This window comes from Rhinolophus sinicus, linkage group LG02 (genome assembly GCF_036562045.2).
Source record: "Rhinolophus sinicus isolate RSC01 linkage group LG02, ASM3656204v1, whole genome shotgun sequence".
Classification (NCBI taxonomy): domain Eukaryota; kingdom Metazoa; phylum Chordata; class Mammalia; order Chiroptera; family Rhinolophidae; genus Rhinolophus; species Rhinolophus sinicus.
In genome coordinates, this window is record NC_133752.1 from 55,428,934 (window position 1) to 55,501,022 (window position 72,089).

The 72,089-nt window shown below is 36.7% G+C and overlaps 2 protein-coding genes across 7 annotated transcripts; one reads left to right on the plus strand and one right to left on the minus strand.

Moving 5' to 3' along the window:
* Positions 1–2,119: 2,119 nt before the first annotated feature.
* Positions 2,120–16,517, minus strand: THAP6 (THAP domain containing 6). Of its 5 annotated transcripts, none has more exons than XM_074324452.1 (5): positions 16,088–16,245; positions 15,402–15,504; positions 13,983–14,190; positions 9,967–10,092; positions 2,120–5,117 (listed from the first exon to the last, which is right to left on the minus strand). In XM_074324452.1, exons 2-5 carry the CDS (start codon positions 15,479–15,481, stop codon positions 4,878–4,880), a joined length of 654 nt encoding a protein of 217 aa, XP_074180553.1. In that variant the 5' UTR covers positions 15,482–15,504; positions 16,088–16,245; the 3' UTR covers positions 2,120–4,877. The 5 variants fall into 5 exon arrangements, with proteins under 5 accessions (XP_074180553.1, XP_074180552.1, XP_019576256.1 ...); XM_074324451.1 differs by lacking the exon at positions 16,088–16,245 and adding an exon at positions 15,820–16,039; XM_019720689.2 differs by lacking the exon at positions 16,088–16,245 and adding an exon at positions 16,436–16,517 and having other exon boundaries at positions 2,121–5,117.
* Positions 16,268–39,483, plus strand: RCHY1 (ring finger and CHY zinc finger domain containing 1). Of its 2 annotated transcripts, XM_019720670.2 has the most exons (9): positions 16,268–16,758; positions 20,910–21,029; positions 21,264–21,379; positions 33,825–33,903; positions 35,466–35,510; positions 35,616–35,674; positions 35,766–35,792; positions 36,690–36,810; positions 38,815–39,483. In XM_019720670.2, exons 1-9 carry the CDS (start codon positions 16,669–16,671, stop codon positions 38,950–38,952), a joined length of 795 nt encoding a protein of 264 aa, XP_019576229.1. In that variant the 5' UTR covers positions 16,268–16,668; the 3' UTR covers positions 38,953–39,483. The 2 variants fall into 2 exon arrangements, with proteins under 2 accessions (XP_019576229.1, XP_019576237.1); XM_019720678.2 differs by lacking the exons at positions 20,910–21,029; positions 21,264–21,379 and having other exon boundaries at positions 16,426–16,758.
* Positions 39,484–72,089: the final 32,606 nt, after the last annotated feature.

Below are 72,089 nucleotides of genomic sequence, written 5' to 3' on the forward strand. Positions count from 1 at the left end.
GCCTACGAGTCTCAAGTTGATTTTTTCTGCATGGCCTTAGTTGTAGGGCTTTGGTTCAGCTAGACTTCAGGCCATTCTCAATGACGATTGTTGTAGTTTAGTTGTCATTTTAATGTGGCCATAAAAGGAGGCAAGCACAGCATTAACATAGTCTGCCATCTTGACCGGAAATCAAAACCCCTGTGTTTTAAAAACCATTAGGCTCAGATCTGCTGAGTCAGATGTGATGTTATCTTTCAGCTGCACAAGCTCTACCACAAGCATTTGGGAAGTTTATTATCTGACACTAACCTGTCAGGGATGCCTCTGCTGTCAACTGACCACAAACCAATGAGCTAAGGTTACTTCAAAGATTATCTATTTAGTAAGTGACTGGATACTCTGAGACAGTGCTATTCAAAATAGCTAGCCTATGAACTCTTTTTTCCTGGTCCAGAATGAGAAAATGTGCTTGTTCCAGAATGTAAATATTTCATTCACTAAGAAAGTCTTGTTATGAAAAAAATGTTGCCTGAACTAGCCAGTGTGCTTTGAGATGTAGTTTATTTACATTCTGGTGCATGCTCCTTAACTTGTACACTGGTCTGTGAATCACATTTTGAATAGTGGTATCTAAGGTGCTTTATGAAGTTGAATGAATGAATGGATGGATGAATGAATGAATGAATGAGACATATCTAAGATGGATTAAATGACTCTTTAGGGTTGAGGTCGGAGGAGGGAAAGGTGGATGGTGATTAAATAAAAATTTCTCTTTCAGTGGGACAATGTTCCTTTCCTGTTTTTGAGCTGCCACAGGAGGAGATGGTTATTTAAGGCACAAATAGCCTACCTGGGCACTGTTGTCTACACCACTGTCATTCCCTAACAAACGCCATTTCTTCCTCTTACTTTTTACCTTTCTTCTTGTTATGTCTGGCATGGGATTTAAAGAAACAAAAATAATATATGGATGGCTCACTGTAGTTTGTTTTGTACACAATTAAATACAATTCTCACAACTGGGTGAGGAAACTATCATTGTTCATTTTGTAAATGCTCAGAGAGGTTCAGTAACTTGGCCCAGATCCCATACGTAATAAAGTGGCAGATATGGGTTGGAACCTAGGTCTGTGTGGTTCTCTCCTGGGTGGTTTGGTCTCCTGTTCTCACATCCAAGGAGAGTGCTAACAAAATCTAAGTCCTAGGACAGAGTGCTTACATTGACACATTAATGTTCCATTTTGGAATTTTGAGTCTCATTAATTTCACAGTCTTGGCGCCTTCTTTCATTGCCACAGTCCTCCCCATTGCCCACTTCACTGTAGTTGTATTATATACTTGTATGTCCCTGTAGGTTATCAATACCTTCATCTTATCATCTTTGTCTCTCTCACAATCGTGTATGAGGCTTTGAAAGCATTAAATATGATAGGTTAGTATATTAAATGTTAGTCTATAAACTTCTTTATGTGCCTAAGGTAAATAGTAAATAAATGAGACTAAATGAGACTCACTTAAATTTTAAGATGCTGTGGTATGACACCTATTGTGTATGTGTGTCATTCAATAAAGCAGTACACAGTAAAGAGAAAGGCAACAGGGCCCTACATCAGTAAAATTTTCAGGGAAGAGTGTTTAGTGATCAGCGTCATGCTAGGACATCCCCTCTAGTAGAAGACAAATTAGTACCATTTGCATCTCTTACTATGAAGATGGAAGCACAATGCCTAACAGCCCTCTTTGGGTTCTGAAGGGAGCATATTTCACACCTAAAAATACTGCTCTCTGCTCTGTACTGGGTGACATGAAAGACTGCCAGTTTTGAGGGAAGCCCAGAGCAGGAAAAGGGTCTAGGACTGGTTTTACTATGCACAGTACAGTTCTTCCCCAGGCTAAGAACTGTTCTCTGGGATCAGGGGAATGAAGTATATAGTGTGTTCAGGTATTTGTTGTGGTAGAAGCAGGCTTGCCACTTGGGTTATCTAACCCAGCAGACTCTGTGATATTAGAGTTAATGGTGGAGGTAAAAATTTGAAAGGAATGAAAGCAAAACCACTGTATATGTACACTTGATTTTTTTCTTCTCATTTTATTAAATAACTAAATACATAAAAAGCACATAGAACACATTCTAGAGAAAATACTTTATTTTTCAAATATATAATGGATTCTTCACCTCTCAATTATTTCTGTAATAATTTTCTTTTTATTAAAAGTAAATATATATATTTTAATACATTTCATCTTTTCTCAAATTAAAGACTACAGTATAATTGTGATTATCTTTAGTAACCAAAGTCTAAAGATTTAAACTTGATATGCAGAAAAATGCCATGTCAAGTCCATCATACCTGATTTGTTGCTGAGGTTCAACTAATGTATTGGTTTGTTCCAGAATCCAGAGGCCACTCCAAGCTTTAACACAGAGTGAAACCCCTAGGTTGGCCTTGGTTGCCTGAGAAACCTCTGGATGGGGATGACTGGTTTTGCTCTGCATGGCACAGTCCTCCCCAGGCTAACAACTGTTCTCTGGGAACAGTGGACTGAGGTATATACTGTGTTCAGGTATTTGTTTGGGGAGGCAGGTAGGGAGGACCCTATTTTTTATGTCATATTTCTATTGGTAATCATTTCTCTATAAAAATAAAGAGCAAGTGGTTTGCTCCGGGTCCTTGATACCAACATTTTGCCCACAGTTATCTCTCTCAGTGATACTAAGACCAACAAAAAAGAACACAGGGCTGAATTCATTGTGAACACAAGTATTAGAAGTGACTGGCAACTGTGATATGTAGCAGAAACTGGGACTTGACTTTGGGAAAAGTCTCTCAGGCTTGATTTGCTCAAAGCAGCCTATAGAGAGCTAGAATTTGGATACACTGTTTTGGATCTATGCGTTTACTTTTCTCCATTGTCCACTGACTTTAATTTTTATACTAAAAAATAAGGTGAGGGAAAAAGTCTCCAACTTTATCACAGAATCTCCATAAAACCTGAGGGCATGCTCAAGCTTCCCATCAGAGTGTCCATTATAAACTCAAAAGTAAATAACTGAAATAAATAATGGGTAGCTAATGAGAGGTTTTTTTTTAAGGTAGTAAAATAACATGACCTCAGTGATTTCTTAGCATAATGCTGATCTCAAATGTGGGTAAAAACCCATTTAGAAGGAAGGTTTGGAATCTTACATAAAAATCAGAATATAACATGCATCAACACAGAAAATTCTTAAATACAAAAAATTCAAGTGACCATATCCTTACTGATATTAATACAAATTAAATTACAATGAACATTTTAGTACAAAATGCAGTTCATTTCTAGTTAACACATTGAAATAACTGATACTCAAATTCTAACGACTATAGCACAGATGTCTGAAGAGATTCACATATGTACATGTGCTTCAAAGTAGAATTTGGCTTTGGGCTAGTAAATTTATTCTAATGCACAGTATTTATGACTCTTAATTTTGGTTGTTTTTACTAAGAAGTTAGGAGAAAACAAACATTTCTGACACTTGGATCAATCAGAAAATAGCTAAGAGTTATTTGTATATTTAGTAAGAAACTATTCTAAAGCTTTTGTTTTACTTACCTATTTGTCTAAATAAAAAGCTCTTGGGTGGTACCGTGTTTCCCCAAAAATAAGACCTATGTGGACAATCAGCTCTAATGCGTCTTTTGGAGCAAAAACTAATATAAGACCCAGTATCGTATCGTATCGTATCGTACCGTACCGTACCGTACCGTACCGTACCGTACCGTATCGTATCGTATCGACCGGGTCTTATAGTAAAATAAGACCAGGTCTTATTTAATTTTTGCTCCAAAAGACGCATTAGAGCTGATCATCTGGCTAGGTCTTATTTTTGGGAAACACAGTAATCTACTGTTCTAATTAAAGGAAAATATTATAACCCTTTCTCCAATTCCTATTTCAACTGGAAGAGTCACATCATTATTTTTTTTAAGGTTTCTTCTGTATTTCATATTTTTAGAAATGTCAGCAATATTACTTTACATAAAATACAAAGCAACATTAAAAGTATTCATTTAGTACTGGCATTCAGATTTTGAAGATATACCTTTATGATGAAATAACAGTCAAAAAACAAAATGTTCAGAGGAACTGTCAGAGTAACTAGCTATTTAAAAATCAGATTTATGACCCTTTATAAAAAATGTTAAAGCTATGCAGGTTTACACCAATGTGCTCCTAGATTGGAGAATAACGTACTGTACCGAAAAACTGAGACCTCATCATGGGTCTTCTTAACTTGACTCCAGACAACTTTAAAAGCCAAAATATCTACACCATATGCTGTTCTCAGGGTCAGTACTATGGGATGTCTTGTAAAAAGATATTTTGGTATTATCGCTAACAAAAACACCTTGGACTGGATCCAAGATGCACATGTGTTATAAATAAATTCTGCTTTATGGTAAGATATGTTTAAAGTACAATTTAACAAATTTACCATAAAGTGTACCTAAGTAAATAATAATAAACTACTCCTTTAAAGTAAAAAATCTGATGCTGCTGAAGAAATATCCAGTTCCTAATACCACAGTTTAACATGGCTGATTTGATATCATTCCCTTAGTCCTGTGGAAATTTCTTGATCTTTTAACATCTTATAATAGTGACTTGGCACTAGTTTAGGTCTACAAAAACATAATTGTCACAAGTCACACAAAAACACGGTAACTAGCACAAATTTCTGCACCGCTTTAAATAACAACTATAATGCATAATGCTGCAGAGAATCCAAAGCAGCACTCTAAATGCTGGATATTATTGAATGATGGTAAATCAGAATTATTTTCTAAAAAGTGGTACTAATGTTAATTTCAAGTAGAACATAACATGAAATTACTTCATGAAATATAGTCTCACTCTATGCTCTCTTGACAATACTCCCAACAGAAAGCTTCCAGTCTATTTGCTGTTTCTTGGCTGATGAGGCATTCATCCTTTAATTCCCTGATTGTCTTCCTCAATGATTTTTGGAAACGTTTTTCTCGGTCTAAAACATTCTGCAGACTTTTCTTGGTATCTTCTAGCTCGCTGATCACATGATCTAATTTATGCTTAAGTTTCTTTGGGCTGTCCATTACACTGTAGCTATGTTCCTAAAAACATAAATACCAAGTTAGTAAACCAGACAGACAGGTAGTTAACTAAAAGCTTAGACAAGTAGTTAACTAAAAGCTTATAAATAGACCTCGGCTGTTTCTGCATGTACTTTGCTTAGAGAAAATCTTTAAGTTGGTGATCTAAGAGGTTTAAAGAACATAGGAAAAGGATGGGGGTGGAAGCAGTATTTCAGGTGCTCGGGCCTCTTTCTTTTGTCTAAGGCTAGGCACATGTGAGCAGTGCAGAATCCTGTAGAGGGAAGCACTTCTCATTTGGAGGTTGGTATCTGCTTATGAACACCATGACACTCACAATGCCTATATACACAGCTTTTAGTCCCTAAGTGTGGGGTTGCTAAGTTTTGGTTTCACCTATCAAACAAACTTAAATTGTTAAACTAGTGACTGAGTTACTTTATTTTGAGGAATAGTTGATTTTATGAGAGAAAACAGGAAAGGAACATTGGCTCAGGTCCTCAGGCTGGGTGCTATGGATTTAGAGAGGACTCTGGCTTTGGATGTTTAAAGAGATCATTTAAGTTCTTTCAATATTTATTATGGTTATGATTATGCTTGCTGGGTATACATTTTTTCACTTGAAAATAGGGAAACTAACACTGACATATCCTATAAAGGTACTATAAAGTACTTTTGAAAAGCTGTTATTTAATACTGAAATTGGTGAAGAGGACTTTTGCTTCCAGCCAAAATGAAATAACAGAGACTGGACTGATTCCTATCTAAAAAAATCCAACACACGGCCAAAGGCATACAAAAAGTTTTGAAGATAATGGATATCAGGCGAGGAAGGCAGCAATTGTGAAGAGATGGGAAACAAAGAAATGACCCTATGATCGCCCTGGCTTACTGCTTTGAGAGAGTTTCTAGGCCTCAGTGGAAGGAGGGGAACCCAGATCTTCAGAGGCGTCCCCTACAGCATTCCTCTGAGTAAGATCAGAGCATGTGTGTGGGGAACTGCTCAAGGCTGAGGAAAGAACGACCAGAAAAGATTAGGAGTGCCCTGTACTCACAGGGCATAGCCACTACTTCCACCAGCCAGACTAGAAAGCTTCAAGATTCAAGGGGCATTGAGTAGAGGACACAAAAGGGTCTTGCCTCAGGAGTGGAGAACAACAAGCCCTAAACTGAGCACTGCCCTAGGCCTGCCCAACAAAGCAAAATCTGAAAGGATCAAATAACTTAATGGCACACAGAACAAAGCTCAAGAATATAGGATACAAAAATATCCAGCATCCAGAAAAGTAAAATCCACAAATTGTGGCACACAAAACTTACCAGGCATGTAAAGAAACGGAAACATGAGGCATAATGTGAGATAAACCAACCAATAGAAACCAACCTAGAACTGATGCAAATGTTAGAATTAGTAGACAAGGGAATTAAGAAAGTTATGAAAACTGTATTCTCTATGCTCAAAAAGTTAAGTAGAGACATGAAAGATACAAAAAAGAATCAAACAGAACATCTAGAGATAAAAATTACAGTGTGTGAGGTAAAAAATACATTGGAGGGAATTAATGGCAGATTAGACATTTCAAAAGAAAAGATTACTGAAGGTGAAGATACAACAATAGGAACTGTCAATAATGGACAAAGAAAGAAACGGGAATATTAAAAAAATAAATAAGCATAGCATCAATGAGTGGTGGCACAATTTCAGACAGCCTAAGATACATGTAATTAGAATCCCCAAAGGAGAAGGAAGAAAAGTTGGGATAGAAATAAATATTTTAAGAAATCACAGCCAATATTTTTCCAAGTTTGATGAAAACAATAAACCCATAGATAAAGAAGTTCAACAAATCCCAAGCACAAGAAACGTGAAGAAAACTAAACTAAGGCACATCATAATCAAATTATTCAAAATCACTGGAAAAGAAAAGTTCTTAAAAGCAAAGAAAAAACAAATGATAGGTACAGAGGATAAAGATAAGTATGACAGTAGATTTTTCATTAAAAACAATGCTTGCGAAAATACAGTGAAGTAACATCTTTAAAGAATTAAAATCAACAAACAAACAAACCCCCAAACTATCAACCTAAAATTTGATATCTAGTGAAAATATCTTTTTAAAAAAAGGGATAAGTAAAATATCACTAAATGCTGATATTAAAAAGGAAGAAGCCTCAAGTCAATACTTCAATTTCCATCTTAAAAAACTAGAAAGATGAGCAAATTTTACTGAAATAAGTAAAAGGAAATAATAACGATTCATAGAAATGGGTGAAGCAGAAAACAAAAACAACAACAAAAAAAGTGAGAAAATCAATGAAAGCTAGTTCTTTGTCAAGATGAATAAAATTTATAAATCTCTAGGCAGACTGATCAGCAATAGAAGAGAACAGAAACAAATTATTAATATCAGAAGTAAGAGAGATATCCCTACAGATTCTCTAGGTATTAAAAGGATAATAAGGAAATATTATGAACAATTTTAAGCTAATAAACATCACAACTGAGATGAAATGGATAAATCCCTTGGAAAATAAACTGCCAAGAAAAACATTCCCACAAAGAAAACTCTGGACCTACATAGCTTTGTTGGGGAATTCTACCAAATATTTATAGAAGAAATAATTTCAATTCTATATTAGCTTTTCCAGAAAATCAAAAAAGGAGGCAATATGTTTTACTTGTTCTCTGAAGTCAGCATTATGCTGATACTGAAACCAGACAAAAACATTAAAAGGAGAGAAAAGTACTGACCAATATCACCCTTGAACAAGAAAAGATTCTAAACAAAATTTTAACAAATCTAATCCAACAATATACAAAAGGGATAATACATAATTAAGAAGTAGGGTTTATTCCAGGAATGCAAAGCTTGTTTAACATTGAAAAATCAATTGATGTAATCATATTAACAAGCTAAAAAAGAAAAATGATACGATCTCTCAATAGATACAAAACAGCATTTGACAAAAACTAACATTCTGTTCTGATAAAAACTCTCAGCAAACCAGGAATAGAAGGGCACTTCCTTAACCTAACAAAGGGCATTCACAAAAACCTACAGTTAACATCATATTTAATATCATATTAATGTCCTTAATGGTGAAAGACTGATACTTTTCTCCTAAAATCAGGATCAGGGCATGGACATTAGCTCTCAGTGCTTCTATTCAGCATAGCCCTAGAGGTTCAAGACAGTGCAATAAAGCAAGAAAAAGAAATGAAAGGCCGGCCCCGTGGCTCAGGCGGTTAGAGCTCCGGGGTCCTAACTCCGAAGGCTGCCGGTTCAATTCCCACATGGACCAGTAGGCTCTCAACCACAAGGCTGCCAGTTCAATTCCTCGACTCCCACAAGGGATGGTGAGCAGCGCCCCCTGCAACTATGATTAAACACAGCACCTTGAGTTGAGCTGCCGCTGAGTTCCCAGATGGCTCAGTTGGTTGGAGCGTGTCCTCTCAACCACAAGGTTGCCAGTTTGACTCCCGCAAGGGATGGTGGGCTGCATCCCCTGCAACTAGCAATGGCAACTGGACCTGGAGCTGAGCTGTGCCCTCCACAACTAAGATTGAAAGCACAACAACTTGATTTGGGAAAAAAGTCCTGGAAGTACACACTGTTCCCCAATAAAGTCCTGTTCCCCTTCCCCCAATAAAATCTTTTTAAAAAAAAAAAAGAAATGAAAGGTATTCATACTGGAAAGGAAGAAGTAAAAAACTTTTTAATGACAGACAACATGATTATCTATGTAGAAAATCTGACAGTCTTTACAAAAAAAGCTTTGATCATTATTAATATGTGAGGTTAGCAAGTTTGCCAGATACAAGATCAAAATATAAAAATCAACTGTATTTCCAAATACTAGCAGTACGTAAAACAATACCATTTATAATAGCACCCAAACATATAAAATACTTAGGGATAAATCAGTGAAAGAACAATACACTGAAAGCTACAAAACATCTCTAAGAGAAGTTAAAGACCTAAATAAATGAAGAGATATAATGAGTTCATGGTTTGAAAGACTTAAAATAGTTTTATTGAGATGGCAATTTTTCCTATATGAATCTGTAGATTCAAAACAATCCCATCAAAATTATAGCAGTCATTTTTGTAGAAATTTAGAAAGTGATTCTAAAATTCATATAAAAATGCAAAGGACCTATAATATCCAAAACAACTTTGAAAAAGAACAAAGTTGAAAGACTAACACTACCTGATTTTAAGAATTATTATAAAGCCATAATAATCAAGATAGTAAAACAGATCTGTATTCTAGGCCTGGTTCTAACACGAACAGGCAATGAGATGAATAAATAAATGCAAGCTTGAATATTCCGTATGTGTATGACTGTTTTTTTTTTTAAAAAAAAATCTAAAGACATAACTATTTTTTAAATTAGGTATTTCCATGCTGAAAATATATGGGTGGTAGATGAGGGTGAACAGGATCAAATATATGATGATGGAAGAACTGACTCTGGGTGGGGAACACACAATATGATATATAGGTGATGTATTACAGAAAGGTACATCTGAAACCTGTGCGACTTTACTAACCATTGTTACTCCAATAAACTTTAATTAAAAAAGAAAATATAGTATCTAAAGGGAGGAATTAATTATTGCTTTTTCTTGGTTCAAATATCCTTGTGAAAGCATTCTTTGAACTAAAATGTAACCAAAGGATTAACTACCTCTATATTATTGAATTATAATGTAAGCAATATTATTTTGGATATTATGTATTTTAAAAAATCTCACACATCTCAACACCTAGCTTTTCAATAAAATTTTGAAAGGTTTAATACTAATGGAGAGGACAAATTCATCTTTAGAATATCAACATTAGCACAGTAAGTAATTTTACTTACAAAAATGAACTGGGATTGAAATTCTTCAGTACGCGAGGAAGCACCACCAGTTTGGTGATTGTGGTTTGTGACTGGAAGGGAGTTGAGGGTGAAGTTTTTCCTACAATGAAGCTTTTCACTTTTCCCCTGTTAAGAATAGTTAATAACAATTATTATAGATACTTCTGCCCTGTCTTAAATTTTTATCCCTTCTTAACTTTGTGTAGTAAAATTAATACATTTCTTTTCATGGAAACTATTTTTAAAAGTCAGTAAATTTTAAATTGCTCTGAGATTACTCTAAAGGAACTTCCCCCAAGTTATTCTAAAGTTCACCTGGAAACACAAATTTTCCTAAAAAAGAAGAGTGATAATGAGGGAAGATATGCCCTTCCGCGTATTAAAAACATATTACACAGTAACAATAGTAAAAATAGTTTGTTACTCTCCTAGACAGAAAAATCTAGAAATAGGTCAAGTAGGTAAAAGCCTTTAGGATAAAAAAAAAAGGCATTCTAAATAAGTGGAGAAAGTCTATAAATCATGTAAAAATAAACTAATTAAGAAAAACAGTTATACATAATAAAACATGATGAAATTGTATGTACTAAAAATTTATGTAAAGATGAAAACCATGAGGAACTAGAATAAAATACAGGAAATATTTATATAATCTTAAGGTGGGGAAGGCTGAAGTTAGACAACACAAGAGAAAATTAGAATTGACTACTTAAAAAAGTACGAATGAAAAAACAACAAACCAACCCCATTAATTAGAACTAAAGACAAACAACAGAAAGTAACTGTAACAGAGGTGGCAGTTAAATGATTCATATCCTCAATATATAGTATTGCTACAAAATAGCTTAGAAAAAGCTGAAAATAAGAGGAACCTGAATAAGTAACACACAAAAAAAGAAATATAAATGGCTAAGAAACACATGAAAAAAATGTAGAAACTCACTAAGATTCAAAGATGAATTAGAACAGTAAGATGTCATTTTTGCCTATCAATTTTAGCAAAGGTTAAAAACACAACTAATACTGAGGATTAGGGTAAACAGACATTTGTATGCATTGTTAGTAGGGGGTAGATTGGTACAAGCTTTGTGATAGGTCTTTGGGAGATCTGTATCAGAAGCAAAAGACTTAAAAATGTATATAATTTTTGATCCAAAAAGTTTATTTCCAGGAATTTAGTTCGAGGAAATAGGGTACAAAGATTCAGCTACAATAATGTTCATTATAGTACTGTTTAAAATTGTGAGAGATGATAACATACATATACAATAGTGAGGGCTGAGTACATAAAACTGTTGTTCACATAGGATCAACTGCTATATAGTCATCTAAAATGTTCTATTTACACCGCCAAGCACTACCGAGTATCCCTGAAAATAAGACCTAGCTGGACAATCAGCTCTAATGCATCTTTTGGAGCAAAAATTAATATAAAACCCGGTATTATATTATATTATTATATTAAAGACTCGGTCTTATTTTACTATAATATGATATATGTAATGTATTACAGAAAGGTACACCTGAAACCTGTGCAACTTTACTAACCATGTCAGTAAACACAATACTTATTTTACTATAAGACCGGGTCTTTAATATAATATAATAATAATATATTATTATTAATATATTTTAATTTTTGCTCCAAAAGATGCATTAGAGCTGATCATCCGGCTAGGTCTTATTTTCGGGGAAACATGGTATCAAGGATATTGAACCAGAGAAATTTATATGCTGATGGTGGGGCTATAAATTGGCAAGACACTTTGGAAAATTAGGGCAATATCTTCACCTGAACATACACATCCCTAGAACCCAGCAACTCCACTTCTAACAGAAGTGTACTATACTCTGCAGAAATGTGTACGTAAGTGCATCAAGACAGACAAAAATGTTCATAGTTGCACCATTCACAATAGCCCCAAAGTGAAAGCAACCCAAATGTTCACCAACAGCAGAATGGAGAAATTATAGTTTAATTATACAATGGAATATTGTATTCCATAGAAATAGTGCAAGGAAAATAAATGTACTACTATCAGATCCTACAACATGGATGAATCACACAAACAACATGTTGAGCTAAAGAAGCAAGAATACATACTGTATGGTTCCACTTATATAACTGACAGTGATAGAAGTCAGGTAAGCAGTTCTCTTTGGGGGTGTAGTGGTTGGGAAAGAGCATGAGGGAGGCTTCTGGGGCCTCCCTGTATATCTCGGTATGAGGGGAGTTACATGAGTGTATTCACTTGGTAAAAATTCACTGGTCTATGTACACATGATGTGTACACTTGTCCATATATATATATCATACGTCACTGTAAAATTTAGTTTAAAAAAATCATGTTCTCTATAGTATTCTCTTAAAAAATGTGATTCATGGATCTGCAACACAATTATGTGGGTGCTTGTTAAGTGCAGACTCCTAGACTCTAACCCAAGCTTACTGAATCAAACTCTGAACAAGGGGCACAGGATCCTGCATTTAAACAAGCTCCCTGGATAAGTCTTATGTAGGCTAAAGTTTGAAAGCCATTATTGTGAAAAAATATTTAACATGGTGGTTAAGAGTGGATTTGTCTGGGTTCAAATCTAGCCTCTGCCATTTAATAGCTGTGTAACCTGGGGAAAGGTATTCTGCTCTCTGGGCCTCAGTTTCCTCAAATGGTGAAATGAGAATACTACTAGCATTTATCTCATATGATTGTTGTGAGGACTAAATTAGTGAATATATACGTAAAGTGCTTAGAATAGTGCCTGGCACATAGTAAGCACTATATGAATGTCAAAAAAAAAAAAAAAAAAGGGAGAGAAGCAAATTAAAAAAAAGGATAAACATACAGTGTAATTCTATTTTTGTAAGACTATATAAATACCTATATATGAATTTATATACAAACATACACATGCATATGACTGGAAAGAGACACACACATCAGAGTGTTAACAGTATTATCTCTGTGATTATTGTTCATTTTTATTTTATTTTCCTTTTATCTAATTCCCTATAATGAAACATTTCTTTATTAGGAAATAATTTTTGAAAGTTAGTAACTTATGGTTTATTTGATTTACTAGGCCCACATTTATTAAGGTCCTCTTAATGTTACAGATACATAACACCTTACTATAGGACAAAAACCCTTTAGAGCAAATTGTACAAGATATCGTATAGTTATTAATATGGAAGAAAGTGAGGCAGTCTCTACTTGCTAACTCAGGTACTGCAATAGGAACAACTTCAGAAAGTGACCAAGACTATATGGGAGCAGGTACACTTCTGGACTATTTCCCTTGTTTCCAGCTGTCAGGAAGGAGATACCTTTCAATGGAGATTCATTACTATTGTGGGAACCCACAGGTTCTCCCTGAAGGTTCCACATTGGAATCAGTCAGTCTATAGTATCTGGAAGCAAATACACTTTGGGTATGTGAAGTCAAGAGAGGTCCTAAGGGTGAGGCAGCCAACCTACGGCACTAATCACTGAGAAAAAACATAGAATTCAACTAGAGTTTACTTATACAACCCTTTTATTTCCTTTTTTCTGATCTCTTCTATCCTTTCTTTCTCCTGTTCTTGTCTCTTGGTTTTCTTCCTTTCAGTCCGTTCTAGGCTTTAAGCGTGAATGTATGTGGCTCTAAAAGTGGACTTTGGTCATGTTAGAGGTGCTGCTCTTCACTTTTGTTCCAGGGCGAGGAGGATTGCCCACTTGGAACTTCACTTCAACCCTCTATGTACCTCCATTTTTTAGACATAACTCTTGAGTTATACCAACTCATAAAGTGAGTCCACTCCACCAAACCTTAGTAATGTACAAATATTTCTGAGTGGATACTGGTAAAATACTCTTACATATTACAAAAGCTGAAGTAGCAGTTTACAAATTTAAAAACAAAGAAAGGGCTTTAAATGAATAAGGAAACAATAAAAAACGTTAGCAAGTGTGGTAAAGCTTCTTCAATTTTACCATAAAGAATGAGTAATGATGGTAAGCAGTATCTCATAAACAAACCTGTAAATGAGATGGGGAATCAAAGATAGAAGGTATGACTCCAGGTTTCAGTTTAATATTTGGAGCACTTTTGTCAAAATCTGTCTTCTTAAAGTGCCTTGAACACAACACATCTCCTTTCTTAGGCTCCCAAATGCCTGAAGAATTCACATCAAGTCTTTTCATTGCTAATACCCATTTTCTTTTGATGTTTTCATCTGTGGGGAATCTAGTAAAAAAATTACAAAAAGTATTTTAAAATTAAACACTATAGATATTATACTTGAATTAAGGCTGTGACTGAATTGATCCCTTAACTAGTTTGCTGTTACTCTTGGGAAATGGACTATTCAGGAAATCATCAAGATTCATGCTTTAATAAGTTTCAGTTTTAATCGATTTTTCTACCAATCATGCTGCAGACATAAGGCCCTCAGTAAATTTTTCTCATCAAGAAGAAAAGTTGCAAAGGATACTTAACACCTTATAGTAAGATCCACAACTGAAGGTTTTTCTTTATCCATAAGTGATAAAGAATATCACTGGGGCCTTTTCCTATCTGAAGTGATATCCAGAATTTATCTCAGATGAACAGAGCCCCTTGTATTTTCATTCTTCTGTCAGCATTAGAAAATTGCTTAGTACAGCATTTAATACACTACAGGTCTATAAATGCTTAGTGAATGAATGCAGAGAATACCTGCAGACTTGCAGTTCTGGAGATCAGAACTGTTTTGAGATCTTGTGACCAATAACCGTATCTTTTCCAAATTTTTTAAGCTGATTCAAATCCTTTCCGGAATAAGGTAGGGTACACAAACTAACTTTTTATTTCCTCATACCTAGCAAAGTAGTAAGTATATTTTCGCTAGCACATAGCATAATGCCTGGCACAAAAGCAGCAAAAAAATCCCTTTAGCAAATGAATTATTATTAAATCTTATTGCTCCTTCTTTCCTGTGTTGTCAGAAGCATGGCTAAAATAGTATATCAGGATCAACTTGATTTATCTGCATTAAAGCAAAAGAAACGTTGGTTTCAACTTGTAGTTTGTATTTTCTCTCTTACAACCTAGGCTTGACCTATTCTAAACAGAAAGGACTACATTTGGGCAAAGATCCTTCCTTCGTTTAGATTGTAAACTACATGTAAACAACACTGAATTTCTTTGAAGGTATGTTAAAATGCAAAGTAATATTAACAAATGTGAGTTTGATGATATTTTTGTTAACCAGCCTCTGATACCTTGGCAGGTATCTTAAACTTCTAAACTAAATTATAAAAGGTGTAAAGGTATCACTGTAACTTCAAATTTAACTAAAAATGTTATTTAAAATAACCTGGGAACTACTAAAATTCAAAACTGAAGATTGAAGTAGAACTGTCTTTTGCTTTTTATAATAGTCAAAAGTACTTGGCTTAACTACAGCAAAATCTTACACGTGAAATGTCAGTCCTTTTAACTTGGAATTTGGCAAACAGCGAGAAGCACATCCAATGGCCGAGCAACATTTCACCATGATTTTAGCAACTCATAACAGAACTGAAAGAAAATTAAAATGGTCAGAGTTAGTAACTTCAAAGCTAAGGGGTACATATTTACCTTTCCCAGTACGTTTTAGGTAATGTGAAATCATGTTAGAAAGCCAAATACAAATATTTTCTTCCAACACCTGCAGCTTTGCTCATAAAATTTTCCAGGGATTTGGATCTTTAATAAGGCAAGTCATATTTAGCTTTGCACTCTGCGCGTTTGCCTTTAAATTTGTAGACTTGTACATTTCCCTTCCATGGCTTCTTAAAATGACCACGGTTCTCTCTGTCACATGGCTTTTGCATAATAAGCATACTAACTCACCTTTCAGCTCAAATGTTGCTTCCCCAGGGAAACCTTCCTGACACCAGATTGTCAGATCCCCTCTAGGTAATAGCTCTAGTAGAACACACACTTCTCCTTCCTAGCATTTCTCAAAGTTGTAATCTTACATTTATTTTAGAAGTTCTCTAATTAATGTCTTTCTCTTCCACCAGTCTGTGAGTTCATGATGGCACGGTGGAGCGTGTGTTTTTCCTCACTTTTTGTCCCTACGGCTTAGCTGGTGACTGGCATATAGTAAATGTAATACCTATTTTGAAGGAATGAGGGGCAAGTAATGGGGAAGGGGACAAGAGGAAGCAGTTCCAAGCTCCGGTGAGCGCCTGGGCGACCAGCAGTAGCAGCGCGCGGGAGCAAAGATCTGCTCTTAGCCCAGAGGCCCGGCCGAGCTCCGCCCCTTTCTCCAGGCTCCGGGCCTCCGCCGGGAGAGAGGGAGGGGCCGCCCTGTCACAGGTGCGGATGCGGCCGGAGAGGGTCCCTTCCCCGGGGCTGCCGGGCGTCTCCGCGCCGCTGCCATCCTCCTCGCCCCGAACCACGCCCAGGGGTTGGGCGGGTAGCTATTGCGGGGGAAAAGAAGAGGCAACCTAAGAGTTATTACCGTTAGCAGCGAAGGAAGAGACTAACGTCGACGACAGAGATTGCATCTCCCTTCGCTTCCGCCCTGTCGCCCCGGGAACCGGAAATCCGCCTGCCCCGGGTCACGTGCTTAGCCGCCATATTGGCCCTGGTGGCTGCTGCAGCCGGGAGGGGCTGTGCTAGAGCGGCACTGCTTCTCGGCGTAGTTTTTATCCTGGGAGAAGGGTCGTTGGAGTGTGAGGGGAGGTGGAAGAGATGGCGGCTTTGGTGCGGGAAGATGGCGCCCGAGGCCAAAAGAAAGGGCGGCGGGGCTGCGAGCATTATGACAGAGGATGTCTCCTGAAGGTGACGACTTCACTGGGCTCTTCCTCTTCGAGCTTCCGCTGGGCCGGGCTGGGGGTGAGGTGGGAAGAGTGGTTAGGTTTGGGCTTAAATTTGAGGCTAAGCTGTTTATTAGGATACCTTTTCCACCTTGAACCTGGTTCCTGCTGTAGAGAACGCTTTTGGCAAGGCGTCCACAGGACTTACCTTTCCTCCTGGTTTGTACTTTGCAAGCACAACCCTTGTTTGGGAAGAGCCTGGGCTTGCCCATCGGCCACTTTATCAATGGGCATATTTATTTAGTCTTTTGCTGCTGGAAGTAGACTGAGGCAGCCGCAGGCTTGTGCTGGCTTTTCCCCAAGATCCCTTCCAGGTGTGTGATGAAATAATTAAAGAGGGATAAGGAAGTGGAGACTCAGAATACGATTTCAGCTCCTGTAATAAATAAGTTTGACAGCTTGCCAGCTTCTTTTAAGAGTCAATCAGTTTGCTTAAACCTGTCAAGGAGAAAATGTACGTGTGAAACAGACAATCATGTAATTGTCACTAAATAGGAAATTATGGGTAGAACAGTGCCTAGTATGCGTATATTGTCACTTTTGCTGTTTACTTTGAGAAAAATTCCAGGTCAATCTAGAATTTTTAAAATTTGGCGCCCATCCAAGTCAGTTACCTGATTTTTCGTGCAAAAAGCAGTTAAAAGATTTTGCTTAGAAAATTTGAGCTTTGGAGTCCCACTGGGCTACACCCAAATCTTAGTTAGCTCTGTACCTTAATAACTCATTGCTTTTGAGCAAACTACCCTTTAAGTGCCCCACAGATAAAATACGGGTAATAGAAGTTCCTGTTTCATAAGAATATATGCGGCCTTTAAGGACAACCTAAAGCCTTTTCTGTAGGCCTTGGTTTGGGTAACATTCCTCCACTGCACTCAATGAAGCTTTTTTAGTATATGTGCTGCCCAAGCGAGCACCCGATGAAGCCTTTTTAAAGTTGGACATTTACGAAGTGTCACATAAGGAATTGAATGACCCTTATGATTCCATTTCCACTGAGATGTTCTGTTACTCTTTCAAACTTGAGATGTAAAACAGAAATCAACATGTTGGCCCTCTTTTCAACTCCCAAGAAACCACACAGATATTGTATCGTTTCACAGCACAGAGATACTGGGTTTGAGTATCAAGTGCTTTTTTGTCCTTCCTCTCTGACTTCTTTAAATACCAGAGGGCAAGTGAAGAGTTCTGAAGAGGAAGTAATCAACAAAATCAAATGCTGCTGTTTGAGTAAGATAAGAACTAAAAATTGACCTTTAAATTTGACGAGGAGGTAACAGGTGATCTTGAGAAGTTTCTGTGGAGAAATTAGGACAAAACCTGATTGGATGGATTTAAGAGAGAATAGGAGTAGTGGGATGGGAAATAACCTTTATCGACAATTTTTGGAGTTATGCTGTAAAAGCAAAAATATGAGGTTACTGGAAGATATGGGGTCATGGGATTTTTTTCCCTTTAAGATGGGAGGTTTGCAGCACGTTTGTGTATACTTGGAAATGACCCAATAAAGTGAGAAGATTTTGTAATTCAGGAGGGAGAGGGAAAACAGTTGGAGCCAAAGAGAAGCCAAAGAGAAGATGGGATCCAGTGCACAAGTAGAGGAGTTAACTAAAAGCATGGACTGTAGATTCTGTAACAAGGGAAGACAGACTAGGAAATACTTTGGCTCTGAATGGACCACTGGTGATTCCTGAGGCCCTTTCGGGATTCTCAAGGTCAAAACTGCTTTCTAATACTTGTCGTTTTTTAGTGTGTTCAAAACTAATGATTAAAACTGCTGGCACGTTAGCATGAATCAAGGCATTGGCACTGAACTGAACTGTCCTACACCTACAGTTTTTATTTTTTCTTAAAAAGCCGGGTTCACTTAAGAATGTCATTGATAAAGTTAAAGCAGAAAAAATATTAACTTTATAAAATTTCATCTGTCGAATACCTCTTCTCACATGTTTGAGGAAATGGGATGTTTTCATCAAGGACTTCTGTAAACTGAAATTAGATGGTTTTGTGAGGAAAAGCCCTTGTGCAATTGGATTGTGGACTGAACTAGTCGCATTTTTCATGGAACAACTTGTTTTTGTTTACCTGAACTATGATTATTCAGGCTTAAGTATTTGGTGGACAGTTTCTCAAAAGGAGGTGAGACTATCACTATAAGGAAAATAACAGTGATACTTTTCAAGCTTTCATGTAAAGATTAGAATTTTGGAAAATTTATGTTAGCTTCTGTGAGCTTGAAAGCTTCCCAATACCTAAAGACTTTGCCGATGAGATAGGTAGTGATATTAATGAATATGATTTTTTTTGATATTGCATGTCAAACATGGCAACATTTGGAAGATCTTCATAACTCCGTGAACTGATACTTTCCAAAAGACCAATGCATGCATAAAAGATCCATTCAAAATGCAAGAGAGATCAATGGATTTTAATGTTTAACAGAAGGAGAAAAATTTACTGATGTGATTTCAGAGTCCATGTTGCAACTAACCATTTATAAGCATTGTTGAGTTTTTGTGTATCAGAGAATATCCATAAATCTCTGGAAAAGCTATTAAAGTACTTCTCCCTTTTCCAATTAAATATATGTGTGAGGCCAAAATTTCTTCATATACTTCAACAAAAACTGAATGCAGAAGTAGAACTGAGAATCCTCTATTTTGGGGGAAATATAAGTTATTTTTCATTACAGTATGTTTATGTTAAGATGTTATGGGTTTGTTATTTAAAAAAGTAATGAATATTTAAAAACCTACCAGTTTTAATTTATAATATGATGAGTATAAATAGATATAATTCCCATAAGCAAGAGCTCTTTGGGATCCTCAGTAATTTTTAGGAGTGTAAATGGGTCCTGAGGCCAAAACGTTTGAGAACCACTCTGCTGTGGTATGACTGAGAATATGTGGCTGAGGAGGTTTGGAGGACAAGGCCATTGGAAGTGCGAAAGTAAAGGAACTGAGAGTTCTGAGCATTGGAAGGATTGTCATTGTGGATTTGCAGATTGCTAAGATTTAGGGCAAGAGTAGTGTTGGAGAGAAAGGCAGCCAGTTGAATTAAAATCTTTAAGGAATGAACTATATTATGCTAAGTCACGTTATAAGAAGTCTTCAGAAATGAATGGATCTGAAAGATCATAGTGTAATGGAAAGTATTGGCTTAGCTTACTGGCCTGGTAACTTCCTAATGCACTAGTTAGGGTAAAGCTAAACTGCTGTAACAAAAGGACTCAACAGTAAGGTGGGTTAAAGAATAATGAATGAATTTATTTCTTCCTACCTAACAATTTGAAGGTGAGTGATCTGGTTTGGTGATGAGGATGTTCCATATGGTCACTAGGACAAATTTTTTCCATTGTATTATTTTGCCGTGTTTTAGGGCATATAGTTATCATCTGGGTTGTTGCCATGTCCAGATTTCATCTTGTGGAGAGGGAAAAGAGCATGAAGGAATCATGCCCAGGTTCTTAATATTCAGGCCCAGAAGTGACACTGATATCCTCTGCTCATATTCTGTTGGTAAGAACTTAATCATTTGGCCACAACTAACAGCAAGGAAGGCTGGGAACTGTAAGATAGCTGGGCTGTCATCAGCCCAGGAGGAAGGAGAGAATAAATTTTGATGGACAACTGTCACTCTTTGCCACTTTTCAAACCATTTGTTAACATTTATTGCATGCTCTAAAATATCAGGCATATAATTGACGATCAATAAACACATATGAACTAAAATGTATAATATTTAATGTTTAGGGATTGAAATGGGTAAATGAATTTATCTGGAAATGTCTATAAGAAGTTACCTACCTGCCATTTAGGCCGAGAATGAGTTTAGGGTTTTGTGGATTAGGTTTTCAGTCTAGGGATTTTCATCCTTCATGATTCGTTTGTCTCTAAGGACAAGGTTGTATTCAACTTCATGTTAGACATATAAATGTTGAAGAGAATAGTTACAATATGCCAAGAAACTGTGAAATGTTACGTTTGGGATCGGTTTACCCAACTGATCCATTGGTTGTAATTTTTTACTTTGTTTCAGGATGAGGAGGAAGAAAGTTTCTTTTTGCAGTACAAACTTGTCTTTTGCTTCTTATAACTCTTTTTTTTTCCCTGGGTATAGGCACCTTGCTGTGACAAGCTTTATACTTGTCGGTTGTGTCATGATAACAAGGAAGATCATCAGCTAGATCGCTTTAAAGTAAAGGAAGTGCAGTGCATAAACTGTGAAAAGATTCAACATGTAAGATTTTATCACCTTTTTAAAATTTTTCACTAAGGTGGTTTAAAAGTTTTAATCAAGAATAGTGCATGTAAGACAACTCTTAAAGTAAGCAATATCTTTGATTTAAATGTTTAAAAACTTGTAAAAATAAAACTGCATATACTTTAACATAAATTCTGGATATTTTAATAATAATTCAGAATGTTTTGGTAAATTTTTATCCCAGTTTTTACTTACATGTATTTTTTTTAGGCCCAACAGACTTGTGAGGAATGTAGCACATTATTTGGAGAATATTATTGCAGTATATGCCATCTGTTTGACAAAGACAAGAAGCAATATCATTGTGAAAATTGTGGAATTTGTAGGTACTGTATGTAAAATGTTCTTTTCTAATTACTTGTATTTGGGCAACAGTAGTTTTTTAAAATCAACTTTATTGGTATATTATTTACATCTAATAAAATGCATACATTTTAAGTGTCCAGTTCAGTAAATTTTGACAAATACATGTATCTCTGTTACTACCAACACAATCCATTATTCTAAAAAGTTTCTTCATGGTTCTTTTGCAATAATCATTTAATTAGCCCAACTATTATGAGGCTATTTAACATTTTAACTTTGGGATATAAAATACCCTCGTATATGAAGTGTTCTATAGGCAACTGAGGTAGGAAATTAGGGTGGATTTTTCCCTTTTAAGAATTAGTTTTTAAAAAGATTATAAAAAATTCAGATGAAATCAGAAAACACAGAAAAGTAGAAAGAAGAAAAGTAGACTATAGTCCAATCACCCTCTGACAAGCTACTACTGACATGTTGGTATATAGGAATTTTCTTTATAAAAAAATGCTGAAGTATTAGATATATACAAAAGCATACATGTAACATATGTATGTTTTAAAGTATAGTAATACAACAAATAAGCCACTCAGTTTAAGAAATAGAATGTTACTAATATTGTTGGCACTTTAAGTGTTTTATGTCAATCCTTTATCTTCCTTCTCATTGTACATAACCACTGTTTGAATATTTTAAAGCACTCTTGCTTTTGTTTTATCGTTTGTTTTTAAGGAAGGATAATATACCAAGAGATGCAGAAATCATAACCAAACAGCCTTATGAATTTGCTCATGAACACACCCTTTTAACCATCACCCAGATCAAAAAAACAATAGTCATAACACTGTAGTAACCTTTCTTGTGCCCCCTCCAAGTCAACACACTCTAGTCTAACTTTTTGTGCTTTTTATAAATGGAATCATATAGTACATGCTCTTTTGTGTTTTATATTTTAAGGCAATATCATTAGGTGCATACATAGAATTGTTGTATTTTCTTTTATGATTGATCCATTTATCATTATATAATGTCTTAATGTTATATAATGTTTCCTGCCTTAAGATATACTGCATCTATATCAGCTTCCTTTTGTTTAATTATTGCATTTATATATCCTTTTTCATGTTTTTTATTTCCAAACATTGTGTATACTTACATTTAAGCATATGTCTTGTAAACCGAATATAATTGAGTTTTACGTTTTTATTGAGTTTGATAAAGACTCAGTTTTCACTAAAGTATTTAGTCCATTTGTTAATATATATTAATTTCAATTTAGAATTTTACAATTTTATATTGCTTTAGTATCTATCTGTATTTTTTTCTCCTTTCTTGACTTCTTTTGGATTAATAAACAATTCTTCTATTTTTATTCTCTGTAGCGTATTATACATTCTTCCATTATTCTCTGTTTATCTTAGAAATTATAATATACATCCCTGGCTTACTAGCGTAATATGTTTGTCATTTCCTGGACAATTTAAGAACCTTAAACATTAAGAGGATTTACATGCTGTTGTTGTCATGTATCTTAATGTATGGGTTTTTAAAAAATACTTTTATTAAAATATAGCTAACATACAGTATTATATTAGTTTTAGGTGTACACCATAGTTATTCAATATTTACATACCTAAAGAAGTGATCATCATGATAAGTCCAGCAACCATCTGATACTATGCCATGTTATGACAATATAATTGACTATATTATCTATGCTGTACATTATATCCCCATGACTTATTTGTTTCATACCTGGAAATTTGAACGTCTTATGCCCCTTCACCTTTTTCCCCCCTTTTAAAATTTTTCAATTATGGTTAACATTTAGTATTATTTTATATTAATTTCAGGTATACAGCATAATGGTTAGACATTTGTATCATTTAAGAAGCGATCCCCCTGACTAATCTAGTACCCAACTGGCACTATACGTAGTTATTACCATATTATTGACTATATTCCCTATGCTTTAATTTTATTTTATATTCCCATGACCATTTTGTAACTACCAATTTGTACTTCTTAATGCCCTCACCTTTTCACTCTGCCCCCAACCCCGTCCCATCTATCACCACAATAAATCTAGTACCCATCTTACACCATACATAGTTATTACACTGTTACTGACTATATTCCTTATACTGTACCGTACATCCCCATGACTACTTTGTGACAACCAATTTGTACTTAATCCCTTCCCATTTTTACTCACCCCAAACCTCCTCTCTGGCAACCATCAAAATGGTCACTGTATATGTGAGTTTGTTTCTGTTTTGTTTGTTTATTTTGTTCTTTAGATTCCACATATAAATGAAATAACATCGTATGCATCTTTCTCTGTCTGACATACTCCAATACTCTTCAGGTCCATTCATGCCGCTGCAGATGGCGAGAATCCATTCCCTTCCCTAGCCTAGCAATATCCCATTGTATGTATGTACCACCTCCTCTTTATCCATTATTCTATCAGCGAACACCCAGGCTGCCTCTACATCTTGGCCATTGTAAATAATGCTCCAATGAACATATGGATGCATAGATCCCCACAATATAGCTTTTTGGGTTTCTTTGGATAAATACCCAAAAGGGGGATTACTTGGTCCTTCTTTGTCTCTTTTTATTTATAGCCTTTGTTTTTAAGTCTGTTTTGTCTGGTATAAGTATTGTACCAAATTTTTGTTTGTTTGTTTCTATTTTGTGAAATATCTTTTTCCAACCCTTTACTTTCATTCTGTGTGTGTCTTTCGGTCTGGAGTGAGTCTCTTGTAGGCAGCATATGTAAAGGTCTTGTTTGCTTATCCATTCAGCCACCCTATCTTTTATTGGTGCATTTAATCCATTTACATTTAAAGTAATTGTTGATAGATATGTAGTTATTGCCATTTTATTCATATTTTTTATTTTTTTATTCTTTTAGTCTTCAAGTCCCTCTAAGATTCTTTGTAATACTAGTTTGGTGGTGGTGAACTCCTTTAGCTTTTTATTGTCTGGGAAACTCTTATCTGTTCTTCAATTGTAAATGATAGCTTTGCTGGGTAGAATAGTTTTGGTTGTAGAGCCTTGCTTTTCATCACTGAGTATTTTGTGCCAATCCCTTCTGGCCTGCCAAGTTTCTGTTGAGAAATCAGCTGACAGTCTTATGGGTGCTCCCTTGTAGGTAACTACTGCTTTTCTCTTGTTGCTTTTAAGATTCTCTCTTTGTCTTTAATTTTTGGCTTTTTGATTACCGTGTTTCTCCGAAAATAAGATCTAGCCGGACAGTCAGCTCTAATGCGTCTTTTGGAGCAAAAATTAATTTAAGATCTGGTCTTATTTTACTATAATGTAACACTGCATATAATATAATACGATTAATATAATTAATATAATAAATATAATATAATATAATATAATACCAGGTCTTATATTAATTTTTGCCACAAAAGGCGCATTAGAGCTGATTTTCCGGCTAGGTCTTATTTTCGGGAAAACACGGTATGATATATCTTGGTGTTGGCCTCTTTGAGTTTATCTTGTTTGGGACTCTCTGCACTTCCTGGGCTTGTATGTCTATTTTCTTCACCAAGTTAGGGAAGTTTTCTGTCTTTATTTCTTCAAATAGGTTTTCAATTCCTTGTTCTCTCTCTCCTCTTTCTGGTATCCCTATGATGAGAATATTGGTATTCTTGATGTTGTCCCAGAGGCCCCTTAAACTGTCCTCATTTTTTTGGATTCTTTTTTTTGTTTGTTTGCTGTTCTGAGTGAGTGTTTTCTGCTGCCATCTAAATTGCTGATTCGATCCTCTGCTTCATCTAATCTACTGTTGATTCTTTCTACTGTATTTTTCATTTCTGTTATTGTATTCTTTATTTCTGACTTTTTAAAAGTGTTTTCTATCTCCAATTTTATGTTTCCTGTCTCTTTGTTAAAGTTCTCCCTGAGATCATTGAGCATATTTATTACTAACGTTTTGAAGTCTGCATTTGGTAGATTGCTTGTCTCCTTTTGGTTTAATTCTTTTTCTGGAGCTTTGCTCTCTTCTTTCATTTGGAACATGTTTCTTTGTCTTCCCATTTTGGCTGTCTTCCTGTGTTTGTTTCTCTGTATTAGGTAGGGCTGCTATGTCTCCCGGTCTTAGTAGAGTGGCCTTATGTAGTAGTAGGTATACTGTGGGCCTCAGAGGTGTAGTTTTCCTGAGATCAGTCTTCACTTGAGCTGGATGCTTCAGGTTTGTGTGTCCCTTGTGTGGGTTGTGTGTGCCTTCCGGTGTAGTTGAGCCTTGGTTGCTCTTTGCATGTTAATGGAAAGGATTGATTCTTGGGCTCATTGGTTGTGAGGACTGGCTCTGACTGTAGTGGAGAAGCTGTTGTGCAGGGGCTGACCCTACAAAGCAGGGCTCTGGTTCCTGCCCAGTTTATCCTTTGTGTGTTGTCCTTGGAGGTGGCTGGGTGATGCTCCAGCTGGGTCCGATGCTGGCCACATAGCATGTCAGCCCTGGAGCCTCCTGGCAGGGGCCCTGCCACAGGCTAAGTTCAGCTGCAGGCTATGCCTTGCCTGGGGCCACTTGGCATGACCGACAAAACAATCCACAGATGCCTGCCACCCACGTTGGGCTTTGAGGTGTCTCCAGAGGCCAAGCTGTGAACCAAGGCCGTCTGTTGCTATTGTCAGGTTTAAGGCAGCTCACCCAGTACTAATGGGACAAACCAAAGCCAGAGGCTGCTTGTTTGGGTTTTGTGAACCTTTGAGAGATTTTAAGACTGTCTGCAGCATCAGCCAAGACAGGCCATTTGTCTGGAAAAGGCTGGGGTGTGCCTGTAGTTTGGGTGGGGTGGGGTCTCAGGGAATTACCAGGTCAGGGCAAATAAATGGTTTTAGCTAGTTTGATGGAGACTCAGACATGCCAGCTGCCTGCATGTGTGCACAAAGGAGGAGGGCTCAACAAGGAAACAATGCCTCCCCCCCAGCTCCTTTGTGAGCTAGCTACCCCCTCCAGCCCTTACCCAGAAGCCAGACAACTCAGTTCCTACCTGTCCGTCCTTGGTGCCTTTTCAGCTTCCACCTCAGCACTGGAGTTCAGAGCGAGTGAGTCCATGAAAGAGTAAGGCTATTAACAGGCTTTTAAGGGGAGTGCCTGGGATTCCAGCCAACCTACTGTCACTCAGCCACAATCTCCACTGGTTTTCATAGCCAGAATTGTGGGACATCTCTTCCTAGCACTGGAACCCTGGGCTGGGGAGCCTGGTATTGGGCTGGGACCCATTGCTCCTCTGCGGGTGGGGGGGGGTCCCCCGCACCTGAGATACCCCTTTAGATTTTTAATGGTCACACATGGGTATGGTACCAGCTGATTCTGTATCTCCACCACGAGTCTCGAGGTGGCTTCTATTGTATGACTTTAGTTGTAGGGCTGTGGTTCAGCTAGACTTCAGGTGATTCTCGATGTTGTTGTGTAGTTTAGTTGTAATTTTGATACGGTTGTGAGAGTAGGCAAGCACGGCATTTAGTACTTTGCTGTCTTTATGGGGAAAATGACATATAACCTATGTATATGTTAAACTCTGTAAGACATTGTTTTGAACAGTCAGTATTCTCTTATATTTACCTATGTATTTATGATTTCTATTGCTCTTCTTTTCTTTTTCTATCTCCTTTATCTTTGGTATAGTTTTCCTTTGAGTTGAAGAATTCTCTTTAGTATTACTTTTCATGACCCTCTGCTGGTGTCAAATTGTTTTTTGTCTTTTTGCAAATGTCTTTATTTTTAAATTTTATTTTTGCTGGGTGTAAAATTCTAAGACAGTTACTTTCCCTTAAGACTTTAAAGATATTCTTGTGCCATGGTTTCTATTTAAAAGTCACCTGTCAGAATTATTATTACCTCTATGAAGGTAATCTTGTCTTTATGCGCCTCTCGATGTTTTTAAATCATTAATTTTTAGCAGTTATTCCACAGTGTGTCCAGGTGTGTGTGTGTTTTATTGAAACAAATGGAGGAAAGTGTGGACAAACTCAGAGAATGAGTGGCCCAGGTGTGTGTGATATTTATCTGGCTTGCAGTTTTTCAAATTTCTTGAATCTGTGGCTTGATGTTTTTTGTCAGTTGTGAAATGTTCTTGGCCAGATGATGTTTTTAAAAATATTCTTAGCCAAATAATTTTCTTCAGGCAATGTTTCTCCCCTGTTCTCTCTCTTTTGGGAATCTAAGTACAGACCTTTTCTCTCTTAAATTTTTCCCACTTATTATCTTTTTTTTTCTTTATGCTTAAATTGGATAGTTTCTACTGATGTATCTTCTAGGTCTCTGTGCTGAATCTGCTATTAAACCTATTGAGCCTTGCATTGAAGGTTTTCTTTAAATTATAGAATTTACATTTAACCAACCCCCCCATAGTTTTCAGTTCTTAGATGAAATTCACTTTTTTTTTCCTTGAGCATATTAATTACAGATAATTTAAAGGTTGTGCCTGATAACTTCAATATCTTGATTACTTGTGGGTCAGTTCTGTTTTTCCCCCTCCTTGTGTTTGATTCTTTGGTTCTGCTTTTTGATATGTTTGATATTTTCTTTTAGTTGGTTGTTGGATATAATATGTAAAAGTTTGTATAAGCCCTGACTGTTATTTTTCTCCAAAGAGAATGTACTTTTCTTTTGGTGGACAGTTAATATATAGATAGACCAAATTAATCCAATTAAGGATTGAGGTATTAGAGGCTAAATTTCGGTTCTAAGTGCTGTTCTATTTTGTTTCCCCTTTTACTCAGGCTCCTAGGACATGGCCTCTCAGGGGTCTTGACTTAAAGCCTGGAGTGTTTACCTGGGTTTCTCTTTTGTTGTGGGACCTGGACTCCAATTTTTGCCTCCTTAACACAGGGCAACTGCCGGAGGCTTTATAGTTCTTGGCCTCTTAGCCTCTTACCTGCTGCTTGCTGCTTAGCTTGTTAGCTGCTCCAAGCACAGTTTAGTGTCTGCAAATCCCCCAAGGAGGAAGAAGTAGAATTGGCTTTGCCTCAGTGTATTTTCCTTTTCTATGGGACATTGACTCTTTAAGCCTTTAGTTGCTCTTCACTGCTTTCAAACAGGTTGTTCGTTTTCTTTAAATCCAGCCTTTGCAGTTTTCAATAGGAGCTTTGGTCCTTTACAAGTTACTTTATCAGAGTGGAGTGGAAGTTACAATCTATGTTTAGTTGTACTTATTTTTTAAATTGTTCTGTATATATTCTTCTGTGGCTTTTTGAAAGATCGAGCCTTGTTTCTAAGCTTCATCCTGTTGATTCATGAGCTTCAGTTCATTTTCATTGTTTATGGTGTTATTTGGCATATCAGATCTGCGCACAGAATTTAATTACCACTAAAACCATGGAATCATCACATTTTATAATTCATTTATTAACTTTCAAATGTTGAGACTGCAAAATACACATCTCATCCTACCTGGTACATATTAAGCTTCATGAAATCAAGATATTTTCAAAGTTTAAATTTCTATACTGGTAAATATTAAGCTTCATGTAATAAAGCTTAAAATTTAAATTCAAAGTTTAAATTCCTATACCTGGGAGTGCCTTGTATACAGTAGGTGCTCAATAATGTGTACGCAGTGTATCTTTGACAAAATGTTTTCGGTATTGATTTCTCTATATGAGGAAAATTTGTCATCAATTTACCATTTAAGTCCAATAGATTCTTTTTATTTTTTAATATTCTTAAGTTATTTTACAAATAACAGAGAGAAATAAGAATAAATGTAGTGAAAATAACTTCGTTGGAAATTTTAATAAGAATTACCTAAATTTTTATTCTATATTTTTCCAGTTTTGAAGATACATGTACTAAATTTAGCAATGTCCTTTGAATGTAACTATTTACTGGTCAGTTGCCATGTATGAGTCTGCCACATGTCCATTAACTGATTCCAGGTTTTAGACAGTTCTAACAGGTTCTAGCTTATAATTACTTCTGGTTCTTCTATTTGCACTTACATCATCAAAATATAGTGCTGACTCCAGGTCTCAAATATATCACAGATAGATTCTGGCTTATTACTACTTCTGTCTTATGTATTGCCAAATTCAATGCTTTTCCTAATTTTGTTTAAAGGTGGCTATCTTCTTAGCTTCAGCAAAGCAAAACATTTTTTTTTTTTTCAGATTTATAAATACCCAGGGTAATCAGTCCTGTGAATTTGTTCAGTTTTTACATCATCTCTGTAAGTGCTTTATATACACACTTTCCTTCATTTGTCCACTTATGAGCCATATCAAGTAAATTTTGGTGTACAAGTACCATAAAAGATGGTCATACACCCTTTTAGCAAAATGGGATGGTCCAGATTTTTGTCAAAAATGCTGTGAAGTAAAGTCTTTCCTATTGAGTGACTAACTAAATGAGGATACCATATTTTTGTCCTTAGAAATATATTATTCATTCATTTTCTTGAGTAAGACCATCTAGGATATCATCATCTGAAAGCTGTAATCGGATTTATTGCTTATATTATCAATTTCATCATCATCATTAGATTTTAGAACAGTGGTTTTTCTACCAGGGATGATTTTGCCGAAGGATATTTAGCAATGTCTGGAGACATTTTTGGTTGTGACAAATGGGTTGGTGGGGGCTAGGTAGTCTGCTACTGGCATCTGCTGGATATAGGCCAGGGATGCTGCTAAACATCCTACAATGCCCAAGACAGTTCCCACCCAAAAGAATTACCTGGCCCAAAATGTCAGTAGTGCCTAGGTGAAGTCCAAATCTAGAGTGCTGCTGTCTGTCTCTGTGTAGTTATTGTCTGCTTTATCTAAAGTTTCTCTTTCAATTTTTTTCTATTTGCCCTTAATAGCAAAAAATGAAAAATTCTGATTTTTTTTTAATACAGAAATTGTTTATTAATGTTGAAAATTATCTGAACAGCTTTCTAAATGAAAGAATCATTTCCACGTTATTTTGCATAATTATATTTTATATGTAATATAAAATTATTGTATGTGTATATTATATATATTTTATTTATTTATTTTTTTAACACAAGATATGTTTATTGAGCACTAGCATACATACAGAGGGTTCCCCCAAAAAATGTATACACATTTTTTTTTTATTATTAGTTTCAGGTGCACAAGACAAAGCAAAACTTAGACGTTTATCATTTATATCCCTCATACTGTGTGAACCCCCCTCCCCCCATCCACTATCCCTCTGTACGTTCCCCAAATTAAAAAATTCTGATTTCTTAACTGCACTCAAGGAAAACTAAAAAGGCTACAAGGAAGATATATCCAGACTTAAAAGATGATGTAATACTTTGAGCAATGAAAAAGAAAACTGAAGGATGGTGTAATAGTAATCATTTCTTTCATTGTGTCACCCTTTCAGATGTTTCTGCCTTACTTCCATTTTGTAGCATACTTTGCATTTTAGTTTTTTTTGTTAGGATAATTAGGAGTAATTGATGATTAAAGTAAAAGAATTCCTAGGATGCCAAAATAGCAAAATATTTCAAGATACAGGAAAAATAAAATCACTAAGATCCCATAATGTGTCAGATTTGTAAAAGGGTGCAATAGACCCATATGGTAATTGCAAAATACAACAAGTTTATGCTATTAAAAAAAGATCTTTGTTCTTTGGAAGATGTCTGAGAGAGACTAAAATTCTTTAAAACAAAATTGATCAAAAAAGAAAATGGATTCTACTACAAAATGGATATTGTATGAAGAAGGCTTTCGTAATTATATAGCTTTTGTAAATGCTGCATTTAATCTACTTTTCTTCTCAAAAGTTTTAACTTGCTAATTGTGCTGTATAAATCTTTGAGATTGTAGGGTTTCTAATACTTGGTTATCAGATCATTTTGGGAATGTCACATTCAGTGAAATGTAATTGGGAAATGCCTAGTTAAAATATATGAGACAGCTAAGAAATTTTCAAATAAAGTTTCGTATTTTATACTCTTGGGTATCAAAATAATATGAGTCAGATTTTAGACAAATGATTACGATCACTTCAGGTAGGTATTTTAGGCATATTTGTTGTAATTGCTCAAAGATCTTTGAAACATTGTATAGGTCTTTCAGTGAGTGCCTATGGCACGCTGTAAATTCACCCTTCTGAGAATTTTCAGAACTGTTTGTATTTTTTTATTTTTTTAAATTACTGAAAGATTTTGTGAGCAAAATCTGTTAAGATTGGCAAATACTATGTTTAGTCAGAAATGACATGACCATCAGATAATGATAATTTTTTTAAACAGTTAAAAATATCAAAAGATAAGTTAAAAATTATGCAATGGCAGCATTCTTGGAAATTCTACCTTCTCACAGTAACATCTAAAAAATTTATGTCATGTGTTATATGAATTCTTATATTTTTATTGAAATCGCAATCTTTTTACTTTGTAGCTATACCTTCTTGATAGTTTTTTTGCAAATGAGTCCTCTTTTGAATGTTAAAAACACTCTTGTCTTAAGTATATTATGAAACTTAGTTATTGTTCTTAGTTCATTAAACAAATCTGCAAAATCTTCTTGGCATAATTCTACCCAGATTTCTCCTACTCTTGGTGCTTACAGCGCTTCTAGGCTCTGATCTGGAGGTGTGGGCTTGAAAAATTGTTGTTCATCCTTAGGTAGTAATCACTGTAATGAAATCAGTGCTTCTTACGGAGTTTGATAACATATTATTCCTGATTTTATGTTTTAAAATAGCTGTTGATAGTTATAGATTGTCTTTTTTACTGTAGCGGTATTTCTCAAAAAAGTCTTTGCCCTAAAGATAGGGTTTCAGTTTTTATTTAATCAGAAGCAGACATCCGACCTAGAATTTTTTGGCAGTGGGTGCCTATCCTTACCAAAATGTACTAGAATGAGTTGTTTTTTTTTTTAAATGGGGAAATATCATCTCATTGTTATTAAACAATCACTAGAATACTTACTCTTTATGACAATATGATATAGCAGATATGGTTCCTGTGTTCTTATTTCTGATCTTAAAAAACGTTCCAGACCTTTGTGTAATTCAATGATTAATATCCAGTATATTTAAAGAGCTCCTTTAAGTAAAAGACAAATACCCTAGTAGAAAAATGAACAGAGCACATGAACAGACAATCCACAGAAGAAACCCAAAAGGTTCATAAACATTAAAAAATACTCCCTGTCTTATAACCTGAGAAATGCAAGTTAAAATGACATCTTTTACTTGTCTATCTTATAGGTAACCAATGTTGGCTAGGGTGTAGGGAACATGGGAGGTGTCACACACTGTTGGTGGGAGTATAAATGTGTACTGTCTTCTTGGAGGTCAGTTTGGCAGTATCAAAACTGATACCCCTCTGACCCCATAGTTTCAATTTTAGGGAATCTTATAAAATATTATCAACATGAGGGCTAAGTGATGTCTGTATAAGGATATTTATTATATCATTGTATTAACTAAAGACAATAAATTGTATCGATAAGGGAATATTTTAAAAAATTATTATATATCCATAGTGTGTTATGTAACTATGAAGAAGAATGAAGTAGTTCTATATAGACAGATATAGAATAATCTTCAGGATATACTCAGTGAAAAAAAGTTACAGAACAGGATATATAGAAAGAATCCATCTATGTAAAATAATTACTATACGACCCAGCAATCCCTCTCCTGAGTATCTACCCCAAAAATCTGGTAACATTTATCCATAAAGACATATGTACCTCTGTGTTCATTGCGGTGTTATTTATGGTGGCCAAGACATGGAAACAACTAAGCTAAAGTGTCCTTCAATAGATGATTAGATAAAGAAGATGTGGTACATATATACAATGGAATATTACTCAGCCATAAGAAAAGATGAAATACTGCAATTTGTGACAATATGGATGGGTCTTGAGATGATCATACTAAGCAAAATAAGTCAGACAGAATAAGTCAAGAATCATATAATTTCACTCTTGTGAGATATAAAACTGAAAGCAATAAACGACAAACAAACAAAAACTCATAGACACAGACAACAGTTTAGTGGTTACCAGAGGGTAAGAGGGAGTGTGGTAGGGTAAAGGGGGTCAAATGTATGGTGATGGAAGTGATGGAAGGAGAACTGACTCTGGGTGGTGAACACATAATCCAATATATAGATGATGTGCTATAGAATTGTACACTTGAAACCTGTATAATTTTACTAACCGATGTCACCCCAATAAATTTAGTATCTAAGCAAACAAATAAAACAAGAATTAAAAATTAAAATCAAACTCAGAGTGTGCACGTGTGTGTGTATGTGTGTGTGCACGCATGTGCAATTTTATAGAAAAAAGACTGAAGAGTGGATACCATTCTGTTTACAGTATTTACATTTGGGGAGTGATGTTGAGGTGGAGGTTTACCTCATATTCTTCAGTGTGGTTTGAACTTTATTGTGAAACTAAACTTACAATGAACAAATTATCACTATAGTAAAAGCAAATCTAATCTTTTGGCTTTCACATTTTTTTTAGGATTGGTCCAAAGGAAGATTTTTTCCACTGTTTAAAATGTAACTTATGCCTAGCTATGAATCTCCAAGGAAAGCACAAGGTATTGGTTTGCATACATTTTAAAAGCATTATAATGATTTTGAAAAGGAGCGTAAATCCTAGTATGTCTGGAAGCATGCTAATTTTCAAATTTTAACAAGTGTAACTGTCGCTTTTTATTTTTAAGCAGTGGTAAAATAGATGTTCTAAAATTTATTCCTCAGAATATTTCATCTACAATTCCTTTTCTTTATAATGTGTAAGAATACTTATATCTGTTATTCGCATAATGTTGACAAGTTCTAAATTGGTTTATGGATTTTTATTGTTGGTACTGGTTTTAAAAATAGCTTTAAAAATGCATAGTACAGGAGAGATACAGAGCAGTGTGAACTGTTACCATAGCAGTCCAAGAAAACTCAAAATATTTTTATATTTCCTTTTATAATTAGAAATATTGTTAATCTGGGTGTAGTAATTATATCATGATCTTTGGCCCTTTCAAATAATTTTTTATTATTTAGAAAAAAATGTAATAAACTATTTATAGTACTGTGTTTTATCTAATATAAGAATTTAGAAAATGGGGAGACTAATGAGGGTTTTTTAAAATAGATACTGGATAATAACTGACCTAAAATAGTAAAGTGGTAAGATAAAATGAGATGAATAATGAATATATGGGATATGGTGACAAGGTATGACAGAAAAGGAATAGGGCTGAGTAAAGACGACCCTCAAAGTTTTTAGCCCTGGCTTATGGTATTTGTTTAATATTGTGAATTTGTTCAAGATAAAAGATTGAATTTGGTTTTATAGACGAGTTTGGGGTGATAATGAGATATGCTGTGTTGTCTTTCAAAAATTAAGTACACATTTTCTCTTATATTTTTGTTTCGTTTCTCAGTTATTTTTTATTGTCTGTGTAGTAAGCGGTCCTACCGTCTACTCAAGTGCTTACTTTGAAAACCTGAGTATCATCCATGGTTTGGTGCTTTCCCTTACCTCCCACATGTCATCAGACACTGTCTTGTCAAGTTAAGAATTCAGGCCCTGTAGGAGCCTGTTGGAGCTCTTGCACATCTTATAAGCATGTAATTTTGGAAGTTATTTAACTTTGCTAGGCCTCAAGTACTGCATCTGTAAAATGGGTTAATGATTATACCTGTTTCATTTAGAGTTGTGAGAATCAATTAAGCTAGTACAGATACTGAGATTAGCATATGGCATATAGTAAAATCTCAGTAATATGAACTGTTATTATCAGTATTATTAAGTAGTTCAGCTTTGAAGTAAAACACATATGAAAAAGAAAGGTTCCAAACATTATCTCTGCATGTTTGGTAAATCTTGACTCTCTGAGTTTCCTTGTCTATAAATATAGATAATTTGAATAATTAAGATGTATTGAGCAATTTCATTGTTTCAGGTAATGTGTGAAGCCTGAAATAGTTGTGAGAGTTAAACTGTTCTTGTCTGACTCATAAGAAACGTATTAATGTTAATTATTATCTTTAGTGAAGTGGTATTGTTTCCTTTATTAGCTTTTATTATTAACAATATTGTTAAATTTGTCATTTCCATCTAGTTGAGCTTGGTAATTTGAGTTTCTCTTTTAAACAGTGTATTGAAAATGTTTCCCGGCAGAATTGTCCAATTTGTTTGGAGGTAAGCTTAATATTTTTTTGCTTTGGAAATATCCCCTTTTGAGTTTAAAATACTTATATGTTATATTGTGTCCACGCAAGCGCTAACCTTTATTTCATTTTGCAGGACATTCACACATCTCGTGTTGTTGCTCATGTCTTGCCATGTGGGCATCTTTTACATAGGTAAGGTAACTTTGGCTTCTTTTCTTAAGAATGTTTGATAATAGTGGAGATAATTTTTGCTTTACTAAAATATTGTTATATTTTCTTTCAGAACATGTTACGAAGAAATGTTGAAAGAGTGAGTGTTTGGATTTAAAAAAATTATAATTATGTCTGGGTTTTTTTTTGTTTCTTTTTCCTTCATTGCTGTTTCCATATTGTGTGACAGATATTTATCTTGAGATGGGTATGGTAGGTGAGTAATGTTAAACTGGGCAAAGCTTCGTGGGGATGTACATAGGAGTATACCTTTGTCCCCTTATCTCACTCGTCCTACAGACTGAGTCAGATACGTCTGATTTTCTAGACTTACCAGGGAGCACAGTCTCTACCAGAGGCAGTCATAGCTTTGTAAAAATGCTGAGACATAATGCTCAAAATTCTTTTAAATCGTTATGTTGGCCTAGTATAATGAACTACAAAGAAAGCTGGTAACTAGACTGTCTAAATCTCACACTTTATTGTGAGAGAAAGGTGTTAAATTATAAGAATACTTAGGAAAGAGGAGATTGTGTAAAATGTATTGGTCCTGCAAAATGATGAGCAGAAATTTTAATTTACTATAATAGTCAGATAGAAGGAAACTTTTTCAGAATTTTTAGAAAGGAAATAATACCTGAATAAGTTTTATGGAATGTAGTTTCTTTGCTTGACTATATTTAGAGATTGAGGTTGTTTAGCTAAAAAGCTGTTTAGTTGTTTTTTAGCTATATTAAATATATTCTACAAAGACTATGGACTAATTTCTCTCCATTTTAGAGAACTGAGAAAAAGAAATAGGTTTAAAAAATACCATATGATACAGGATTTAATTGAAAGTTTTCATAGTGTAAAAGGTTTGTAACAGATTGTCTTGAAATAGAATAATGCCCTGTCTTGAATGGTTTATATACCAGTTAGTACGCATCGTCTTGTGTACCTTAGTTGATATACTCCCTGTTTAATGTTTGGAAAATAACCTGTCTATCTTTTCTAGAGGCTACAGATGTCCATTGTGTATGCACTCTGCTTTAGACATGAGTAGGTACTGGAGGCAGCTGGACGACGAGGTGGCCCAGACTCCTATGCCATCCGAATATCAGAACATGACTGTGGATGTGAGTGGAATCAGTGCTTAAAACTTTGCGGGTTCCTTATTGATGTTCCTGTTTATTTTTGCCCTCTTTTGATCAACTCTGTCTACAAATACTGCTTTGGCATAGATGCCAATGCGATGATTAATGGGAAGGACAAAATAATCTTTAAATTCTAGTTGCTTTGAACTCAAAAGACCAGGAATAAAAAGATCTAAGAATACCTTTGTACAGTTCTTCCCAACACTAGATGGCAGGCAAAAACTTTATTCTGAATTATTTACACGTTACTTGCCAGAATCAGTCAGTAATGTAACGAGATAGAGGCGAATTACTGGTTTGATGTTTTATTTTAATTCTATTGTATATTATTTTAAATTTATTTTGAGTAAACATGTTTGCTGATTTTTGGAGATTTTTGGTTTTTAATATTTATTACCCTGTTTATGTGAGACTTTTAAAATTTGGTTTTAATTAGCCTGCAATCTAAAATATAAGAAGTATTTCTGTGCCTTTTCCCTTATGGAAAATGATCATCTTTTCTCCACTAATTGGGATGTGCTGCTATCTATTCTCAGCATAGTATATTGAATTATAGATAAGAATTGGAAAGCTGGATAGCTTTCTGGTGTTTTAATATTTTTTGGATATCTAAATTTTCTAAACATCTTCAGTTTAGTTTAGCTCCTACACAAAAGGATCAGACCACTTAACCAAAGCCAAATAAAAAATATTTTTTGTTTTATTCACACTGGAGCATTTCATAATTCATAATTGAATTGTTAGTAAGATCAATGATTGATCACTTTTGGAATGCTAACTGATAATTATGTGATATTTTATTAGAGGCTGCATTTGCTATGTTTCATGTAGAGCATTTTTTAAAATAATAGCTTTAATGAGATATAATTCACATACCATGCAACTCATTCATACAATTCAGTTCTTTGTAGTATATTCTTGGAGTTGTACAAACATCATCACCATCAATTTTAGAATATTTTCATCACTCCAAAAAGAAACCCTGTACCCATTAGAAGCCATACTCTAATTCACTGGCTCTAGGCAGCCACTAATCTGTTCTCTACATTTAGATCATATTTTTAAGAGAATTGTTTTCCAAATTATAATTTAAAGTACATTTGGAAGTTTTCTACTTATGTGTAACTATTCTAAAGATAATGCTTTTCTCACATAGTATAGATCAATTTTCAGGTTAACCCCTTTTATATTTTTCAGGATTTTAGTTATTACAAGAGATGAATTCCTAATTAGCATCTTATTGTCATTTTAGGGATGAGACAACAGCTTCTCTTTGTTCAATTTTAGGAACTACTTTTGGACTTTAATTCATTCCTGAGGCATAGAAGACTAGGAACTTAGTATATCAAACCTAAGAATAAGCAAAAATATTATAAGTATGTAAAAATTTGTTTTATTAAGTAACAATTTTCTAAGCATCAGTAAAATAATGAAAACATGTATGTTATTTTGAATTGTAAGTACAAATGGTCCTGGACTTACTGGCTGACTTACGATTTTTTGACTTTATGATGGTGCAAAGGTAAGACATACTCAGTAGAAACCACCTAGGCTAAGCTGTGATATCTGGTAGGTTAGGTGTATTAAATGCATTTTCGACTTAACAGTATTAACTTATGATGGGTTTATGCTGTAACCCCACTGTAAGTCAAGGAGCATCTGTATAGGTGTTGCTTTCATTATGCCTTTGTTAATTTTTGTGCTAGTTCAATTTATACAACTTGGGAAGTATTTTAAAATAAGACTTCTTGGCTCAAATCCACATTTTCATTTTCTGAATTGAACGCTACATTAATAGCCTCTTAGAATTTTCATTGAACAAATAAAAGGTATTTCTGCTTATGGAAATGTTTAGACATATATATGTGTATGTTTTCACTTCTTCAGTATGATTTTTGAGAAATTGTTTTAAGCAGACAATGCCACTTTATATCTATTATATCAGGTTTAATATACTTAATTTACATTTATCTCTTCACTTTTCAGATTCTCTGCAATGATTGCAATGGAAGATCTACAGTCCAGTTCCATATATTAGGCATGAAATGTAATATTTGTGAATCCTACAATACTGCTCAAGCTGGAGGTTGTAGAATTTCACTAGATCAGCAAAGACCAGCCTAAACTGCACTGGAAAACTCAGCATTTTCGGATAGAAAATGCTATCTTTAGTATCCTGTGGTCATAGGTGTGAGAATCGATGCATTAGAGTTGATGTGTTTTGTACTCGTGCCACAACTTAAAATCATTACAAGTGCTTAAGGATTCAGGGTCTCTTTACAGAATTATCATAGCTCTATATTTAATGAAAGCCATTTTGCTTGTGGTTTGATTGGCAATTCCTTTAATGTCAATTGTTTGGAAGCCAATGACGTTTGCCACTGAAATTAACATCCATAGAAGTATGTTATACTTTCATGGAACTTTGCTTTAAGTGGCACCATGCACGCAGAGTTCATTTCTAGTTCTTAATAGAACTGTACTTAATTCTCAGTATTCTTGACTTCTTAAGGGCTGTGCTATAATGAGAATATATTCTATCTTACTGTTAAAATCTGATTACATATGCTTTAGAATTTTGTAAGATAGTCCTTTGGATCCTGTAAATGTGAATTTTGACATAGTACCTGTTAATAAAATTATATTGAAACAGTGTTTTATAGGAAGTTTTTTCAATGTTACCTGTTTTGGGCTCAATTAGGGCAGTATAGTCATAATGTAAAAGAAATCCTCTTTTCTTTCTTTTGAGGTAATTTTCCATAAGTGTAGTTGGGAAAAAGGTGAAATAATAGAACTCTTCCAAGCCTTAAGAAAACCATCAACATTGAAAATAGTTTTGTTTTGGTTCCCAAAGTTATTTCTTCGAAGAATAATTCAGTTAGTAAGCATTTAGTGAGCAACGACTTTGTATTGGGTATGGTTCTAGATGCTGTAGAGACAACAGAGAACAATATAGACAAAGTCCCTGCCCTTATTTGTGGTACATTCGCGTGTTCCTCATTCTTAACTAGCTTTTTACTTGTTTTTCTTTATGCATGCAGTGCTTGTCTTTGTTGTAAGTCGGTGGATTCTTTCTCTTATAAATGTTTGTAAGTAGGTATGGATGAGTAGAAGGGGCACAGAATATTCCTGGCAAGATTTTATAATACTTTTTTGGACTCATGTAATGGAATTAAATATACCTCTTAATTCAGGAATACTTAGTGATCCTAACATTTTAGTATCCCAATATCCAACTTAGCCTCTTTATAAAAAGGTTAGGAAGTAAAATGTGTACTTATCAATCAACAGGTATTTATTAAACACCCATTACATTTCTAACTTTGAGCTAGTTGAATCTTTTGTGAATAAGGAATATAGTCTTATAACTAGAAATCCTAACATTTTTGATATATTTATTCTTTCGTTGAAATATCTTTATCTGGATAAAAACAGCAGTATTGATTTCCAGTTTTGGGCCCAGATCTTATCTATTGTGTCTTGCCTTCCTGTTCTGTGTCCTACTCTTCTTGTGATTTCTCCCTTCATCTGTTTCCTTGGCCTGGGCAGAGCAGCAGTACTGGTCTTAATTCAGGGAAGGAATGAGATCTCTTGTTAGGTGTTACCACTCAGTATACAGATAAGGAAAGAGTAGTTTTCCAGATGTAATACTTTTTGTTTCTGTTATCTCATCTTGCTAAACTAGTGTAAATCATATTATGGCTTTTAATCATAGAGTCATTGATTGGATCTTTGAGTAGGTGTGAGTATAGAATAGTAACAAAGTTCTGTGTTTTGAGAATCTACTATGTGCTTGGCTTATGCATTAACGTTAATCATTACAATAATTCTGTTGTTTTCATTTTATAGATGAGAAAGCTGAGGTTCCGAGTTTAAATGACATGCTCAAGTAAATGATAGGTACTAAATGTTGGGACTGGGAATCAATTTCAGGTCTATGACCCCAAACCCACTGTACTACACTGCGTTTGTACTACACTTCTGTGTTGCTAAACTACCCTTGATAGCTAAGTCATTTATTATGGAGGTGCTCATGATTTGATAGACCTTCCATTTTTAGACGTCTTATTTTAATTCAAAATCTGATTACTTGTATTTTCAACTCAGGATCTAAATTTGTCCAGAATAATGCAGAATTAGTACAGAGTTATTTATTTATGATATCTAGTCAAGTACTTGAAGCAGTTTTCAAATGCCCTTGAAGTCTAGGCCATAGAAGCCCGGTTTCTTCAAGGATTTTTCCATGACATGTCAACTCAGTGCTTAAAATTCTTCAACACATCTCATTCACAATCACAAGTTTCTTAGCACTCAGTATGTAATAACTTAAAATAGAAAACCTTAAAATTTTTTTGGCTTTTTCTTATTGAAAATATCTTTATTAGAGGAAATAATATAAGAAAGTAAAAAAACACCATCTCGTCTTCCAGAGATAACCACTGTTAACATTTTGACAGATAACTTAATTATTTTCTTTTCCTGTTCATAGAAATGGTTCAAAGGTTTACAGGAATCTTAAATACTTAGTCTGATCTTAGGAATGGTAGAATTGTCTGTCCCTAAAATAAGGTTGCCCTGCCAAAAAATTTGTATTTTAGTGTATTTATTTTAAAAACCAGTAACTCAATATGGATGAGAATTTCTTGGTGCACAGAACCTCCTTGTCCACTTTTATCATTTAAGAAGTGTGTATTAAGTTGTTGGTTTATTTTTATCTTGCAGTTTCTAGAGTCTTCTTAAGCAGTCTGTGGAGTTCTGTATGTTATTAACTTTAGTTCACGTTTGAAGTATGTAGTATGTTTACGGTGTCAGTTTTTTTTTTTTTAACTTTTTAAAAAATTTATTTAAGTGTGTTTTTCCAGGACCCATCAGCTCCAAGTCAAGTAGTTGTTTTAATCTAGTCGTGGAGGGTGCAGGTCACAGGAGCCCATGCGGGGATCAAACCGGCAACCTTGTTGTTAAGGGCACCATCTGAGCTAACCAGCCATTCATGGTGTCATAGATTTTTAAATCTTGTTTTTTTTTCACTAACCTTTATTTTCATATTGTATACGTGTTTAATTTTTTAATTTTGAAAAATTTTGGTCATGAATCAAAATGATGTGAGTACTGAGGAGCCAACAGCCTTATTAGTGCCTCGTACTTAATAGGTATTCAGTAGTGAGTAAATTAGTTTGAAATTAATTAATTTGAAATAATAGATGTTCAAAATTTTATGCCATTTTTAAAATTAATCATCTCTATTTAAATTCTCAAAATTTTTGCTGTTTGCATTATAGTTACTGTCATTTTCATGTGGATTTTCCCCTTGTGTTTAACATTCGGGAATCCTTTGGATTGTATGCTACCTTTGGGCAGGTCGGCTTTTTTCATTTGTTCTTATGCATCCCTTTTCATTCCCATAATAGTCTTATAGCTGGTTACCTGGTTATCTTACGTCTGATTTCACTCTGTTTCCCTTCACATCCATCCTGCTAGATTACTTTTCCTAAATTTATTAGACTTGTTCTAATTTTGGTCAAAATAAAATACAGGTTCGGAGCTGTGTATTTAATTAAGCTGAGATGCCTCACTTTGAAGTCTTCACAATATTGTTGCAATTTTATGGTTTCAATTTTATTTTTCATTATTCATTTATATGTACTTAAACACATCTCTGATTTTTTGCTCCTTGCCTTTGCACACATGGTTTCCTGATGGAACAGTCATCTTTAGAAAAATGTAGTTGGTACAGGCCTGCCTCCTCTTCACAGTCCAGCTCAAAGTTTACCTTTTCCATGAATGCTAATTAATATCCGAAATTCTTTTGTAACTTTTCCCTCTTCTACACGACATCACTTTGTATCAGTCTTAAAGGACTGAGCATTTCCTTCAGTTTCTGCCTTCCCCCTCCTCATTTCAACATTATATAAGAAACAGTGTATCTAAAGCTTCCTGTGGACAAAGCAGGGGTGGTGGTGGGGGTACAACTAAAGCTGCTGAAAGCCCTTTAGCAGGAAGAAAAACACAGGAGATTAACTGATGGTTGCTAAAGTGGAGCTAAGAAGATGGGCTGTGGAAGCACTCTTACCCAGGGAGGTTGGGGGTGAGAGAAAGGGTCTGTTGCTTTTTTGAGGACAGTGGTGGGGATTTTCATCTCATAATAGCTTGCTCGTAAGAATTTTTTAAATTTCTAGTGAGAGTGAAAAATAACTTGTTACCAAGTTTTCACTGTATTTAAGAATCTGATAGAAATGTGTACACATAATATGCCAAGATTTCTTGAAAAGAACCCCAGAAGACAGGAATCAATTAAGTCATGCTGGAATCTGGTTGATAGGTTCATGTATTCATTTATCCCATTTAACAAATTTTATTTGGCACCAGTTATGTGCCAGGCAGAGTATCTAGAGCTGGGTTATTTAAAAAAAAAAAAAAAAAAAGTGAAACAGTAATCTCAAGCTGTTCCTGGCCTAGGAGAGGTGGATGGATGATGGTGCTACAGGAGTGCTTTTGCTGATTTCCAACAGTGGTGTCAAGTGACTCAGTAAGTCAGGAGATCTTAGAAAGCCTTTTGTAGACAACTATTTGGCTTGGTTCTGCCAAGCTCCCACACTGACCCACAAAAGTACGGTCAGTGTAAGTCTGTGATTTACATGCTCTCTATTTTAGAATAAGCAGTTAAATTCCTGTGGATGTCAGTTAACAGGCCCACTCTGTGATGTGTAATACACAGGGTCTCTGGGGCAGTGCCTGCCATTCCCCGATTTATTAAGCAGTGACCTTGCTCAAATTTTGTTGCTTAGGCCTGCCAAGCATGTACTCCTGTTAACCTCTGATCAGGATCAAAGCATCAGGCTGGTTGCACTCCTCCCCCCCCCCCCCCCCCCAGAGGCAAGCAACGTATGGTATTCAAATTGGAGTCAAAACGTCCCTTAATCACCCATCTGCTGCCAACCTTTCTGTCCCATTTTAACTCTGTGTCCTTTTCCTCATCTTGCATATTCTATTTTTCTTCAAGTCCAAACTTGAAATGAGCTAAGTATGGTGAAACAGTCCTTCAGCCTGTGTAGAGGCTGCTGCGGTTCCAACCATTGCCAGTAGAGGTGGCTTAGGTGGGGCCTGGCCGTTAGCTCATCCTCCTGTGGGGACTTGGAGGAGCTGAGCCTACCAGAACCTGGAAAACTTGGAAAAAACAGTTCTGGGTCTTCTCCCAAGGCCTGGTCACAACATCAGAAGATGTCTTTTGGAAACCCATCCCTGATTGCCCTGGACTGTGTCCACCACCCCATCTCCCCACCTCCCACTTGGCATCACAATAGCATTTGCTTGAAATCTCCGATTGGCATTTGTTCCAGTCTGCCTTGCTTGGATTATTTAAATGTTAAATTGATCTCCCATGTTGAGTTCTGATTTCCGTTAGAGCCACTAGTGCCTGATATGGAACTTAATATGATCGGTGCCTTCTCTTAAAGTTTTAAGGGTTATAGCCCTCCGAGTTCTGAATCAGTTGAGATGTAAATCTGCGAGTCAGATATTGCTGGTAATGGGAAAAGGAGATTGTGACTTGGAACCACGACCAAACTGAGTTTGCTTCTTCCTTATTCTAAGTTGAATTTACTGGTATAGTTGCAACAGCCCTCCCTTTACAGGGGAGGCTCTGCCCTGTGAAGGGAGCAATGAGTCCTATACACTGCCACAGCTCCAAGCAAAGCTAGAGCTGGAAAGGGCTTAGGCTACCTACACCTGTGCAGTGGCTTTCCCCCAAATCTCATCACTGTCAGGGAACACCTCTGATGGGGTGGGTAATGAAGCCACGGAGAGAAGGGTGGAGGCTTTCACCCTAATGCAGTTGACCCTTGAAGGGGGTGGGGTGGGTAAGGGGCACAAACTTCTGCGCAGTTGAAAGTCCACACATAACTTAAGCCGGCCCTCGGTGTGCACGGATTCCCAACTTCCATTTGACCCTTGAACAACGCTGTTGAGAAAAACCCTTAGAAGTAGTCCCATGCGGTTCTAACCTGTGTTGTTCAAGAGTTACGTGTACTTCCAGAGGGGGTAGAATTGATTAGCCGAGGCAAGAATACGGAGAAATCCCTGTTCCAAAGACCCTGAGGCAGCCGTATTGTCCTGGCATCCTTTGAATCTGGTAAGACCATGTGGGCCGAATGACTTGCAGAGGATGAGATAAAAATAACCTCTTCTGGTACAGACTCTGAAGTTGCCCTGACCTCCAGGGATGGTGGGCTATGGTAGGGCACCTTCCACTCTGTCATCTTGAGAGCGTGGCAGTACTGGTCAGTGTAATCTGTGCACATTTTTCTTTTTCAATCAAATCATGTTGATGTCCTAGGCAAACAGCAGTATTTGTTAGAATTAATCTCTTTGGCCTTTTTCTTTGTGAACTGATGTATCTCTGGGGCAATTTCATTGTGAAGATTAACGGATTTCCTTAAATAATGGAATCATAGACTTTAGAGCTGGAAGGCCATGTAGTCCCACCCACTCTGGTTTTGCTTGGATTCCAGCAAACTTCAATGCGGCACTTGCCCAAGCTTTCTTGCCCAAGGCCTGCAAAGGAAGAGTTTTTCTGTATTTTCTGCACCATTATCTCCTCTGAGACTCTGTATGTGTTGGAGGCTGGAATAAATATGATTGTCCCTTGGATTAACACCTACCAAAGACATACAAGAGGTGATCTGGGTTGGGAGGAGGGAGACATGAGGAATATGGGCAAGTATGGAAAACATGGCGGAAGAAATAGGAGAGGTACCTTCTCCAACTGTACTTCCCAATTGCAGTGTAGCTGTATTTGTATAGCTAAACATTTGGGCTAGTCTGAAATTTTAGTGGAGGGGCCAGAAACAACTCTGAGTTGCCTAATGTCATGAATTGTTTGTGGAATGAGCAGCTTGATGACATAGAAATGGCTTGGACAATGGAAGCACAGAAGTTCAAATTCTGTCAATTTAACACATACTAGTGTGTGACCTTGGGTCAGTTCATCACTTCCCAGACAGTTCACTCTTTGTGAAATATGGTTAGCAGTGACAGCCTCATAGGGTTTGTGTTGTGAGGTTTAAATGTGATAAAGTGTGAAGCACTAAGGATAGTGCCTGGTGCATACTACGCCTCAGTAGCCATTAAGGTTCACACCCTTCCTGTTTGCAGCATTGAAATGATCTCCAGTGCTGCTGCCAGTGAACTATGCCAATGTCTCCAAGTCTCCAGCCACCGGGACGGAGTCTAGGCCCTACCATTTCACCTGGGTTCTGACTGAGGAGGGCTGGGGAGTCTGCCCAGGGACAAACGGCCTCAAGTAGATTGGCCTTGGTCCTTGCTCTGCCTAGAAGACCTCACAGACTGCGAGGCTCTTCTAGCACCATCCCTGGAATTGGGTCCTGTCTATTCTGCCCAGAGCTCTCCAAACCCTTGGCATCCCTCTCCTCCTGGCCCAGACCTGTTTTTCCACCAAGGAGGACTGGAGCTAGTTGCTCTTCCTCTAAGAGGAAAGGGGTTTTTCTCCCTTCTCATACAGGTTTCACGTGGCAAGGGAGCCGGTCTTTGGATGTGAAACATTCTGAGTGTTTGCTCAGCTGACTGCCTGGCTGGTGGATGAATCAGTTTGGTTGTGTAGCCCTTGAACTTGTTGGGGGAATCCATTCTCTTTGTAAAAGCAGCTGATGGACTTCAATGAGATTGTGATGAGAGACATTACTCTTGGGGTCATTGTAATACATTTTGATTTCTCAAAAGACCAAATTTTTTCCTAAGTTTAGAAGGGAAAGAATCTTCTAAACATCAGAATGGTTTAATTGTGGATGGGAGATGGATTACTCCCCAATTTCTCTGTGCAGTATGAGGCAAGTAATTTTCCTGGCATTTGGTTTTCTTTTAGGTAAGAGCAATAATACATAATAATAATTCTTAATACATTTAGAGAAGATGCCCCACTCCATTAGTAATCATAGTTATTTATTAGGCAGTGGAGTGGTTACGGGCACAGGTGCTGGAGACATTGCTGGCGTTTGTATCCTGGCTGTGCCATTTGACTGCTATGTAACCTTGGGCAACTTATTTAACCTCTCTCATGTTTTATTTGTGAAGATTAACTTTATTTCTGTAAAGGGTTCAGACAAAGTTAGCTACATTATGATTTTGCTCATATCTGCTACCTTTTGCGATTCCCTACCTAGCTCCCCTTTGCCTTTCCTACGTACTACCATTCAGCTGCAAACACTGATTGGATGTTCTTTCTTTACCTTGACTGTGTTACCCAAATTAAGCCCCATAACTTTCCTCTCCTCTCTGATTCGTGCCTTTACATCTGGGTAAAATGATTGGCAGCCCATGTTATAAGGATGCTGGAGAATCCTGCAGGGAAATGAACCCAGGATACCTTTAAACTTTGCTTCCTGACAGCAGAGGGTGCCACAATGTTTCTGGTGACAGGAATCTTTTGTGTGGAATGATTTTCTACCTGGTACTTAAAAGCAAGAGCTTTTCTAGGATATTGACATTGAGGAATTTTGTTGTCCATTATATAATAATGACACAAACCAACATCAAGAATGCATTGTCATTGAATAGTCTTAAATTTTAATTAAGCATGTCTATTAGCATCATATTTCATATCTTCCTATTTATATTCTTTGGGTCAGATACGTACATATGGAATATTTTCAAGAGTGTATAACCAGTGTTATCTGCTAATGTTATGTCCTTATACATTTTGGGGCAAGAAGAGGGAGGAGAAGTGAGGGGTCGGGGGAGCAGGCAGCACTGGTGCTGGGATGATGTGAATTTTGGAGCCGTGAGGAATCTGCACACTAAGCAGGAGCAGATAGATGATAGTTTTAAGCAGAAAAGTGCTGTTTGGCCTGCTGATAATTGGAAACTGGTCAGAGGCAGAGAACCGATGTGTATACCAAGGGGATCCAGAGGGTGGCAGATTGAATTTTTTTAAGATGGCTGCAACAAGATCTTTCTTCCATATGCTCATTTATAATGTGACATTGACACTCCTTCCATTAAGATGTGGGACCTGGGATATATTGGGATGCTGGCTCTTGGAACCTCACCACCTTTCCCAGGTCACATCGAGAGCCCACACATACGTCGGTGTTCTGGATGACAGCCTCAGCTGACATCCCAGCCAACCACAAGCATTGATGGCCAGACTCTAGTCTCATCATCTCCTCATTGTAACTACATGACAGACTCTGAGTGTAGAACTGCCCAGCTCAACGTAGTCAACCTCCAGAACCATGAGAGATGATAAGAAAATGATTGTTGTTGTTTTAACCTATCAATTTCTGCGGTGATTTGTTACGCAGCAACAGTAACTGAAATGCAAAGTTAAGGTCCATCAGCCAGAGGGTCTGGAATAAGAGAGTTAAGTCAGGAATGCATTTCCAAAGTTCAAAGCTAAATAGCAGAAAGGATTTAGCACAGAAGGAGGATTCAAGATCAAGGATGGGGTAGCCAATTAGGGAATCTATAATGAAGCATGGCTGGTCAAGGTTCTGTGACGTGGCAGACTACTTACTATCTTGCTCTTTTTAAAAAAAAGTTCCACAATTGTAGTCTCCCCTTCTCCCCTCTAACTTTTTATCATGGACAATGTTAAACATAAATAAGCAAAAGCAGAGCAGCTAGTACAGTAAACCCCCCATATTCATTGTCCAGTTTCAACATGATCAACTCCTGGCCAACCTTACTTACCTATACCTTCACTCATGTTCCCCCTGCACAAATCGGTCATTCAATCACCAAATATTTATTGAATTTCTCTGACTCTCATCTAGGCACTGGGGACACAGTGGTAAACAAACAGACACCGGCTTATATTGTAGTGTGTGTATGGGAAGACAAAATAAACAAGCAAGATTATTTCAAACAGTGATAATGCTATGAAGAAAATAAAACATGGAGGGAACTACTTTAGAAAGAATAGCTGTTTGCGGGGGTCTCTGGCTAGATACTAAGTTTGAAATAGTTGAAAAGTATAAAGAACAGGGATGAAGGAAGCAGACAACAAGGCACCAAAGTAGATGAACATTCTATTGGTAGATGGAGAGAGAGAAAACATTTTAGAATTAAAAGAGGTGTTCCAAAGAGACACTTAATGTGAGAGAGTCTGCTGGTTTAAATCCGCTGGTCATATAAAAAGAGTCTCAATATCACTAGCCACCAGGGAAATGAGAAAGTCACAGTAAGATACCACTTCACACCCACTAGGATGGGTATAATAAAAAAGACAGTAACAACTGTTGGTGAAGATGTGAAGAAAGTGGAATCCGCATACATTGATGGTAGGGACATAATATGATGCAACTGCTTTGGAAAAGGCAGTTCCTGGAAAAGTTAAACATAGAATTACCATACTATCCAGCAATTACACTCCTAGGTAAATAAATACGCAAGAGAAATAAAAACATATGTCCACACAAAATCTTGAACAGAATCGCAGAATTACTCACATTAGCCAAAAAGTGAAAACAACCTAAATGTCTATCAATTGGTGACTAGACAAGCAGATGTGGTATAGCCATGTGATGGAATATTGTGCAGCTATCAAAATGAATGAAGTACTAAAACATGCTGCAACCTGGATGAACCTTGAAAACATTATAGTAGGTGAAAGAAGCCAGGCAGAGAGGACCACATACTGAATGATTCCATTTACATGAAATAGAATAGACAGAACCATGGAGATGAAGTAGATTGGTGATTGCTAGGGCCTGGAGGGAAGGGAGGTGGGCAATGACTGTTAACGATTATGGGGTTTCTTTCTTGGATGATAAAAGTGCTCAAATTGATTGTGGGTCACATTTACCCATTTAAAGTGGGTACATTTTACAGTATGTGAGTTATATCTCAATCAAGTTGTCATTAAGAAAGACCAGCTGGCACTACATTCAAGAAATGTTTTGAGATGGAATGATATACCTGGAATTTGCTTCAAAATAATCCATTATTGGGATAAGGTTCTAAGTGAAACAAGATTGGACATGATTTGATCATTGTTAAAGCTGAGATATAGATACAAGGGGTGTTCATTATACTATTTTCTGTACTTTTCTATATATTTGATATTTCCCATAATAAACATGAACAATGCATTTTTTTTTTTTAATTTAAAGACCTTTGGTTCTAGCACAGTATTAGCAGGTCATAACTACGAGAGTTGGAATATCCTGGTAAATAGCCCAGCCTCTTGAGGCAGTCTACATATTTTGAATCTTGGCCATGTAACTTCTTTATGCCTCAGTTTCCTCATCTATAAAATGGCAGCATTAAGCACCTACCTCACAGAGATGTTACAAGGATTAAATGAGCTAATATTCACAGAGTGCTTGGAACATTGTAACTTAGTAAGCATTATGTATGTTCCCCTTTTAATTTACAAAAGAAGAAGGGAGGGAGGAAAGGGGAGAAAAACCCTGATAAAATGAGAGAGCACCTGTTAGCAAAAAGGAGAATTCAAGTCTTAAGAATTTAAAGCCAAAAGAGTTTGAGGTAATTCCCACCCCATTCATTTTGGTGAAGCAAGAAGGGGGCAAAAGGCATAATCCTCATAGGTGACAAGGCTATATCTCCTTTCGGCAGTGACGTTTTTGTTGTATTAGTAGGCAGAGAAATAAACCTGCAGCCATAAACGCAGAAATCTTTGCACTTTATTTTTAAACCCGTGGTATTTATTACCCCAGTATTAATGCCATGGCAAAGCACAACACTTCTGACCATCATGCTGTTTATGCAACTTGTCACACTTCCTCAAATTCTGCTTCCTGCCCACGTATTAACTGAGATGCATGTATAGCCTACAGATACCAAGAGCCAACTCAAAGAGGGTACTCGGGAGAGTGTAGGCATGCTTTGATTGCCTCCAGGACACATGTGGGAGCACCAGGGATAGACCGGGAAACTAAAAAGCATTTTTTAAAAAGTTTTCTAAGTATGTTTTTAAAATGTTTTGGTTTTTTTGGCTTGGACAGTTCACAATGGAAAGGACCCATAATGAATGTCTATCCTTTGTGTGAAGAACAGGATTTAAAGTAAGTGTCTAAGTTTTCAGATGAAAACCCAAAGTTGTTTGGAATGGGAGTTCGCAGTCACTTTTGGGTGATTTAACCATCTTTCTCCTTCTGACCATAGCATTTAAAGTTTTGTGACTTGCAACCACCCAGTAAGAAATACAATTTACATCACAGTTCAGTTCACACATAGGTATGTATGACTGAAACAAAATTTTCAGGAAACAATACCCTTAATATGCTAGCTAAACTCAGATATCTCCTATTCTTTTCATTATCTCATTTAAAAATTGCTGATTGCAACCCATTACATTGATTTTATGACAAGGAATTCAGCTTTGGCAACATCACTCACTGCTGTCCTGGAGCTCAGCAGTTTCCATCTCATAACCCCTTTCACTTCATATTTCTAGTCCCTTGTGCTGTAAGGGTGGTGTTAGAACCTGTACCTCCATCCTCTTGCTTCCTGAGGCTGGGTGACCTGAGTGAAATGAAAGATGTTAGAGTCTGCGGACAAGACCATCTCACTCAAGTGAAACCCTTGGGTTGAACACAGATAGCTGATCAGAGAATGATTTCCTCCCTATTTTTAGAGAAAGAACTTTTTCTTCTTGTCCCCTCACTTTTAAATTGAGAATACAGTAGTCCCCCATTATTCGTGATTTGGCTTTTTGCGGTTTCAGTTACCCATGGTCAACCACAGTCTGAATATATTAAATGGAAAATTCCAGAAATTAACAATTCATAAGTTTTAAATTGTGCACCGTTCTGAGTAGAGTGATGAAACCTTGGGCGACTCACTTCAGCCTGCCAGCAACTCCGTGCTGGCAAGTCAGATGTGCCAAAGGGAAGTTGTAAACTGCTCCCTCTAAGTGAAAAGGTGTGTACAGTATAGTAAGATATTTTGAGAAAGAGCGAGAGACCACTTTTACATAACTTATTATAGTATATTTTGTAAGAAAATATGTTCTATTTTATTATTAGTTGCTGTTATCTCTTACTGTACCTAATTAATAAGTTAAGCTTTGTCATAGGTGTGTATGTACAGGAAAAACATAGTCTATATAGGGTTCAGTACTATCCGCAGTTTTAGGCATCCATTGGGGGCCTTGCAATGTATCTCTTGTGGATAAGGAAGGACTACTGTATGCTTTTGTTCTGTAAACATCCATACTTGCTTCTCATCTATGGGGAAAAAAGTGCTGTTGACATGCCCGAAGGAAAGTGCTGCTCAGATGCTAAAGCAGATCAGGAACTGATGGGTGACTTGTCCTCTTCAGCCGGCTGTTTCCAGACTCTTGCATCATTTGTCAGATGCTCTGGGAATGCATTCCCATAGAATATGTCGATATAGGCAGGTTCCCTCTGGCTGTTGTTCAGTGCCACCTTAGCTTACAGCTGACCCTAGCAGCCATTTTCCTGCTCACAGTGAAGTGGGAGGAGAGGAGATAATTGTGCTTCTCAGCCCGTCATTATGTTAAGTATTTGCTGCTCAGGTGCTTGAAAATGATCTCTGTACTGAAAGCATGCAATAGCTCCAGTTAGAAGATGAGGTACAGGTTTCCTTTTCTCTACATCGGTGGGTATATTCGTGGTGTCATATCCGTTCTTGTCAGGAAAGATTTTCCACTGCCTTTTCCTCTGTGGCTGAAGCGTGATTCTTGTTTTGGAACTACTTACAGGAGATATTCTTGACTTCCTCCTTTCCTCCTTCAGAGAATACAGAAATACATCCTAGCATATAAGTGCATATAAGAGCATTTAAAATGCAAAAAGCTGGTATTTTACTTGGTTGGGAGAAGTTAGAATCAGTTTAATAAATACTAAATCTAGAAGAAATGTAGAAGAATGTAAGATTCTACCCTTATATCATAGAAAAATATAATTTAAGATTGTTTAAAATGTACATGAAGAAAAGAAACCACAATGAAAATTCTACAAGAGAATTGTAGGAAAATAATCTACAATATAGGGATGAAAAACATTTCAAGTGGGACTAGAAACTCAGAAATGTGTGTGTGTGTGTGTGTGTGTGTGTGTGTGTTTCTCAAATGGCAATGATCATATGAAAGATGATTGAACTCACAAGCAATCAGGAAATGCAAATTAAAGTAACAGTGAGAAATAATATCTATCATACCGGAAAAAATGCAAAGTGAATGAAAACCTGTACCTGACAGGAAGCCAGAAAAGTGACTAGTCTTATGTAGTGTTCATTTCCACTAGAGAAGGAAATTTGCCTACGTACCCATAATACAACCGTCTAATTCATGAAAATAACATTGATATGTTACTACCATTCAATCTACAGAAACCATTCAAGTTTCACAAATTGCCCCAATATTTATAACAAAAGTGTCCAATGTATAATCATGTGCTGCATTTTACAAAGATTTTCATTAAAATATAGCCAACATACAATATTATATTAGTTTCAGGTGTACACAATAGTTATCCAACATTTATATTCCTAAAGAATGATCACCATGGTAAGTCCAGAGCCCATATAAACTGTATCACGCTATCACAATATTATTGACTATATTCCTTATGCTGTACATTATATCTCCATGACTTATGTGTTTTATACTTGGAAATTTGAACCTCTTAGTCCCCTTCACCTTTTAATTCCCTTTTAAATTTTTCAATTATAGTTGAGGTTCAATATTCTTTTGTATTAGTTTCAGGTGTACAGCATAGCAGTTACACATTTAATAATTTATGCAGTGATCTCTCCAATTAGTCCAGTACCCACCTGGCACTATACTTAGTAGTTGCAACATTACTGACTATATTATCTATGCTGTATTTTATGTCCCCATGACTATTTTGTAACTACCAATTTGTATTTCTTAATCCCTTGACCTTTTCAGCCAGCTCCCCAACCCCTCTCCCATCTGGTAACCATCAGTTTGTTCTCTGTGTCTATGAGTCTGTTTCTGTTTTGTTTGTTAGTTTATTTTGTTCTTTAGATTCAACGTATAGGTAAGTGAGATGATATGGTGTTTGTATTTCTTAGTCTGGCTTATTTCAATTAACATGATACCCTCTAGATCCATCCATGTTGTCACAAATAATGAGATTTCATTCATTTTTATGGCTGAAATGGAATATTTGAGTAATATTCCAGTGTATATATGTACCATATCTGCTTTATCCAATCATCTATTGATGGGCACTTGGGTTACTTCCATATCTTGGCTATTGTAAATAGTGCTGCAATGAACATAGGGTTGCACATGTCGTGTTTTGGATTTCTTTGAGTAAATACTCAGAAATGGAATTGGTGGGTCAGAAGGTAGTTCTATTTTTAGTTTTTTGAGGAACTTCCAAACTGTTTTCCACAGTGGCTGCACGAATTTGCAATCCCACCAACAGTGCACGAGGGTTCCCTTTTCTCTACATCCTCTCCAACACTTGTTGTTTGTTGATTTATGGATAATAGCCATTCTGCCAGGTGTGAGGTGGTATCTCATTGTGGTTTTATTTGCATTTCTCTGATGATTAGTGATGATGAGCATCTTTTCATATGTTTATTGGCCATCTGTATGTCCTCTTTGGAGAAATGTCTATTCAGGTCCTCTGCCCATTTTTAAATTGGATTGTTTGTTCTTCTGGTGTTGAGTTGTATGAGTTCTTTATAAATTTTGGATATTGATCCTTAACAGATGTATCATTGGCGAATATCTTCTTCCATTCAGTAGGATGTCTTTTTGTTTTATTGGTAGTTTTCTTTGCTGTGCAAAAACTTTTTAGTTTGATGTAGTCCCATATATTTATTTTTTCTTTTGTTTCTCTTGCCCAAGGAGATAGATCAGAAAAATATTATTAACAACAATGTCAGAGAGTTTACTGCCTGTATTTTCTTCTAGGAGTTTTATGGTCGGATCTTACGTTTAAATCTTTAATCAATTTTGAGTTTATTCTTGTATATAATACAAGAATAAGAAGGTGGTCCAGTTTCATTTTTTGCACATATCTGTCAAGTTTTGCCAACACTATTTATTGAATATACTGTCTTTATTCCATTGTATATTCTTGCCTTATCCGTCATAGAGTCAATGACCATATAAGTGTGAGTTTATTTCTGGACTCTCTATTTTTTTTCCATTGATTTATGTATCTGTTTTTATGTCAGTATCATGCTGTTTTGATTATGATAGCCTTGTAGTATAGTTTGATATTAGGTAGTGTGATGCCTCTAACTTTGTTCTTTTTTTCTCAAGATTGCTGTGGCTATTCAGAGTCTTTCGTGGTTCCATACAAATTTTAGGATTATTTGTTCTATCTCTTTCTATGAAAAATCCCATTGGTATTTTGACAGGCATTGCATTGAATCTATAGATTGCTTTAGGTAGTATGGACATTTTAATGATGTTAATTCATCCTATCCATGAGCATGGTATGTGCTTCCATTTGTTTGTATTTTCTTCAGTTTCTTTCTTCAGTGTCTTACAGTTTTCGGAGTACAGGTCTTTTACCTCTTTGGTTAAATTTATTCCTAGGTATTTTATTTTATTTTATTTCTGATGCAGGTATAAATGTGATTGTTTTTTAAAATTTTCTTTCTGACAGTTCATTTTCAGTGTATAAAAATGCAGCGAATTTCTGAATATTATTAATTTTGTATATTGCAACTTTACTAAATTCATTTATCATTTCTAATAGGTTTTTTTTCCCTAGTTTTTTTGTGGACTCTCTGAGGTTCTCTATATATAGTTTCATGTCATCTGCAAATAATGAGTTTTACTTCTTCCTTTCCAATTTGGGTGTCTTTTATTCTTTTTTCTTTTCTGATTGCTGTGGCTAGGACTCCCAATACTATGTTGAATAATAGTGATGAAAGTGGGCATTCTTGTCCTGTTTCTGATATTAAGGAGAATGCTTTTAGCTTTCCTCCATGGAGTGTGATGTTAGCTGTGAGTTTGTCATATATGGCCTTTATTATGTTGAGGTATGTTCCCTTTATTCCCACTTTACTGAAAGTTTTTATCTTAATGGAAGCTGAATTTTGTCAAACACTTTTCCTGCATCTATTGATATGGTCATATGATTTTTATTCTTCATTTTGTTTACATGGTGTATCACATTAATTGATTGTGGTTATTGAACCAACTTTGCATACCAGGAATAAATCCCACTTGATCGTGGTGTATGATCTTTTTAATGTATTGCTGAATTCGGTTTGTTGAGGATTTTTGCATCTGTGTCCATCAGGGATATAAACCTATAGTTTTTGATTTTGTAATGTCTTTGGTTTTGGAATCAGGGTAATGGTGACCTCGTAAAATGAGCTTGGGAGCTTTCTCTCCTCTTGAATTTTTTGGAATAGTTTGAAAAGGATAGGTGTTAATTCTTCTGTGAATGTTTGGTATAAAATTCACCTGTGGAGCCATCCGGTTCAGGACTTTTGTTTGTTGGGAGTTTGTTTGTTTGTTTATTTATTTAATTTTATTACTTATTTCATTTCATTGGTAGTGATTAGTTCAAGTCTTCTTGATTCAGTCTTGGAAGGTTGTATTCTTCTAGGATTTTTTCCATTTCATTCAAATTGTCCAATTTGTTGGCATATCATTGTTCATAACATTTTCTTATAAGTCTTTGTATTTCTGTGGTGTCCGTTATTACTTCTTCTCTTTCATTTCTGATTTTATTTATTTGGGTCCTCTCTTTTTTTTCTTGATGAGTCTGGTTAAAGGTTTATCGATTTTGTTTATCTTTTCAAAGAACTAGCTCTTGATTTCATTGGTCTTCTGTATTGTTTCTTAGACTGTCTTTCATTTATTTCCACTCTGATTTTTATTATTTCCTTTCTTTTACTCACTTTGGGCCTTCTTTGTTGTTCTTTTTCTAGCTCCTTTAAGTTTAAGGTTATATTGTTTATTTGAGATTTTTCTTGTTTCTTGAGGTAGGTCTGTATTGCTATGAATTTCACTCTTAAGACTGCTTTTGCTGTGTCCCAGAGATTTTGGGTCATTGTGTTTTCATTTTCATTTGTCTTAAGATAATTTTGATTTCTTCTTTGATCTTGTTGATCCATTCATTATTTAGTAGCATATTATTTAACCTCCATGTGTTTGTGTGTGTTTCAGGGTTTTTTTGTTTTTGTTTTTGTGGTAGTTGATACTTGATATGATTTTGATCTTCTTAAATTTATTGAGACTTGTTTGGTGTCCTAATATGTGGTCTCTCCTGGAAAATATTCCACTTGTACTTGAAAAGAATGTATATTCTGCTGCTTTGGGGTGAAATGCTCTAAAAATATCAGATAAATCAACCTGGTCTAGTGTGTCATTAAAGGCCACTGTTTCCTTGTTGATTTTCTGTGTGGAAGATCTGTACATTGGTGTCAATGGGGTATTAAGTTCCCCTATTATGATTGTATTACTGTTGATCTCTCCCTTTATGTTAATCAATATTTCCTTTATATATTTAGTTGCTCCTACATTGGGTGCATAAATGTTTACAAGGGTTATATCCTCTTGTTGAATTGACCTTTTTATCATTATGTAATGACCCTGTTTGTCTGGTATTATAACCTTTGTTTTAAAGTCTGCGTTTTTTTGATTAGTGTTGCTACCCCAGCTTTATTTCATTTCCATTTCAGTCTCTGTGTGTGTGTTTCACTCTGAAGTGGGTTTTTTTTGTAGAGAGCATATGTACTGGTCTTGTTTTCTTCAGCTGCCCTGTGTCTTTTGATTGGAGCATTTAATCCATTTACATGTAGAGTGAATATTGATAGGTGCATAGTTATTTCCATTTTATTATTCATATTTTCCATTTTTTGTTTGTTTTTTCCCTTCTTCTTAAAGCAGTCCCTTTAACATTTCTTATAATACTGGTTTGGTGGTGATGAACTCCTTTAGGTTTTTCTTGTCTTGGAAGATCTTTATCTCTCCTTCAATTTTAAATGGTAGCTTTGCTGGGTAGAGTAGTCTTGGTTGTAAATCCTTGCTTTTCACTACTTTTAATTTTTTTGTGCCAATCCCTACTTGCCTGCAGTTTCTGTTGAGAAATCAACTGACCATCTTATGGGAGCTCCCTTGTAAGTAACTAGTTGCTTTTCTCTTGCTGCTTTTTGAATTCTCTCTTTGTTTTTAATCTTAGGAATTTTAATTATGATGTGCCTTGGTGTGAGCCTCTTTGGGTTCATCTTATTTAGGACTCTCTATGCTTCTTGGACTTGTATGTATATTGCCTTCACCAGGTTAGAAAAGTTTTCAGTCATTTTTTCTTCAAATAGGTTCTCAGTCCCTTGATTTTTCTCTTCTCCTTCTGGTACCCCTATGATGCAAATGTTGTTATGCTTGATATTGTCCCAGAGATCTCTTAAACCATCCTCAAAGTTTTTTATTCTTTTTGCTGCTCTGATTGCATGTTTTATGCTGCCTTGTCTTCCAAATCGCTGATTTGATTCTCTGCTTCATCTCCTCTGATGGCGATTTCTTCTAATGCATTCTTCATTTTAGTTATTGTATTTTTTATTTCTGACTGGTTCTTTTTCATGTCTTTTTTTAATGCTTGCTATCTGTTTGTTGAAATTCTCACTAAGTTCCTTGAGCATTTTTTATCACCATTGTTTTGAACTCTTATCAGGTAGGTTGGTTGCCTGCATTTCATTTAGTTCTTTTTATGGATTTTTTCCTGTTCTTTTACTTGGGATGTTTTTCTTTGTTTTCTCATTTTGGCTGCTCTCTGTGTTTGTTTCTATGTATTAGGTAGATCTGCTACATCTCCCAGTCTTGGCTGGGTGGGCTTATGTAGTAGGTGCTTTGTGGGGCCAAGGGCACAGTCTCCCTGGTCACCTGTGTCGGGTGCTCCAGGAGTGTCCCTTCTGTGGGTTGTGTGTGCCTCCTGTTATAGTTGAGCTTTGATTGCTATTGGCATATTAGTGGGTGATATTGACCCTCAGGCTGACTGGCTGTGGGTTTTGGCCATGTCCACAACTTATGGGTTGCTGTCCGTGGATACCCCATGGAGCGGATTTGCCCCAGTGGGCTCTGATGCCTGCTGAGATCACTTTTTTGGGTGAGGTGCTTGTGGGGCTAATTGGGTGGTGCTCTTCTGTGGTCTGAAGTTGACCTCCATGTATGTTTGTTGTAGGGCTTCATGGGAGGAGATCTGGTGCAGGCTCAGGTCAGCCACTGCCTGTGATGGTCCAGGGACTTCCTCATAGGAGCTACATAGTGACCCATAGTTGGTCGCTCCCTGTGCTGAACCTGGAGGTGTGTGTTAGAGGCCATGCTGCTAACCAAAAATGGCTGCCACCAGTATCAGGCCTTGGGTAGCTCTGCAAAATGCCCAGGGCGCCCTGAGGTCTGTTGACATCCTGTTTCCCATAAGGCTCAGCTGCTGATAGAGCCTCATGTGCTATATGAGTTAGGTAAAGTGGGGTCTCAGAGAGTCACCAGGGTGGGATGTGTGTTACTCACCAGGTTAATGCAGATTCAGGTTTGGTGCCAGTGCTAAACCTAGAACTACTTAGCAAAAGTCTCAGAGCACACTGAGGCCAGCTGCTGCTCACCTGGGGCCCACAGATCCCAAAGAGTTGTCCAAGAAAGAGTACAGTGTGGGCCGGGTTGACTACTGACTGCAAAGGTGCCTCAGGTGTTGTGCAAGTTGTGTGGGGCAGGATTTTTGGGAGTCACTGGGATGGAGTGAGCAGAGTTCACCAGATCAATGCAGATTCAGATTTGGCCATGTGTGGAAAGGACTCAACAAAAGAAAGATGGTACCCAACTGCCAGATGCACAGGAGAAGGATTCTACACAGGGAAAATGGCAATTTCTAGTCCTTCCTGAAGTCACACAATTCAGTCTCTCCCTGTATGTCTCTTATGCCTCTTGAGTCACCGTCCCTCTACCAGAGCCCAGGGTGAGTGCCTGTGAGCGAGTGAATGTGCATGGACTTTTAAAGATGTTATCTGGGTTTCCTGTAGCCTCCTGCCTCACTTAGACAGTCGGAAACCTCACTATTTTTCCCAGCCAGATGTTGTGGGGGCTTCTCTTCCCATTACTGGTACTCTGGGCTGGGGACTCCTGTGTGGGGATTGGGTTCCTCACTCCTCCAAGGGGCCCCCCGTGTCTGAGATATCCTTCTTCATTTTCAACCACCCCACACAGGAGTAGGGCTGGCCCTTTTTTGGTCTCCTCCCCTCCTACCAGTCTCGATGTGGCTTCTTCTTTATATCCTTAGGTATAGGACTTCTGTTCAGCTAGACTGCAGATGGTTCTCTGTTGATTGTTTTAGAATTTAATAGTAATTGTAACATCATGGGAGGAGGCAAGCACAGTGTTTATCTACTCAGTCATCTTGTATCCCCATGCTGAAAGTTAAATTGTTTAAATTTCTTTTTTTTTAAATTAAAGTTTATTGGGGTGACAATTGTTAGTAAAGTTACATAGATTTCAGGTGTACAATTCTGTATTACATCATCTATAATTCACATTGTATGTTCATCACCCAGAGTCACTCTGGGAGTCACTCTGGGTGGTAAATTTCTTTTACACCTATTTATTTTTGTGAATTTTGAATAATACATTTAAAATTTTATCCTGCTTTAGCCAATATTTGCCAACTTCAATCAGAAAGACAAAGAGAAATTTTAAATTAAATATTTATCCTTCAAAGTTTACAAACCTAAATAAATATAGAAGAAATTTAAATACTCAAACATTCAAATTATTTTTTTATAAGTTTGTAGAATTCATGGTGCTATGTTATCAAAGCTTAAAATTGCACAAAGACTTTTGGAACACCCTTTATTCACTTATTTGATTAACCCCCATATATAACCAATTGCTCATCTCTGCCACCACACCCACCCTGTGTGATGTGCTCCTCATTGTACCCATTTTTCCCACCTCCCATGCCAGGCTACCCTTCCACAGGGGTGCCTTCCTCAACCTGCTGGGGCTCTGACTCTCTGTGCCATTCAGTTGGAAGTTAACTCTTACCCTGCTGAGCTAAGTTGAGCCACTCCTCCATGTGGAAAACCCCCTCTTAACCTTCCTCAGAAGCCATCTCTGTGCTCTTGGACCACCACCATGGCTCACCCTGTCCCCATTTTATGATGTGGATGCCTACTTTTCTTTGGCTAATCTGAAAAACTTAGGACCAAATTGTTCAGGAAAAAAAAAAAAAAGCCAGAAAAAAATAGAAGAGAAAGTCAGAGAAAAAAGAATGATAATTTGTTTTTAATCTTCCTTCAAAATAGTCATAGAAAAAAATTTCCCTCTAAGTACTATTTAGGTGCATCTCACACATTTTAATATATAGCACTTTCATTGTCATTCAGTTGTAAGTAGCTTATAATTTCCTCCATGATTTTTTGTTTAACCCAAGCGTTATTCATTTGTTTAAATAAGACGAGAACTTCAATAAAATTCTGTGTAAAAGGAATTCAAAAAGTCATTTTACTTGTTTTCTCTAGGCGTGTTAACTGCCAATGACCTCTTTCTGGCTTAACATGGAAAGTCAACAAGTATTTATGTCTTTAAGATGCCATTTTAAATATTATCACCAGGGCAACACGTTATACAACAACCAATCAGTATTATAAGCCTTTTAGAGATGAGGAATTATTTCCCCAGGATATAACAGTTTCTGAAGTCTGGAAGTCTTACAAATCTTTTTTAGAATTAATGTTGTCAGGTCAGTTTTATGATGCAGAAAATTCTGTGCTTTTCTGGCACCTTCGGGGGAAATGGAAATATTTTGCAAAGACTTTTCACCAGAGTTAGAAGAGTCTAGTTGTTCAAGGATAAATGTTAAAATGTGTGAAAAGAAAAAGAGGCAGCTTTGAAAAAGCCCAAAATTCACAGTTTTGAATGGGTTATACAAATTTTGCATCTATATTTAGTAACATGTTTTTTAGTTTGAGTTTGAGCATTAAATGTTCTATATCTTTGCTCTTTTTATTTCCCACTTAGACTATCCATTTATGAAAATGGTGACTTAAAAATCTCGAATATATATATGTATGAGAGAAAGAGAGAGAGAGCCAAGAAAATGTTAAACACGTTTTAAGAAAGGAAAACTGTATTAAAATTGTAATACTTAATATATGCCGATAACAAAAGAGGAATACAAGTCACATTTGACTTCTGTAATTACAAGATGTGCTCAAAGTGGTTACCTTCAGTGTCCAGACACTTCTGATTATGGAGAACTACTGCTCAGGCAGTTGTTTTCTATTAGCTGTTTTTAAACTTTAGAGTTTATCATTTGTATGTAGTCTTCTTGGACTTGCTTTTATCACTCAACATTATGCTGCTTATTTTTAAAAATAAGAAAACAATGAAGTTTGTTGCATTGGTTGACTCTTCCTTTCACAAATGATTTCTCTGCAGCATGTGAAGCTGTTTGATAGCATTTTACCCACAGTAGAGCTTCTTTCAAAATTGGAGTCAATACTCTCACACCCTGCTGCTGTTTTATCAAATACGTTTATGCAATATTCTAAATCTTTTATTGTCATTTCAATAATCTTCACAGCATCTTCACCAGAAGCAGATTCCATCTCAAGAAACCACTTTGTTTGCTCATCCATAAGAAGCACCTTTTCATCTGCAAAAGTTTTTATCATGAGATTGTCGCTGTTCAGTCACATCTTTAGGCTCCACTTCTAGTTGTCTTGCTCTTTCCACTACATCTTCAGTTACTTTGTCCACTGAAGTCTCAAACCTCCCAAAGTCATCCACGAGGGATCAAATCAACTTCTTTGAAACTCCTGTTAATATTGCTATTTTGTTCTTTCCATGAATCATGAATGTTCTTTATGTCGTCTAGAATGGTTAATCCTTTACAGGAGGCTTTCAGTTTACTTTGCGTGGATCCATTAGAGGCATCACTATCTCCGGCAGCTACAGCGTTACAAAATGTACATTCTTAAATAATAGGACTTGAAAGTTGAAATTACCCTTGATCCTTGGGCTGCAGGCATGGAAACGACATTAATCTTGTACATCTCCATCAGAGCTCTTGGGGGACTAGGGGCGTTGTCAATGAGCAGTAATATTTGGAAAGGAATCTTTTTTCTGAGCAGTAGGTCTCAACAGTGGGATTAAAAGATTCAGTAAACCATGTTGTAAACAGATGTACATTATCTAGGCTTTGTTGTTCCACTTATAGAGCATAGGCAAAGTTGATTTAGCATAATTCGTAAGGGCCTTAAGATTTTCAGAATGGTAAATGAGCATTGTCTTCAACTTAAAGTAACCAGCTTCATTAGTTCCTAACAAGAGAGTCAGCCTATCATTTGAAGCTTTGAAGCCAGGCACTGATTTCTTGTCTCTAGCTATGGAAGTTCTAGATGGCATCTTCTTCCAAGATAAGGCTGTTTCTTCTATACAGAAAATCTGTTGATTAGACAGTAAGCAACAGATTAATTATTAATTAATTATCTTCGCTGGATCTTCTGGATAACTTGCTGCAGCTTCTACATCAGCACTTGATGCTTCACCTTTCACTTCTATGATATGGAGACGGCTTTGTTCCTTAAACATCATGGGCCAACCTCTGCTAGCTTCAAACTATTCTTCTGCAGTTTCTCACTTCTCTCAGTCTCATAGAATTGGAGAGTTAGTAACCTGCTCAGGATTAGGATTTGGTTTAAAAGAATGTTATTGTTGTTTGATCTTCTATCCAGACCACTATAATTTTCTCCATATCAGCAGTAAGGCTGTTTCACTTTCTTAATGATTTGTGTGTTCACTGGAGTAGCATTTTTAATTTCCTTGAAGAACTTTTCCTTTTCATTTACTACTAATTGTTGCTCAACTAGGCTCAAGAGGCCTAGTTTTTGGCCTCTTGGCTTTCGACATGCCTTCCTCACTAAGTTTAATCATGTCTAGCTTTTCATTTAAAGTGAGCGATGTACGACTCTTCCTTCCACTTGAACAGTTAGAGGCCATTGTAGGGTTATGAATTGGTGTAATTTCAGTATTGTGTGTCTCAGGGAATAGGGAGGCTTGAGGAGAGGTAGAGAGATGCGGGAATGGCTGGTCGGTGGAGCAGTCAGAACACACATAACATTTATGAATTACATTCACCATCATATATGGGCATGGTTTGTGGCAACTCAAAACAATTACAATTATAACATAGATTACGGATCACAGATCACCATAACAAATATCATAATAATGTAAAAGTTTGAATTATTGTGAGAATTCCCAAAATGTGACACAGATACACGAAGTGAGGAAATACTGTTGGAAAAATGGGGCCAATAGACTTGCCTGACGCAAGGTTGCCGCAAACCTTCAATGTGTAAAAAACACAGTATCTGCAAACTGCAATTAGGTGAAGCACAATAAAATTAGTGTATAGAATTGATGTTAATTGATGTTAGTGTATAAAATTGGTGTTAATTTTTCTTTAAATGTTTTGTAGAATTCTCTAGTGACCTATCTTTTTAAAAATAGTCATCTATCTATCTCTCTGTCTGTCTGTCTGTCTCTCTATCTATCTATCTATCTATCTATCTATCTATCTATCTATCTATCTATCTAATCTTCGATCTAAAAGTAGAGTTTATTTTTAAGAGCAGTTTAAGTTCACAGCAATATTGTATAGAAGGTACAGAGAGTTCTCCTTAAATCCCTGCCTCACACATACACAGTCTCTCACAGAATCAAAAATCCCCCAGCAGAGTTGGTACTTTAATTACAATTGATGAAGTTTCCTTGACACATCTTTATCCTCAGAGCCCACAGTTTACATTAGGGTTCACATTCTCTTGTATGTTCTATGGTTTTGGACAAATTTCTAATGACATATATTCACCATTATAGTATCATACAGAGTAGTTTCACTGCCCTAAAGATCCCATATGCTGTCTATTAATCCTTCGCTCCCTGCAACCATTGATCTTTTTACTGTCTTCATAGTTTTGCTTTTTCCAGAATGTCATATTATTGGACTCATAGAGTATGTAGCATTTTCAGATTGGCTTATTTGGCTTAGTAATATGCATTTAAAATTCCTCCATGTCTTTTCATGGCTTGATAGTTCATTTCTTTTTAGCACTGAATAATATTCCATTGTGTGGATGTACCAGTTAATTTATGCATTCACTTACTGAAGGACATCTAGGGTGCTTCCAAATTTTGGCAATTATGAATAAAGTTGCTATAAAAATCCATGCACAGGTTTTTGCATGGACATAAGTTTTCAACTCATTTGGGTAAATACCAAGGAGTGTGATTGAAGGATCACATGTTTACTTTTGTAAGGAACCACCCAACTATTTTCCAAAGTGGCAATATTTCTTTTTTGGAAGTTTTAAAATTACAAATTATTTTATACAACCCTAGGCCTTATTGAAACTTCCTGTTTTAAACTTTCTGACACTGCTCTGGCTGGGGGATGAGGGTGTTGTCTCATCCTGCTGGGTGGAAGCAGAAGTCCAGATTCTGCATTTGTCCTCCACTGACACCCAAAGTTGGGGTGGAGGTGGGAGTTATATCTCCCCACATGGTCTCCACTGACACAGTCGTGGGTGTTCCTCATTATTAGTGGGTGATGAGGAAAGTTCTGGCTCTCCTCTAAGCCTCCTCTGATACCACCCCAGTAAGGAGGAGGGAGATACTTTGCTATGGCCAGCTGGAGTTGGAAGTTCTGACTCACACCTTAGTCCCCACTGACACAGTGGGAGAGAAGACTTGTTATTGCCCGGTGATGATGAAGTCCTGGCTTCCTAGTTGGCTTTCTGCCTGTGGGGGTGATGCTGGGGTACCTCACTACACCTCTGCAAGGGTGGAAGTCTAGGCTCCCCACTGGACCTTTGCTGGGATGGATGGTGGTGGGGCCACAGTATTTTATGGGCTGGACTGGAGTAGTTATTATCTGAAAGTTTTTGTCTTGCTTGAGTCCCCTTTCCTGGTCCTTTGGCTAATATGAGCACGCCTTTGTTTTCGTTTTTTTTTTTTTTTGTCTGTGCTTGTTAGTGTTTTCAGGTCGCCATCTTTTTCACCTCCAAGTCTGGGATATAGGAAGCAAAAAAGAAATCCACAGTTTTCATGATTGCACCCTTCCTTGGGTCCTGAGGTCCCTAGCTGGTCAGCCTTCTTCTTTCCACATTTCAAAGACTTATAACTCGATGATTATAGCTAATGTCCAGGATTTTCAGTTGTTCTTAAGGGAAGAATAGGGAAAATTATGCCTATTCCATCCTCCCAGCAAGTAGGTTTTAACATTTCCATTTTACTGAAGAAAAATATGATATTAAAAGATGTCAATGAACTTGTCTAAGGTCACACACAAAGTGAGGGACAGGGCAAAATCAAACTCAGGCTGTGAACTTCTGAATGTTAGGGTTGAAGGACAATCTTTTTTTCAGCATTTTTTCTTTCTTTTGTTTCTTTTCTTTTTCCTTTTTTTAAAAATTAGTCTCAGGTGTAGAAAACAGTGTAATAGGTAGACATTTATCACTTATATCCCTCACACAGTGATAACACCCCTACCCCCATCTACTACCCCTCTGATATTGCATACAGTCATTACACTTCCACTGTCTCTATTCCTAATGCTGAACTCCACTTCTTGTAAATATGTATATATATAATTGTAGTTGACATTCATTATTGTTCAGCTTCAGCTTCAGGTGTACAGTGCAGTGATCAGGCATCTACGTCATCCCTGAGGTAGTCTCCCTAATGAGACAAGTGTCCATTGGATACCCTACAAAATCTTTACATTATTGATTACATTCCCCAAATTGACTTTCGTATCCCGTGGCAATCTTGTGGTTACTGATTGTGCTTTCTAATTCCCTCACCTTCCCCCTTCTCCCCACCCCCCTTCATCTAGCAACCCTCAGTGTTTCCTCTGTGTCTCTGAGACTGTGTCTGATTAGTTCATTCATTTATTCTTTTCTTTAGATTCCACATATAAGTAAGATAATATGGTATTTGTCTTTCTCTGTCTGACTTATTTCACTTAGCATAATGTTCTCCAGGTCCATCCATATTGTTGCAAATGGTAAGATTTCATTCTTCTTCATGGCTGCATAATACTCCATTGTATAAATGTACTACAGTTTCTTAATCCAGTTATCTACCAATGGGCATTTTGGTTGTTTCCATATCTTGGCTAATGTGTATAGTTCAGCATCTTTTCTGATAACTTGAATCCTCTCTCCAATGTCAAGTGGTCATATCATTGAGGCCATGCAAGAAAGTTGTATCACTCCTAATATCTGCTTCTTGCACCAAAACATGGTCTCTTACTGAGTAGCATAAATCTCTGCTTATTGTATGGGACAGTATGTCCTGTTATATAATGTTTCCATAATTTCCACTCCTGTGCAAGCCAAATTGTTGATGATCAATAGCTGCCAGTTGACCTTGGTATTTAAAGCCCTGCCTGGATAACTCTAGGCAAATATTGTCTGAGATGTATGAGAAAGAAGGCATTGCCAATTTCACTTTTTTTTTTTTTTTTTACATCCATCTCTCTACCATTCTCCAGTCTTCTCCACTGTGGTAGATAATGATGGTGCTTTTCTCAGTTCCCCTTGGATACCCTTTTACTATTTTTGTGCTCCACCTGCTTTTGCTGTGCTTTCCAAAGCCAGTACTTGCAGCCTTTCTTTGGAACTGTCTGATTCCTGGGAACTGGTGTGCCATAAAGGCAAAAAGCTGAAAGTACATGAGAATTACATCCCCTTGGGGTAGCCCTAAACTAACGACAGATGGGTACAGGCAACTCTATAGTATAACTTATACTCTGAGTTCCCCCATGGGAGTCAGCTGAAGCTACCCTCTTCAGGACAGTGCCTGGGATGACACTGCTACTTGGCTTTCTCCTATTTCCCATCTCACTTCCCCCTTCCTTTCTAATTTCCCTTGGGAGTACTTCTTTAATAAATCAGTTGCACACAAATCCTCATCTCAGGGTCTGCATCTGGGGAATCTGACTAAGACATCCATCGAAAAAGTTCAGAGTTGCATCTGGAACGTGAGGGTGTACAGCATAGTAAATGTGGTCACTGCTGAGGAGGCAGAGGGAGGAGTCACGGCTAAGTTGCCATAAGCCTGTCGTTATGGAGACAGATGTACTGGTCTTCATCACCAGGCTGCTTTCCTCCAGGTATGATGTTGCTGTGGAAACACAGAGCCCAAAGCCTCAAAGAATGCTCTGTTCTAATCTCAGCTGCTTTATCCATCTGCTTTGTGTCTCATTAACAGAAGGAGCCTGGTAAGACAGGAGGCTTTGACCACATCTCTGTTCAACCCAGTTCCCTAGAGAAGGGCCCCACTCCTGGACTTTTTCCTGAGAGAGTGGGCATCTTGAGGTATTTTTAGATAGAGCTTGCTAAATTAGATGGAAACAAAATCTCCCTGTGCTGTATGATTTTCAAAACGACTGCTCTGAATCACACTTACCACATATTTATTTCAATCTAAGATCAAGTGGATCCACCCTCGACTCAGTCTTATTTTGAGCCCATAGATTCTTTTAGCATTAACCTCTCTGTTCCCAGGAATGGGATGATTATGCTAACTCATAGCTATTGTCTTCTGTTGTCAAGAAAGCAAGATTTTAAGTAGAGTAGTTACAGGATGTGGTATCCCTCCATAGAGATAACACTTATTCTGGAGTCTGAGTATAGGCATCAATGAGGCACAAGCCTATCTCCTCAATAGGTGATGGTGGTTCTCAATTACAGTGCAATGTGATAGATACAGTCTCATGGTTAAGAGCATGGGCTTTGGTGTAAGATAATACCTTAATCAGGGTGGGCTGCTGTAACAAAATACCATAGACTGGGTGGCTTAAATAATAAACGTATTTCTCGCAGTTCTGGGTCCTGGAATCCAAGATCAAGGTGCTGGCAGATTTGGTGTCTGGTAAGAGCTCTCTTCCTGGTTTTCAGATGGCTACCTTCTTGCTGTGTTCTCAAATGGCCGGGGCAGTGTGGGCGGGGTGGTGGTCTCTGGTCTCTTCCTCCTTTTTTTTATTATTAGTTTCAGGTGTACAAAACAACATAATGATTAGACATTTACACACCTCACAAAGTGATAACACCCCAAGTCTACTACCCATCTGACACCGTACATAGCTAATATAGTACCATTGACTACATTCTCTATGCTGTACTTTATATCCTGTGCCATATCTATATATCTATATATCTACCTGTAGATATCTATCTATACATATACATATGTATTTTAATTATAGTTGACATTCAATATTATTTTATATTAGTTTCAGGTATACAGTGCAGTGGTTAGACATTTATATAATTTATGACGTGATTCCCTGGAAATACCGTGTGGGGAATATGTCTTCCTCTTCTTGTAAGGGCACTAATCCCGTCATGAGGACTTCACCCTCATGACTGTTTCTAACCCTAATTACCTCCCAAAGGTCCCACCTCCAAATACCATCACATTGGGCATTGGGGTTTCAAAATATAACTTTTTTGGGGGGAGGCACAAGCATTCAGTCTATAGCAGATGGTTTTAGGTTGACTCGAGGCAGGAACAGAGCCATGAAAAAGAGATCTCTTTTATTGTAAAAAGTTATTTACATTGCCATTTAAAAATGACAATGGCTTCTGCTTTTCATTGTTGTTACTATTGTTGAAATTAAACTTTGCCACTCGATCAGAATTTCTAAAGTTAATTCCTGACATTTTACTACATGCATTTCTTGCAGACTAAATTAACTAGATTTGGGAGTCAAAATCATTTTTAGAGAAAAGCAGCAATATCAGTCATGGTTCAGGAAGAAAAACAAAGTTATTTCAGGTATTTCAAACAGAACAGGATTTGATATAGGGTATAAGGTGCCTGCAAAAATCATTGAAAGGACTGAAGGGGGAAAGTCAAGAGGACAACCACAGCTATGGTCCATCCAAGAAGCCAGAGAGATTCTGATGCCACCCGGAAGTCAGGAATGTACAGGAAACCACTGTCCCTATACGGCCTCATAGTTCCTCTGCAGCCATAAGACAGTGAATTTCAGGAGAACATGGAAGCTATTATTGCAAACCCCCATTTGTGACATCCACTTATCTGCTAAAGCTAGAAGAGGAAGAAGAGTAATTATACCCTCTTTCTGCCTTCTAAGTCTTGCATGAGTGTATCTCTTTGTAGGCTAAACCCTACTGGCCACTGAGTATGTGACATATTGTTCTCAAGCTTCCAGGCCTTGTGACGTAAAGGAGAACAGAGAAGGGGATGGAAGAGTGTGCAGGGCCAATAGACAATATCTGGTTATCATTCATTTTATATGCCTAGTCCCCAACATTCTGGTTTTACGTTTCACCACTTATAATTGTGAATTGGACTGTGGTGTTGGTGAACCAGACGTTTCTATTATTAACTAGTCTATTGTAATTATGCGTTCGTCCTTGTGCGGCTGTTACCAAACTTAATTTTGCTTGTATGCATCAAAACCAAAGGAAACAGGAATAGGAGTTTGCAGCAAAGAAAGCAGAGATTTCTTTAAGGAGATGGCACCGTGCCCAGCCCAGCCCAGCCCAGAGATACAGGTGAGCCAGTGTTCTTAAGACCCGGCTCCCTGATGGCGTGTAGGTTACAGATTCTATAGGGCAAAATCACAAGACACCATAGGTTAGGAGTTTGGGGTCCTGTCGGGAGCTGATTGGTTAGAGGTGAGGTAAGGGTAATGAATCATTTCTTCAGATCTTAAGGACAATTCTGAGGGCTTTTCCTCTGTTTGTGCTCATGGGAAAATACCAAGGGGTCATTCCACCTTAGGCCTCAGGAGAACTGAAATGTAATTTAGGTCAAGATGTTATCTTTAGCCCATCAGAGGTCCTGACCTTCGTGACCATTAGCTTTTGTCTTCTGCTGCCTCAGGGGGTGCTGTTTATCTGGGGGAAAGGCTAGGTCTCTGAGGGGCATAGAGAGAGAAAGTGCTAGAGCTAAAATTTAAAACCAAATTTAATCAAAGTCAAAAGGACCCTCGGTTTCAGCTGTATATGTATTGAATAGAGAAAATTCATGATTATATGCACAACAGATTGTTTGATTTTGGGTCAACTAAAAGTCAGCATGTATTTAGTGAAAGCTAAGGACTTGAGACCAGTGATTACAATACTATTAACTATCAGTGATGGTGGAATAAGAATAGCCATAGAGATAATGTGATAATAATAATGGTGGTGATAATGATAGCACTGCTTGTCTTTGCTGTTGGCCCCTGATCTAAGTACTTTACATCTACTATCTCATTTCATACTCATCATAATCTTATGCAGTAATCCCAAAGATACTGCACTGCAATATCAAGTGGTTAAGTAAATTTCCTACTTTTATACAGCTGGTGGGTGGCAGAACCAGGATTTGAATCTGAAATTAGCTCTTAAGCACTACAAAACACACAGAAATTCTTATAGTCGTAATAGGATTATAGTCATTTGTTACTTTATTCTAAATTATTTTATTGAGTGTCACCGAAGTATGTTATCTGACTCACCCTCCTATTTACTTTTGTATTTTGTGATAAAATTTGTGGTTAAAATTTACTGAATGCTTTCTGTGTACCAGACACTATGCTAAAGGATTTCCAGGTAATACATCATTTAATACACCAAACAACTTTAGGAGGCTTGCGGAGGTTAAGTGATCTATTCAGTGTCACAGAACAAAGAAGTGGCAGAGCCTGGATTCAAAGTCTAAAGATGCACCGACCAATTTGGTAGCTACAGCCAGTTGTTACAGCTGAGCACTTGAAATGTGGTTAGTTTGAATTATGATGTGCTGTAAATGTAAAATACATACTGGATTTCAAAGACTTTTCACACTGCTATGCATCTGGGAGATGCTATAGTGTGAAGACTTAAAAACCTCATTTCCAGCCTCAATCTCTTCTTAGGGGTTTGTCTTAAATTTGTTGAAGCATGTTGGTGATAGCGATTGGAGTAGACTTTATTGAGTGCAAGAGGCTTGAGTTGGGGGTGGGGTGGGCTTGGGTGTGGGACTCTGAAAGGATTGGATAAATTTGCATTTTTGGAAATGCCAATGGCATTTTGAGACTAGTGAACAGATCAGTTTTTCTGGAAGGGTGTGTTGTCTTCAGAGATTATTTATTACAAGTCACTTACCCTTACATTACTGGATGAATGCAAGGCTGTTTCCTCCAACACAGGCAGAGAGTATAGCTGGGTCTCAGGGGGGACTGGAACCAGGGCTTTGAAACCTGCCAGAAACAAAGGAGGTCACTTTTTCTCTTTTCCTAGAGTTGCCCAGTCTAGCAACTCAG

Excerpts from the sequence above, each read along its gene's own strand:
- THAP6 (XM_074324452.1), bottom strand. The coding sequence starts at position 15,481 with ATGGTGAAATGTTGCTCGGCCATTGGATGTGCTTCTCGCTGTTTGCCA. Across the intron at positions 14,191-15,401 it reads AAAGGACTGACATTTCACGT|ATTCCCCACAGATGAAAACA; the intron begins GTAAGATTTTGC and ends TTTTTTTACTAG. Across the intron at positions 5,118-9,966 it reads TTCAATCCCAGTTCATTTTT|GAACATAGCTACAGTGTAAT; the intron begins GTAAGTAAAATT and ends TTATGTTTTTAG.
- RCHY1 (XM_019720670.2), top strand. The coding sequence starts at position 16,669 with ATGGCGGCTTTGGTGCGGGAAGATGGCGCCCGAGGCCAAAAGAAAGGG. Across the intron at positions 21,030-21,263 it reads ACTGTGAAAAGATTCAACAT|GCCCAACAGACTTGTGAGGA; the intron begins GTAAGATTTTAT and ends TATTTTTTTTAG. Across the intron at positions 33,904-35,465 it reads ATCTCCAAGGAAAGCACAAG|TGTATTGAAAATGTTTCCCG; the intron begins GTATTGGTTTGC and ends TCTTTTAAACAG.